A 72,089-nucleotide genomic window follows, 5' to 3' on the forward strand; every position below is an offset into this window, starting at 1 on the left:
ACTTGATTAACAATGATTTCCAAGGTAATCAAACGTCACAACCAAATAATTTAAACAAACTTTAAATTAATCAATCAATTTAATTAATACCAATTTGATTTAAAAGTGCCTAAAACAAGGTGGACACAATGTGCTCAAACACATCAAAAATCTCGTACATGTGAGTCAAAATTCCAACTTTATCATAATTAAATTGAAATCTCATAGAAAACACCATGGTTATGTACACTACCTATTTACTGCATGTTAACAACAATGCCTTATGATTAAAGTAGACTTATATATACACTATAAAGTCCATTAGGCAATTGATAATCCAATTTAAATTTCAGCAATAAAAACAACATGCATTTGAGAAAATCGTTGTAAACCAATCATGAGATTATTAGAATTCTGATAATGCCGTGGGCTAATAACTCATTTGCACCAACAATAGTGATCCATCCACAAACTAATCTAATAATTCAAGAGCAGAATTTTAATACAGTTCCCACTTAAAATATCTTCCCAAATATAATCCAAACTGAAAGTCGCATAAGTTGTGTATAAGCAAGCACGTTGGTATTCATAATCCAAATCTCAATTCAAATGAAAAATGAACGAGATACTACAAGCAACTATAAACTTCACAGGCAATACAAAACAAATCCTTTTGATATAGCTAAAACAAGTCATAATCAAGAGTTGAATATGTACAATAAAAATGGTATCAAAGTATGTCACCGCAAATTGTGATTATATACAGGGCTATTGTAGTATCAACACAAAACGAAACAGTAACGACACAGAGTAACAATATTCAGAGAAAAAATTTACAATCCTCAACGAAATTTTCAGCATAAAATATGTTGATACCATCTACCACCAGAACGAATCGGAAGATAAAAATCACAAACACACACATTATCCAGAGATATCAAATACTGTCATGAAACAATCATAATTCTAAAATAAGCTTAAATCGATCTGTTACCGTACAGACGGATAGTTGTCAAGAGCTTATTTCAGGAGTACATCATCAGCAACAGCCTGAGATCTTCCACCCAATCCCCGTATCCATGGTGTTTCAACAATCTGCCCGGCTTGCTTTAATGTGGACAAGAAGCGGTTTCGACGCCGTGCTGAGAGTGGTAGAGTAATAACGGTCTTTGTGGTTGTTGCGGAAGAAGAGGAATCAGCGCGACTTGAAACCGTTTCCAGAATCATAAGAAAATCCTTTTGAAGCTATCAACAGAGGCTAGTTGTAATCGTCACCGGTGCTGGACCCATGGCTCTAAAGCTTCAGACTTTCCCTGAAAAAACAGAAAAATTACACAACACAATCCCAAACTGTTGATGAAGGTCGAAGATAGTTGCGAACTGACAAGTCACCGACGGCTTCGGTACGGTGATGACGGCGGATTTAGAGATTAGGTTTTAGCGGTGAAGATGGGTCGCGATTGTGGACGGAAGCGATGATGGATGGTGACGGCTTGGAGATTGTGAGATGAGTAGGTTTCGTGTGGGTTTGTCGGTGAGGGCGCGATTTGAAGGTAGATGGAGAGAGTTTGCCGGTGAGAGCGACGGCGGTTTTGACGGTGTTTCGAAGGTGGTTTAAGGGTTTGAAGGTGGAAGTCGCCGCGACGGTAGGGGTTTTGGGTGGCGGTGAACGGTTGAGTTGCGATGACGAAGATGATGAAGGATTCGGAGGGTTGACGGTTGGTGAGTGTTTAGTGGTGGTAGAAGGTGGTGGCGGCGGATTTTAGAGAGGAGGGTTTGTCGGTGAGAGTTTCAGCTGAGAATTGAGAGTGAGAGATTTGGGGCGAGAGAGGAAGGGGATTGTGTGAGCTCAGAGTTGAGAGGAAATTGAGAGATTGTCTTTTTTTTGAGAGAGTGAATAGTGGTCTGAGAGTGAGAGAGTAACGTTCCCATTTATCTATTTTCTTTTTTTGTCTTTTCTGGTACGAGAGAGAGGAGAGGTAGTGGAGCAGGGTCTGTTGGGAGTGGATGGAGAGAGACGTTGGGAGATTTTGTTTTTTTTGTTTTTTTATGGATTGGAATCCAATGTAAAATACATATATTCATAAAAAATAAAAAAACTAATTAATATTTTAAAAACTCTAACTAACTACTATTTAAAAATTAACTAATAAAAAAGCTAACTAACTCTTAAACTAATTAACACTAAAAAAAACTAATTAATATTAAAAAGAAAAATCTAACTAATATTTAAAAACTAACTAATATTTAGAAAAACTAATTAATATTAAAAAAAAAATACTCTAACTAATATTTTACAAAATCTAACTAAACAAACTAATTAATATTTAAAAACTAAAATTAACTACTATTTTAGAAAAAATCTAACTAATATAAAAAAACTAATTAATATAAAAAACATTAACTAATATTTAATTAAATAATATTTAAAAAAAAACTCTAACTAATATTTGACCAATTAAAAAAAATCGAGTACAAATTTAATTCGAAAAAAGAAAGAAAATAAAAAAATAAAAAAAATAATAATAATAAATAAACCAGTCACATTAAAATTGTCAGCACAAAACCTACTTATTAAAAATACAGTCTTTTCTCAAATTTTAACGATTCAACCGATTTTTTCTGTATTCTCAAATAAATTCCTTCTGACTGACATTTTAGGTGTTTATTCATGATGCAAATGTATGTCATGCTATGCGTATGATGCAAAAATGAAACTGAAATTAATTTTGAAAAAATTAAAAATGCCCGGACAAAATTGGGGTACGACAGCTGCCCCTATTTAATTATCTTGAACTAGAAAGTAAGAATGATAAAGGTCATCATACATTCGTGGTGGAAGGTAATTAAATACTAAAGGATCCAAATTTTGTCCTTTGAAATGCAATGGAGAGATGCAGATGAAAATGCAATGGATGCCAAGGTAATGGGGGTAGGATGTTCGATCAATGCCAACCCTCGAGTCAACATTCAAATCTGGCACAGGTTATTTCTGATGTGAAGACAAAGGTGGGACTGGTTTTCTGACACCAAAAGGATGACAGAGATTCACCATGATTTTGAGGATTGTCATCACCAAAAAGGATGATGGATAAGCTGAGCTTTTAAGGTAGTCATCACCAAAAGGATAATGGTTACAGTGGGTGCAACAAAGATCGCCATCACCAAAAGGATGATGGTCAGATCAACAACAAATCTCGCTATCACCTAAAGGATGAAAGTTAGACACAATTCACAGATTTCTATCACCAAAAGGATGATGGTCATTCTGGTAAATTTTTCCATTACTGAGAGTATAGGATCAAGGCTATCACCAAAAGGATGATAGTTGACTCACCAACTTCAAAGATCACCGTCACCAAAAGGATGAAGGTAAGATCCAACAACAAAACTTGTTATCACCAAAAGGATGATAATAAGTCAGATAACTTCAATGATCACCATCACCAAAAGGATGAAGGTATAGATCAAGACAAACTGGTTATCACCAAAAGGATGATAATCACCATCACCAAAAGGATGAAGGTATAATTAAAAGATAAAACTTGTTACCACCAAAAGGATGATAATCACCATCACCAAAAGGATGAAGGTATAATCAGGACACAAACTTGTTATCACCAAAAGGATGATAATAAGAACACAACACAATTGATCACCATCACCAAAAGGATGAAGGTAGGATCAAGACACAAACTTGTTATCACCAAAAGGATGATAACCACCATCACCAAAAGGATGAAGGTATAATCAAAAGATAAAACTTGTTACCACCAAAAGGATGATAAGAAGCACACACGCAAATGATCACCATCACCAAAAGGATGAAGGTAAGATCAAAACACAAACTTGTTATCACCAAAAGGATGATAAGAAGTCAACAATCACCATCACCAAAAGGATGAAGGTATTTGTCAAACGACAAAACTTAGTTACCACCAAAAGGATGATAATAAGCTGACAACACAAATGATCGCCATCACCAAAAGGATGAAGGTAAGATCAAGACACAAACTTGTTATCACCAAAAGGATGATAAGAAGTCAACACTCACCATCACCAAAAGGATGAAGGTATTGTTAAAACGACAAAACTTGTTACCACCAAAAGGATGATAATAAGTCAATAGTCACCATCACCAAAAGGATGAAGGCGCTACAAACAACAGAACTCGTTATCACCAAAAGGATGATAATGAATCAACAATCACCATCACCAAAAGGATGAAGGTGGAATCATAACTTCGAAACTCGTTACCACCAAAAGGATGATAATAAGTTATAATGACTTCAAATATTACTGACACCAAAAGGATGACAGTGGGGTGTAATAATTGCAGAGGTCACCATCACCAAAAGGATGAAGGTTAGCTTAAAACTTCAATGATCTTCGACACCAAAAGGATGACAGTAAGATCACAAATGTCAAGAATTTACCATTACCAAAAGGATAACGGTGATCATAAACAAGGTGATGACTGGTATTATTCCTCCATGGACTTTCACCAAAAGGATGGTAGTGAGAAAAATATTGGAAAAATAAGGCTACTGTCAAAGTCCAGTAAACCCGATTTGTTGGGTAGTATTGGGACATTATTGGGTAAGACTTGCTTGGGGGTATCAACAACAAAAGGTTGCAGAGCCAATGTTCTCTGGGGAGATGTAATTTCTGTCAACAAAAGGTTATGGGAAACGACTCATTGAGGGACGCTCAACGTGAAAAAAAAAATAGGTGTTTAAAGAAACATTGTTTGACTAAGCTGAGGATAACATCTTATCAACAAAAGGTTGAAGGATGTAACTCAATGGGGAACGCCCGATAGTAGGGTAGGAACTCACTCAGAGAAAAATAACGACTCAACTGAGGGTTGGCCTGTATGCCTACGACTAAACCTTGGATCTTGATTTGTGTTATGTACATGAATGATATGTATGTATTATGTATGAGGTGATGCATATGATGCATGAAATGCATGTTTGTATGCAAAGAATGATTGGTTTGTTTGGGATTGGCCCCCCTTTCAAAGGCAATGCATCTTCTGGAAACCAAAGTTGGTTATATTTGGTTTTATGTGGGTGCCAACAATGTGGGCTTTAGGTTTTTTTGGTAATTGTCAATGTGGATATGCTATTGATTGGTGAAAGGATCTGACATTCCCGACACTCAGTAGTTGATGATATGATGAACACGAAATGGATGTGGATACTCTTGGTGCCCCAGGTTTGATCTCTTGCTGATATGTTGAGTATTTGTCTTTGAGAAGATCTTGGTTTCTTCTTCTGAAGTGTTTGGCCAGCTTGTAACTGAGCATAGCGACGTGATCAGCGCATGATGATTGTGCTTTTGACGTGCCTCAAGGATTCTTGTCAAGGCATGATGTTGTACTGGTACGAACTTTTGACATTTTGGTTGTGAATTCAAGCAGTCACTAATGTTTGACGCAATCTGCCTGACTGTCTTGAAGATATGAAGGGAATTTTGCCCCTTGCAACTTGTCTTGCCCCTGTTTGTAGGGTGTTCAAAGGAATTCTCCCTGCAAGAAACCTTAGGAGTGATTATCCCATGACATGGTCTGAGTTTGTTTCCTGATGTCCAAATCTGGCTATGGTCTGCCCCTGATTAGCCTTTGAGGGACCTGCTTCAGACGGGCCGAGTACTGAAGTGTTTTTCTCCCTGATCAACCGATGCTTGGAGATTTGTCTTACACAGACTACTTCTTAGGTCAATATGATCAAAAGATGCCATGCCCCTGATTCACAGGATGGTCTGGATTCGTGTCAGCACCAACAATCAAGTGCCCGTTGAATTACTCCTTGTTGGAATTTTCCGATGTCAAGCACTGACTGACAATTAAGAATTGTTATCTACGAAATGGTGATGTTAATGCAACAGTTATGCAAGTTTTGAAAAATAATCATTCATTTGGGAAGTGTTGTGGTAGTGTGTGGCGAGTGGATCATGTGTCCAAACGCGGTGCTTGATTTAGCTAGTGTGTGAGTGATATAGTGAGAGGAGAATATTGGAAAATATTTAGGAGTCAGTTTACTCAACCTTGCTATAGTATGCTTTCAGAATAAACCCTACTTCAATTAGGTCTTTTGAGGGTTGTAATGTGGCTTGGTTCATGGTTATTGAAACAAAAGGATATAAGGCTCAAAGTTTATTTTAACCCACCCCTTCTTCATGATGATCTCCAATCCTATGTTCAGTTAATTCACACACATTCTTCTCTTGCAGGTGTAAGGATAAAGATGGTGATTCCAGGTCTCTTGGAATGGCAGCCACCTTATTTCTTTTTTGGATGTCGGTGACCCTTTGATTTTGGTATGGTGGTCACTGAATTTTGTTTTTTTTGTTGGAGACTTTCATTGTCTCTTTCGATTTTTGTTTTGATCCCTAACTTTTGCATGGACCGCTTTGTTTGAAGCTTCAATCCATCGGGATTGCCCCTGTTTTTGCCTAAGTTTCCTTTTAGGGTGTTGGACTTAGCGGGCTTTTTTTTACTCTTTTTTTTTTGAACTTGTGACTGCCAAGTCATTGATCATTGAAGAACAACCGACATAGATTTGGATTTGTATGGTTCTTTCGACACCTCGGGATGTGTGTGAAGAATGTCATATGGTTGATCCTCATATGGGATATTTCACCTTTGTAATTTGAATGTGTAGTCAAATCAACTGAACACTACCCTGCCCCAGGTTAAGCGTAAGGGTTGTTTAGATCCAAAAGAAACTCCTACTTCTAGGCTCGAAGTGGTTGACTAGGGATTAACTCCTTATCTCTCCAGTGTTTGGGGATTTGAAACAATGCCTGTACATCATTAGCAGGGTTTTATCCGAAAAGCATGCAATCAGCAATTATGAGTATTTTGTTTTCGTCATCCTCCTTCCAACATTTACTAACAATAGTGTGATGAAAGAAAGTGAGGTGAAAAAGTATGTGTTTGTGATTTGCAAATGTGACAAATGAGTGAATATGAAAGATTGATTCAAAGCATGCATAACCATCCCATTAACAAAACCAAATACAAATAACAATGTTTAAAGCGTACAGTACTTAGACAAACAAGATCAAATTACAAGAATGCAAAATGGTAAAAATGGCATCAGGATTGCCTTCATTCAAATGAACAAGCCTTCATCTCTGGGTTCTTCAGCGGAATTGCTCTGCTTGTTTAGGCCGGTGGGAAGCTTTACCTTCGAGCTTCACTTGATTCTGCATGCGCCGGCATGGGGTTTGTTGCAACGTTTGGCCTCACTGGCGTGAATGTAAGTGCTTTACTGTCAACCAAATCTTGAACCTTGTGCTTGAAAGCCTTACAGTTCTCTATTGTGTGCCCTGGAGCACCCATGTGATACTCACAGTGAGCATTGGCGTCGTAGCCTGGAGGATATGGTGGAGTTACAGGTGTTATCTCCTTCAGAACGACCGATCCATCCTTTAGCAGGTAGGGGAGGATCTTGCTATATGATACTGGCAAAGGATCGAAATGCCTTTCTGGCCTCCTTGCCCTCTGCTGATTGGGGGGACGTGGTTGTGGAGCACGTCGATGTTGATTCTGATGCTGATAAGCTGTTTGTTGATAAGGCTGTTGATATTGTTGTTGATGGGGTTGCTGATATGGAGGCTGATATGGTGTCGGGACGACAGCGGCAACCTGATTATAAGGCATAGGAGCATACGGGCGTGCCCTATATCCTCCTCCTCCCATTATGGAATTGGTTTGACCTTCTGGCTTCTTTGGGAGATTAGGATAAGGTTTCTTCATCCCACTTGAAGCATTAGCAGCGCAAGGTAGTTTCCCCTTCTTGATCTGGCTCTCGATTCGTTCTCCCACGGAGACGACCTCAGCAAAAGTTGGGAAACTGGATCCTACCATCTTCTCCATGTACTGGGTGTGTAGGGTTCCCATAAACATGTCAATTAGCTCTTTGTCAAAGAGAGGAGGTTGAACACGAGCTGCTAGCTCTCTCCACCGCTGGGCGTATTCTTTGAATGACTCATTGTTGCGTTGAGTCATGTCTTGCAGTTGGGTGCGATTGGGTGCTAGATCAGTGTTGTACTGATAATGCCTGAGGAATGCTTCAGCAAGGTCTCTCCATGATTGGACCTGTCCTCTCTCCAGTTGCATGTACCACTCCAAAGATGCCCCACTGAGACTATCTTGGAAGTAATGAATCAGGAGTTGATCATTACTGATGTGGGCGGCCATTTTGCGGCAGTAAGCTCTGAGGTGTGTTCTTGGGCAGCTGATCCCTTTGTACTTGTCAAAGTCCGGGACTTTGAACTTCTGTGGAATCACCAGGCCTGGCACCAAGCACATATCGACGGCGTCCAAACCGGGAGTAGTGTGAACCTCCAAGGACTTAAACTTTTCCTCCAACGCATGGAGTCTGTCAACAGCTGGGTCTGGGAGACCTCCAACAGCAGGCTGGACGGGCTGTGGCATGAAGAAAGCGTCATATGGATCTTCATCACATATCACAGATCCGTGTCGAGCAGATACAGTAGAATGCTCGTGGGGTTTTATATTGTCCATTGGGATCGGAATAGGGATCGGTCCTTCTCTAGGCTGATTAGGGTTACCATCAAGGTCAATCACTCCAGGGATACTGAGCGATGGTGATCCAAATTGGGCAGCAATTTTCCTGGCTTCGGCGTTAGTCTCAGCATCCTTCTCCTTCTGAGCCAAGAGTAACATGGTCTCAAGCAAGCGATCCATCTTTGCCTGCATGGAGTCAATGTCGGTCCTCATCGAAACTTGGTTAGCTTCAAGCTGTTCAAGTGTCATCTTGTAATTGCGGCGTGTCTCGTACCGGTGTCGAGTAGTCAGCGTTTACTGGACAAAGGGCAGAACATGGTGTGAGATTTTGTTTCTGGGAGATGATATGCAATGCATGTTGATGATATGCAAATGCATGAAATTTTGCCATGTTTTTTGCAAAGGAATACAGACTTAAGATTATTCACACGTCGGGTACGTCAGGATAACAGGAAGAAATACGGGTTTTTCTGATTACTAGAAATTCCCAAGGGTAGGTTCTAAAGTTTGTGTTTTCAAGGAAGGAACTTAGACTCACGGATCAAGTTCAAAACTTCCTCGCAATGGTGGGCTAGCCACATCGTGATGGGAGTTCTGAAATGATCTAATCTAAGTCGGATTCTCGTATTGTACGAACAGGGTGTACACCCTTCGGCTCAACACTACATAATCACCAATTATGAAAACAAAACTTGGTTTAAGGCGAGGTCCCTAGAGTCACGGATCGTGTTTAGAACCTCCACCGCAATGATGGGCTAGCCATATTGTGATAGGAACTCCAAACAGATCTACTCTAGGTGGAGTCTTCGTATTGTCCCAATAGGTGTACACCCCTCGGTTCAATACTACACAACTCCGGGTTCTAAGTTTTTCTCGAAGCTCGGGTATGGAGCTTATCTCACAGCATAACCCAAGTGCCATATCAAAGTATCAAGATAAAATACATACAATACAAACAATCAAAAAATAATACAGAGAAATAAGTATGGAAGAAAGAATATCTTCCAACAGTCATAGCAAAATCAGACTAAGTTAGGCTAGACTCTCTCTTGCTTGGAGCAGGGTCCCCAGCAGAGTCGCCAGTTTGTCGCACCTCAAAAAATGCGATCCCTCGCGATAGGACGCGGAAAAGATGTTGTTCGAAACAGAGTCGCCACCGAACTTTATTTATTCCAATGAAGGAATAGGAAAATATCGAGAAAACCTTTATAGATAAGAATAATGGTCGTCGCAACCATATTCGGGTTCGGGAGTCGATTACGCAAGGGGAAGGTATTAGCACCCCTTACGTCCGTTGTACTCAACGGGAACCTCTTAGTCTGATTTTGCTATTTGACTGTTAATTGACTGTTTATCTGCTTGCTTCGAGTGATTAGAATTGATGGTAGATATGGATGAAGACCTCAGGATGGGGAAATGGGAGGTTTTTTATTAGTGTGCTCGCGAAGATACAGCAATCTCCTGCCTACGTATCCTTATGGTGCAATAAGGAAATCAGAGCAATCGTAGTTCGGGCTACTACGAATATTTGGTGTGTTTTGTTTTGATGAACGACTGTGTAGGTCGGCGTTCTAACGGCTAAACGCTGGCGTTGTCTACTCTCGGGGGAGGCTCTAGCACTGGTTTGTTGGGCGCATTAGAAAGGATTGACAGTGTTCTTTTGAAAGGGTTTTGGTCACGCGGGGGTGACGAGTTGATTTGATGTGTTTGGGTTTCGATCGCTCGGGGGCGAGAAGTTAGGTTTGGTTTCGATCGCTCGGGGGCGAGAAATTAGGTTTGATTTGTTAAGGAGAACGACGAAAGGTTGAGCAATGTGGTGTTCACCAATCGTCCAATTCTTTCGAGGAGTAACAAGGCGTCCGCCTTCCATTCCTTTTTCATTCAGATTATTTTGAAAGTTTATTTGTGGATGTTGAATACGCATGGTAGTGAGGCGTACGCCTCCTACTTGCTTATTCAAGGAATAACGAGGCGTACGCCACCTACTCCCTTATCCAAGTTTATTTAATGTGTTTTAGTCGGAAGTCGATAATTTGTGCAATATGGCGTACGCCAATTATCCAAATAATCGAGAGACTGTGAGGCGTACGCCTCCCATCTTTTATCATCCGAAGTTTATTTTAAAAAAGATATGTTTTGATATTGTATTTGATTTGTGAAGATAGTTTGTATTTGAATTGGTAGGTTTGGATTTGTCGATGATTTGAGTTTACTCGTTTGTGGTTTTGAATTGATGACGAAGATTCGAGCAATGTGGCGTACGCCAATTATTCGAATAATCGAAAGATAGTGAGGCGTACGCCTCCTATCCTCTTTTCATCTAAAATATAGAATTAAATATTTGTAGGATTGATTTAGAAAATGAGGTGAAATAGTATGATTAAGGTTTAATCGGGTGACAAGAACTCGCGCAATATGGCGTACGCCAATTATTCAAATAATCGAAAGATAGTGAGGCGTACGCCTCCTATCCTCTTTTCATCTGAAATATGGAATAAAAGGATTTGGAATTGATTTAGAAAATGAGGTTTGAATGTAATCGGGTGACAAGAACTTGCGTAATATGGCGTACGCCAATTATTCAAGTGCTTGAGAAATAGTGAAGCGTACGCTTACTATCTCCTTTTCATCCCAAGTTTATGCTTAAAAGAGAAAGTCTTTTTGAAGTTGAATGATTTGAAAATTGATTTGAGTTTAGAAATTATATTGATTTGAAAAAATTGATTTGAAATTGTATTTGGTTTAAGGTTTAATCGGATGACAAGAACTCGCGCAATATGGCGTACGCCAATTATTCGAGTAATTGAGAAATAGTGAAGCGTACGCTTCCTATCCCCTTTTCATCCTAAGTTCATGTTTAAGAGAGAAAGTTCTTTTGAAGAAGTTGAATGGTTTGAAAGTGAATTGAAAAGTGATTATAAAATGGTAATTTAATCAATATTTAATTGACAAAGGTATTTAATTAGCATTTAGACAAACTACCCAATCGACCCAATCAAAATCCCAAATCAAAATCACTTGATTAACAATGATTTCCAAGGTAATCAAACGTCACAACCAAATAATTTAAACAAACTTTAAATTAATCAATCAATTTAATTAATACCAATTTGATTTAAAAGTGCCTAAAACAAGGTGGACACAATGTGCTCAAACACATCAAAAATCTCGTACATGTGAGTCAAAATTCCAACTTTATCATAATTAAATTGAAATCTCATAGAAAACACCATGGTTATGTACACTACCTATTTACTGCATGTTAACAACAATGCCTTATGATTAAAGTAGACTTATATATACACTATAAAGTCCATTAGGCAATTGATAATCCAATTTAAATTTCAGCAATAAAAACAACATGCATTTGAGAAAATCGTTGTAAACCAATCATGAGATTATTAGAATTCTGATAATGCCGTGGGCTAATAACTCATTTGCACCAACAATAGTGATCCATCCACAAACTAATCTAATAATTCAAGAGCAGAATTTTAATACAGTTCCCACTTAAAATATCTTCCCAAATATAATCCAAACTGAAAGTCGCATAAGTTGTGTATAAGCAAGCACGTTGGTATTCATAATCCAAATCTCAATTCAAATGAAAAATGAACGAGATACTACAAGCAACTATAAACTTCACAGGCAATACAAAACAAATCCTTTTGATATAGCTAAAACAAGTCATAATCAAGAGTTGAATATGTACAATAAAAATGGTATCAAAGTATGTCACCGCAAATTGTGATTATATACAGGGCTATTGTAGTATCAACACAAAACGAAACAGTAACGACACAGAGTAACAATATTCAGAGAAAAAATTTACAATCCTCAACGAAATTTTCAGCATAAAATATGTTGATACCATCTACCACCAGAACGAATCGGAAGATAAAAATCACAAACACACACATTATCCAGAGATATCAAATACTGTCATGAAACAATCATAATTCTAAAATAAGCTTAAATCGATCTGTTACCGTACAGACGGATAGTTGTCAAGAGCTTATTTCAGGAGTACATCATCAGCAACAGCCTGAGATCTTCCACCCAATCCCCGTATCCATGGTGTTTCAACAATCTGCCCGGCTTGCTTTAATGTGGACAAGAAGCGGTTTCGACGCCGTGCTGAGAGTGGTAGAGTAATAACGGTCTTTGTGGTTGTTGCGGAAGAAGAGGAATCAGCGCGACTTGAAACCGTTTCCAGAATCATAAGAAAATCCTTTTGAAGCTATCAACAGAGGCTAGTTGTAATCGTCACCGGTGCTGGACCCATGGCTCTAAAGCTTCAGACTTTCCCTGAAAAAACAGAAAAATTACACAACACAATCCCAAACTGTTGATGAAGGTCGAAGATAGTTGCGAACTGACAAGTCACCGACGGCTTCGGTACGGTGATGACGGCGGATTTAGAGATTAGGTTTTAGCGGTGAAGATGGGTCGCGATTGTGGACGGAAGCGATGATGGATGGTGACGGCTTGGAGATTGTGAGATGAGTAGGTTTCGTGTGGGTTTGTCGGTGAGGGCGCGATTTGAAGGTAGATGGAGAGAGTTTGCCGGTGAGAGCGACGGCGGTTTTGACGGTGTTTCGAAGGTGGTTTAAGGGTTTGAAGGTGGAAGTCGCCGCGACGGTAGGGGTTTTGGGTGGCGGTGAACGGTTGAGTTGCGATGACGAAGATGATGAAGGATTCGGAGGGTTGACGGTTGGTGAGTGTTTAGTGGTGGTAGAAGGTGGTGGCGGCGGATTTTAGAGAGGAGGGTTTGTCGGTGAGAGTTTCAGCTGAGAATTGAGAGTGAGAGATTTGGGGCGAGAGAGGAAGGGGATTGTGTGAGCTCAGAGTTGAGAGGAAATTGAGAGATTGTCTTTTTTTTGAGAGAGTGAATAGTGGTCTGAGAGTGAGAGAGTAACGTTCCCATTTATCTATTTTCTTTTTTTGTCTTTTCTGGTACGAGAGAGAGGAGAGGTAGTGGAGCAGGGTCTGTTGGGAGTGGATGGAGAGAGACGTTGGGAGATTTTGTTTTTTTTGTTTTTTTATGGATTGGAATCCAATGTAAAATACATATATTCATAAAAAATAAAAAAACTAATTAATATTTTAAAAACTCTAACTAACTACTATTTAAAAATTAACTAATAAAAAAGTTAACTAACTCTTAAACTAATTAACACTAAAAAAAACTAATTAATATTAAAAAGAAAAATCTAACTAATATTTAAAAACTAACTAATATTTAGAAAAACTAATTAATATTAAAAAAAAAATACTCTAACTAATATTTTACAAAATCTAACTAAACAAACTAATTAATATTTAAAAACTAAAATTAACTACTATTTTAGAAAAAATCTAACTAATATAAAAAAACTAATTAATATAAAAAACATTAACTAATATTTAATTAAATAATATTTAAAAAAAAACTCTAACTAATATTTGACCAATTAAAAAAAATCGAGTACAAATTTAATTCGAAAAAAGAAAGAAAATAAAAAAATAAAAAAAAAAATAATAATAAATAAACCAGTCACATTAAAATTGTCAGCACAAAACCTACTTATTAAAAATACAGTCTTTTCTCAAATTTTAACGATTCAACCGATTTTTTCTGTATTCTCAAATAAATTCCTTCTGACTGACATTTTAGGTGTTTATTCATGATGCAAATGTATGTCATGCTATGCGTATGATGCAAAAATAAAACTGAAATTAATTTTGAAAAAATTAAAAATGCCCGGACAAAATTGGGGTACGACACAAGGGATGTATTTTGAGAAGATGATCGGAAGTTCGTCAACAAATTTCGCTGATATGGTAACCATTGGGGAGCGTGTAGAGAATGGGCTGAGATTGGGGAAAATCATAGACACGGCTGCACCGCAAACATCAAAGAAGAGGCCGCATGGGGGCTTCGCAAAGAAGAAGGAGGGGGAGGAAAACACTGTGACGGCGAGTGCTCGCCCCCAATATCAATTTTTGATGGCCCCTATGTCGTATTATCCGTATCCATACGTCACCTTAGCTCAATATCAACAATCGTCATTCCAATACCAACCACATAAATGTAATCAACAATCAATGCCCGCTCAGAGAAATCCGAACCAACAATACAAGTGTGACGACAAAGGAAAAAATCGAGGTCAGAACAATAGAAACAATTTTGGTAATCGTCCCCAATTTGATAAGATTCGGGTACCGTATGTAGAGTTGGTGTCGTATTTGATCCACGTGGGGGCTATCGTACCAAAAGAACTCCTAGCAACCTCTCCTCCCTTTAATCGCAGTCACAATCCTAATGCCACATGTGCTTTCCATGCAGGGTACATAGGACACTCCACCGAAGACTGTTGGGCTCTCAAAAAGAGGATCCAAGAGTTGATTGTCCAAGATATCCTGTATTTCTCCGAGGAAAAGCCCAACGTAAAGACTAATCCCTTGCCAAACCACGCTGGCGTAGCAGTCAACGTTGTGATTGAAGAAGAAAATGTTGAGTCTATACTAAGAGCTGAAGAGGTGAAGACTCCGATGTCAGTTGTGTTATAGAGGCTTGAACAGTTTGGGTTGATACGATTCTCCAAGTCTAAAGCAACAAAAGAGGTGGCCGTAATTGAACAAATAGGAATTATGTACAGAAAGAAGAAGGTTGAAGCTCCTCCTAAGAGGACTCAGCCGATTCATTTCCGTGTTCCCACTCTGTTCCCGTATCAGGATACCAAGGCAGTGCCTTGGAATTATGAGACTACAATGTATTTGGGAGGAAAAGAAATTTGCATTCCTGACACAGAAATCGTCAACATTGCTGGAACGGGAGGCATGACTCGGAGTGGCCATGTATTTGCCCCAAAATACACTCCTAGGGTGTCTCCAGCACCCACAGTTATCCCGCTTAAAGAGAAGGTCATTCCTACTCCGACTCCGTAGGCAGGGGTAATTGTACCTGCCGCTCCGAGCGTGACGACTGCTTCAGTGCTGACGAAGGTTATTGACGATAAAGCTGCAGAATCTGAAACGTCTAAGGGTAAAGGGCCGATGGTTGAAAAAGAACAAGTTGAAGATCACAAGAAGAGCATCACTTTTGAGGAAAGCCAAGAATTCCTCAAATTGATCAAGAAAAGTGATTTCAAAATTGTTGACCAGTTGAATCAGACTCCCTCCAAAATATTAATGTTGTCTTTGCTAATGAGTTCTGAGGCTCATCGCAAGGCATTGCTGAAAGTTCTAAATTTCGCTCATGTGATGCAAGACATCACGGTCGATCAATTTGACGACGTGGTTGCCAATATCACTGCCAATAGGCATTTGGGATTTAATGAAGCAGAGCTACCTCTTGAGGGAAATGCCCACAACAAAGCACTACACATCTAGGTCACATGAATTGACTCTCTTTTATCTCGAGTCCTCGTTGACACTGGTTCTTCACTTAATATGTTGCCAAAATCTGCATTAAGCCAATTGCAGTTTAAAGGGCCTGAGATGAAGACAAGTGCACTGATCATTCGAGCTTTCGATGGTTCCCGAAGGTAGGTTATTAGGGAAGTCGATTTGACTATATGTGTTGGACCTCACCAGTTCAACATCACCTTCCAAGTCATGGATATCAACCCAACTTACAGTTGTTTGTTGTGCAGACCATGGATTCACGCCACAGGGGAAATCACTTATACGTTTCACCAAAGGCTGAAGTACTTGATTGATGACAAACTGGTAATTGTGTGTGGTGAGGAAGATCTGTTGGTCAGTTAACTCTCCTCTTTAAGATATTTTGAAACAGATGAAGGGATCTTCGAAGTTCCGTTCCATTGTTTAGAATTTGAAGAAGTCGGTTCCGCTACTTCCAATCACAACCAATCTTCCGCTACCATCCTATCCTCAGCGAAAAGTGCCAAGCAGACATTGGAGAGAGGCCCACTTCCCTGTTGGGGTAAAGTCGTCAATATGGCAGAGAAACGTGACATGTTTGGTATCGGTTATCACCCAACAGCACGCAAGGCGAGCCCGAAGAAAAAACAGTTCAACCCGATCAAATTCAGCAACGCTGACTATCAAAATGAGCATACTATGGCAGTTATTGGAGAGTCCAGCAGTAGCAAACCAGGGGAACCCAGCCTCATTCGCAGATGTCCCCCAAGATTCAAGCTTCCCAATTGGACGTCCATCGTGATTCCGATAGTGTACTCGGAAAAAACGTAATGCATTTTATTTTCTTGATCCCTCATCCTCGCACGAGATGAGATGATAGCTTGTAAGGGCCTCCATGTTTAAAAGTATTATGTGAATAAATAAAAAGTACTTTTTGCATGCAAAACTTGTGTTCCCTTTTCTTTCAGTTATTTTCCTTTTTCACTAAAAAACAACAAAATGGAAAAAGATTCCTTTTTCCTTTTTCCACTTTTCTAAAAAATGCATACTAAAATAAGCTCATCATATGTAGAGCAAACAAAACTATTGATTACAACATGGCTAAAATCAACTGTAAATCTGGATTTCTGATCAACCAAGCTGAAGACGGCAGTGAGAAAGATTGTGAATTACCAGCTGAACTAGCACGGCTCCTTGAGCACGAAGAAAAGGAGATTCAACCATACAAAGAGCCAGTGGATGTCATTAACTTGGGTTCTAAAACTAACAAAAGAGAAGTTGAAGTTGGGGCATCTCTCGCCGAGCATGTACACTCCGAGTCGGTGGAGTTATTGCGTGAATATGTTGACGTCTTCGCTTGGTCGTATCAAGATATTCCAGGATTAGACACCAGCATTGTTGAACATCACCTGCCACTCAAGCCTGAATGTCCTACGATCAAGCAGAAGCTCAGAAGGACTAGACCCGACATGGCCCTCAAGATCAAAGAAGAGGTTAAGAATCAACTTGATGCTGGCTTCTTAGCCATTTCTGAATATCCGCAGTGGGTTACTAATATCGTTCCAGTTCTGAAGAAAGATGGTAAAGTCAGAATGTCTGTAGAGTATCGAGACCTCAATAGAGAGAGTCCAAAGGATGACTTCCCTTTGCCTCATATTGATGTTTTGGTTGATAATACAACTTAGTTTTCCGTCTTTTCTTTAATGGATGGGTTCTCCGGGTACAATCAGATAAAGATGTCTCCAAAAGATATGGAGAAGACAACTCTCATCACACCTTGGGGAACCTATGCTACAATGTCATGCCATTTGGCTTGAAGAACACAGGGGAAACATATCAGCGTGCCATGGTAACCCTCTTCCACGACATGATTCATGAAGAGATTGAGGTTTATGTGGACGACATGATTGCCAAATCCAAAAATGAAAAAGATCACTTGGTGGACCTGAGGAAATTGTTTATCAGACTCCGAAAGTTTAAGTTACGTTTGAATCCAACTAAATGTACTTTTGGGGTCCGATCCGGTAAACTCTTGGGTTTCATAGTCAGTTAGAAAGGTATTGAGGTTGACCCCGACAAAGTTCGAGCTATCCAAGAAATGCCAGCTCCCCGGACAGAAAAAGAAGTCTGAGGCTTCCTTGGGCGAGTTAATTACATCTCCAGATTCATATCACATTTAACGGCTACCTGCGAACCAATATTCAAACTGTTGAGAAAGAATCAATCGATTGTGTGGAACGACGATTGCCAGGCGACATTCGATAAAATAAAAAAGTACTTGCAAGAACCACCAATCTTGATACCATCGGTTCCCGATAGGCTCTCATTATGTACCTCACAATGCTCAATGAATCTATGGGTTGTGTTTTGGGTCAACACGATGACACAAGCAAGAAAGAACATGCTATATACTATCTCAGCAAGAAATTCACTGAATGTAAGACCCGATACTCACTTTTGGAGAAAACTTATTGTGCTTTGACTTGGGTTGCTCGACGCCTGAGACTATATATGATTTTCCATACTACTTTATTGATATCCTAAATGGATCTGATAAAGTACATCTTCGAGAAGCCTGCTGTTACTGGTAGAATTGCCCTGTGGACAATGTTGTTAACCGAGTATGATATTCAGTATGTGACCCAGAAAAAAATAAAAGGGAGTGTTATGTTTGACTACCTTGCTCACCTACCTGTCAAAGGTTATCAACCATTGAGGTTTGACTTTCCTAACGAGGACATCATGTTTATCAGAGACTTCACCATGCCAGGCTTTGAAGCAGGCCCTGAGGAAGGCCCCGAACCAGGATTACGATGGATGCTCGTGTTCGACGGTGCTTCTAATGCTCGAGGCCATGGCATAGGCCATTTATCGCTAGATTGTATTTTGACTGCACCAACAACATGGCAAAATATAAAGCATGTATCTACGGTTTAGTGGCGGCAATCGACTTAAAGATCAAGATTCTTAAGGTATATAATGATTTAGCTCTGGTAATCAGTCAGGTGAAAGGTGATCAGGAGACTCGGGATAGCAAGTTGATACCTTACAAAGAGCATATCAGAAAACTGATACCCTATTGTAAGACCCTAATTTTGACCCTAAGATCCCTCATGCAACTTCATCATAGGCATTAGCATGGGAACATACCTTGGCATCCTCCTTACCCCTCTTTCATTGGGTTTGTTTTGGGAGAGATCACCAAGCACTTTGTGATTGTATCATACTTTTATATTATCATTTCACTAACCAAAATATCAAAAATATGTCTTTGTATTTGCCTAACTCTTTTGTAGGAAGGGCATGATCCCATTGATTCATCAAGTTCACATCTAGGGTTTGAGACCCTCATGAACAAAGAGCACAACCATGGATTGATTCAAGAATGGTTACAAGCATCATATATGAGTCCCAATGTTCTCTACAAGTTATATTGCTCAAGTTTTCTTCAAGAGTTTGAGGGTGATTTGCCTTGGAAACCCTAGTTTGACTGGGTATCTTGAGTAACTTCTCCAACAAGATATCTCACCAATTGATCAAATTTCTCAAGGTACACTTCAAAATTAATCATATTATGCATATATGATCTACCATGAGCCTAGAAAGTCAAGAGAATTGAAGATTAGCAAGTTGGTTGATGGTGCTTGGCCAGATGAATTCATCTGATCAAAACTGGGTCTCCCTAGACCCTATCTCCTAGAATTTTCACCACATGAAAATTATTCCAAGAGAAAACTTACTCTAAATGATATTACAAACAACTTTCATGTTTATACCTAGAGCTAGTTTTGCTTGGAAAATCATTTTCTATGTTGAAACATTATAGGTCATTTTGTCTAAACCCTAATTTGAAAGTCAACTTCCCAAGGCAATAACTTGCTCAATTTTTATGAGATGAAAGATTTACAAGTTTCAAAATCAAATTCAAGAGGTCTAATTCAACTTTTATGTTTGGAGTGAGAGCTAATTCAACTTTTATGAGCATGTGATATGAGGTTACATTATAGGTCACTTTTGACCTATACCATTGATCAAGTGATTTTTCCAAACTTCGAAAATGCATAACTCTATCATTTCAAATCCAAATGACATGAAATGGATAACCATTTTGAAGGTCTTTGAAAGAGATACAACTTTTATGAAGACACTTTTCTCATTTGAAGCTCATATAAAAAGTTAAGCAAGGTGGAACATTGAGACACATGGCTTGACACTTAGAAAAATTTTGATATGTCAAAAATTTCCAAACTTCCACCTCAAATTTATTCATGATACAAACTCCAAATGGAAAAGTGTTGAACATGACAGTTATTCCTCTCAATCTCACCTTTCTAAAGAGCTCAAATTCATCTATTTTGGACAAGGAATGCATAGGCTGCGCATGGCATGAACATGGTGTCATTGCTTGGCAAGGATTGAACTTCAAATCTGCATGTACACTTGCCTTGCAACCCAAGTTGAATTCAGACTATCTCACACTCATTTGTGGACTTAGGGCAATGATTTTATGGGCCTATGCGCGCCCATGCACCCATGCATCATCAATACCAAATTTGGAAAGTGGATTTCAAGTGTGCAAAAAGCAATGGTTTCAGATATAAATAGAGCCCCATATGCGCAACATTTGACACACATTAGCGCCAACTTTGATCCCCAATCTCTAACCCTCACATTGCAAAGGATAATCCTGAAAAATTCACTTGAATTTGAGTTTGAATTTCCACTATTTTGAAATTCAAAACTCCAGCGATCCACAACCTTTTGAGCATTTAATCCTTCTTCTGCAAGCATTTGGAGTGAGATCAAGCACGAGCAAGAACAAGATCAGTTGAATCCAGACCTCCATTGAAGGTATTTTTCAGAAATTTTGATCTCTCCGATTCTCTCTAATTCTTGCTCAATTCTATTGATTCTTTGGTTGTCTGAAGTCCTACCAATGTAGGCAAGAAGATTGAGTTGCTTAGAGGCTAAATCGAAGCAACTCAGTTCATGTACCTCAAATTTCAACTCCATGTATCTCTCAATATACTTGGAGTTAGAGTGAATTGAGGCTAGATTCGAACTCAGTGCCATTTTTACTTTGAAATCATGTCCTTGTTTTTAATTTTGGTGATGGTTATGACTGGACCAGTCCGGCGAGGTTCGCCGGAGAAGACAACCGGTCCTTGGCCGCCGGTGGTGTGCTGGATGGTTCTGAGCCATAGGATCCTTTTAAAATGATCTAATCATGAGCGTTCCTTTTGAATACCAGTTGTGTGGCACGCTGACTTAAGTGCACGCTGGAACGCATGTTGGTGGCCACTTAATTTGCCACCTTAATTAATGAGGGAGATCAAGTGGTCCACGTTTTTTCTGATATTTTAATATTCATTTTAATTACTTTATTTTCAATAATTCATATTAAATTTAATATTGATCCAAAAAATATGGGACTTTCACCAAAAAATTTCAAATATTTTCCTCTTTCATATTCTGAATTAAAATTATTTTTTGGATCATTATTAATATTTTTCATGAATTAATTGATTTTGCATTTGGTTTTAATTGTTTAAAAATATTTTTAAATGTTCAAAAATTATGAAATTTTTTCTCCAAGGTCCTTTGACCTTATTTGACCTATGATAAATCTCATGGCCATTTCTTTGGTGTTTTGATGAGATTTTAGGAATTGGACAAACCATATTTAATTTAAATGAACTATTTTAGTATTTTTAATTTGAATAAATGCCAAATAAATTTGTTGACCAATTGTGATGACTTGTTTATGTTTGACTCTTATTGTTGGGCCTTGGTCAATGTTGATTTAACTTTGTCAAATTAATATCATTGGATTTAGGGGATTGATGGAATGTACATTCCATCTCCCAAAATGAATGGATGATATTAATTTGGTAAAAGTCCTCCTTTGACCAATTTGTGTTTTGATCCATTTCCCTCCCACTTCATCTTATTCCCTTTCTTCACTCATTCATTCCATTTGGCCTATGATATCTCAAAATCCTAAGGCTAGTTGATTGAAAAATTGACATGAGTATGGATGAGATTAGGCCACCCCTTTTGCATATTCTTTTTGTGTGTGGTATGTTTCATGAGCATAATCTACTATACTATGTCTCTAACATGCATTAACACCAAAATTTCATTTCCCGACCTCAAATAGTTGTGACTTCTACATCAGTCCAATTACAATTGATTAACATAGCGCTAAATTTGTGACATAAAAGGCATAAGCATTCTAGTTAGTGAGATTGTAAGTCTCTCATCTTTCATGGTATTGTGTGGAAACTTAGTCTTTTTCCCTTCCTTTAAAAGATGTCTTGGTTCAAGGATCCATGCTTGTGATAAGTGGGTTGAGTGTTCTCCAAAGAATGACTTCAATTAAGAAAGCAAAAGCAAAACAATAATAAATTTTAACCTATTAACTACTAACTTTTAATTTCAAACCCTTTATTTTAATGCCATTTAATTTTTGCTTTTATTCATTTGCCATTGTTCATATCATCCTATTTGTTTATGTTAATGCAATTTTCACTTTGTCCATTTGGACCATATTGTGTGATATATTTTCTTTGTGTATACTTTGTTTGTTTGTATGGTCTTTGACCATTAATGTACATAATAAAAACAAAAAACCCTAAAATCTTTTGTGTAGACTGTTGGTCTGATCTTGGACAAATGGACTTAGAATCTAGGCAACATTCCTATGCTAAAGGACTTGGTCAATGCCAACTTATTGAGAAACCAAGTGCTTGCAATTTGAAACTTCATCTGATAAATCATTCAAGATCCTTTTGAGTTCATCTGCAACATGATCATTGCGAAGCTGCTATTTTGAACCTGTGACTTGTGGAATTCATCTATTACATGGGCTATTTTGGAGAAGATCATGGAATGGATAAACTTGGATGTGGCTATATTTATTTGATGCCTTGCTCTTCAAGATAATATAATTGTGCATTGTGTTGCTTAATTCTAAAAGTCTAAGGGAATTCTGGGTTTCTATTGACATTCTTATCTATTGGATTGCTACCCACTTGGTCAGATCTTTTCAACTCTAAACTTTTAAATTTTGTACATAGGGTAGTCTCTTCATCTTCTCCCCATTTCTTTAATTTCAAAATCTCTCTCTCCATTTTTTTCAAAATCTTCTTTGTGTGAACTACTTTTGTTCTAAACATTGACCACTTTGCAAAAAAATAGAAACTTTGGCCTTATGCCATTGCATTTTCAAACTTCTTTTCTTAAATAAAACTTGTAAATAAACTTAACTATACTTGAATTAAACTTTCAAAAAGCCATAAAGAACTAATACATTCAAACCATTTTAGGCCCTTGTGCCTTTCAAACTTAAATTTTGTTAAAAGTAATGCATCCACTTTGAAATTTGTATTACGAACTACGAGGTTTTGATCCCTCATTTTTATGTTGGTACGTAGGCACAAGACCGAAGGTCTTGTCAAACACAAAAATATAATTAATAAATTCTTTTCTCATCCCCCCATTCTATTTATTTGTAAACATGACTTTATACCAAGTACATATGCATACAAAAAGGGCTCCCTAGGAGTACCTAGGACACTTTGGGTGCTAACACCTTCCCTCTGTGTAACCAACCCCCTTACCTGTAATCTCTGACATTTTATTAGTTTTGATTTGAAAAATTCTTACTTTTTGGGTTTTGTTCGTACTTTTCCCCTTTTCCTTTGGAAACAATAAAAGCGCGGTGGCGACTCTTGTTATTTGATCTCTAGTTTGTCAATAGCTTGATGATCATGAATTTAACGCTACAGAAATTAAATGGAGACTCTGCTGGGGAGTAGTCTCCAGTGGGTTTAGCCTACTTTTTGTGTGTATATATATTTGTATATATGTGATGTTTGTATATATGTATGTGTGATATAATCTGCTTGTTGTGCTTGGTGATCTCTGAGTGGTGAGATAAGTTCTAACCCGAACTTGAGTGCAATTAAGATATGAGGATGATATAGTCATGTTTGACTTGTGTAGAGTAGTCCTTAACAAGTTGGCTTGAGATTCATCCGCTCAGTGGAGACTCTTGGATTTGGAAATGTCACACAAGTATTTATGGTTAGGCATTGCTATCTCTAATTGAGTCCGAGAAGATGAGGACCTTAGAACATTTAACCCCTCTTGGCCTATTTAGGATGTAGTGCAGAAACTATTCAAGTGTAGACTTGATAACAGTTACGCGATATTACACTCAGACGAGTTTCTCTTGAGAATATTATGGGTCGATGAGTCAGTCATCTTAACCTGTAATATCCGATAGATGGAATTAAGACTCTGGGAACTTTTTAGAACATGATCTACAAGTTTTTATCCTTAGTTCACTCCTTTGGGATGGTTCTTACCCAGACTCCATGCTCGTGACTTACGACAAACCCTTGATTCTTGGTTGATCCAATCAAGTCTTGTCAATATCAATGGAACTTGGGTGTTGATAAGGTGTAAACCATAATCCACCAAAATGGATGATTGATCTTGAGAATGACTTGATTCATCCCTTGACCTTTGCTTGCCTTGTGTGTGATCCCTTATTTGTGATTGTTGCATTCATGCATTCATGTGCATCATAACATTCATCACACAAAAATTTCAAGGAACTAAGGTATCATTTGCAAATATTTTTAGACCATGGATTATGGACGAAGGAACACTAAGAAGTACAGTTTCAGATGTCCCGACTTGAAAGAGTTAAGGAAGCTAGCATCTTTTGTATTAGATCCCTTGGACTTCAAACAACGTCATGGAAAGCTTTTGTCCATCTTATCTGCTGATGTGGTTGAAGGACTTTTGAGTGTGCTAGTGTAGTTCTATGATCCTCTCTACCGTTGTTTCACTTTCCCAGATTTTCAGCTTGTGCCTACCTTGGAGGAGTATTCTTATCTTTTGGGGATACCTATTTCTAGTAGAGTGCCATTTAGTGGATTTGAGGAGATTCCCCGATCTAGTATTATTGTTGAAGCTCTTCACTTGAAGAAGTCTGAGATAGAGGCTCATTGGGTGAAGAAAGGAGGGTTATTTAGGTTGCCATCTATTTTCCTTATCAAGGAAGCTACTGCCTTTACTCAAGCAGGTAGTGTGGATGGTTTTGAATCTATCTTGGTAATTCTCATTTATGGATTAGCTTTGTTCCCTAACATTGACGGTTTTGTTGATGTTAACGCCATTAGACTGTTCTTGATTGGGAATCCTGTGCCTACTTTGTTGGGTGATATGTTATTCTCTTTGCATCTAAGGAATTCTAAAGGTGATGGAACTATTGTCTGTTGCATTCCTCTTATGTACAAGTGGTTTATTTCACACTTGCCTCATACACCTTCTTTTGTGGAGAACAAACAATGTCTAAGGTAGTCGCAGAGACTTGTGTCTCTCACTAATGATGATATAGTTTGGTATAATCCATCTTTGAGCAGTTTGAAGATTATTGATAGTTGTGGTGAATTCTCTAATATGCCTCTCATTGGTACACAAGGAGGAATTAACTACAATCCTGCTTTGGCTCGTTGTCAACTTGGATTCCCCTTGAGAGACAAGCCTAATAACACTTTGTTAGAAGGTCTTTTCTATCAAGAGGTTAAAGATCCCCAACACTTGAAGCAGAAGATTATGCATGCTTGGCATCATGTGCATAGGAAAGGAAGATCCGAGCTTGGTCTGTGCAATTGTGTAGCTTTGGAAGCTTACACTCTTTGGGTGAAGAAGAGAGCTATGGAGTTGAAGATGCCTTATCCTTGTGAAAGACCTATGTTTATGGTTGTGGTTGAGCCATTAACTCTCCCTAACCAAGATGTAGAGGAGTTGGAAGACGCGCTCGCCAAGATGAAGCAAGAGAAGGACATGTGGGAAGAGCGTTTCCATGCTTTGAGCAAGAAGCATGAAGAGTTGCAGTTGGAGTCTAAGGACAAATATACACTTATTGAGCTACTTGAAGACCGAGTGACGAAGAGACAGAGAGAGCCAGAGGTTTCATCTTCTAGCATGCCTCAGCCTTCCGTTGCTTGGAAGAAGATTGTTGATCAACTTGTCCTCGAGAAGACTCAGATGAAGGCTTCTTTTGAAACCGAGATCCATCGCATTCAAAGGAAGTACGCGCCTACATCCAGATCTTCTGACGATGTTAGGGATCCTTAGGATGACTATTCTCCTTTTCTCTTGTATGTTTTTATTTTGGTTTCTGAAATTGTACTCAGTGTAATCCTCCCAATTTATAAATAAAAAGAGATTTTTGGTCATATCAAATTGTTGCAATTGCCATTTAAATATTATATATTTGCAAATGATATAGTAAGTTCCTTGAAAATAAAAATAATCAAGCATTACATTTCATGCATCATTTGCACAAGCAGGTTTTTGCCAGATGTCTGATTGGCGTTTCTTCTGTGCTTTAGCCAAGCTGACTCACCGGTACAATACCTGAGCCAACCATCTGAGAATTATGGAACATTTAGAGCGAGAGAACAAAGAGCCGAAGGACGAGATCGCCCGCCCGATTGCCATGATGGAGTCAATTCTTGCTGCTCAGAATCAAGCTTCTCCAACGCCTGCAACTCCTCCCGCGAGGACTGTTACTTCAGAGGTGACTACCTCTACCATGCCTGCTTCTACCGCTCACTTTGCGCCGAATATGCCTACCGGATTCCCGTGGGGAATGTCGTCCAACTTGTTGCCCGAAGGCTTTGCGCGTACATTTGCTTCCATGCCGACATCTAGCCGGGTCATGTCCGTGCCGCCTCCCGTTGTGCACACCTTGCCTCGCGTAGAGGATACCATCTATCATTCTGAGTCGTCTGAGGGTCCGGACGTGTATGAGAAGATGGAAGAGATAAAAGATCAGTTTCTTGAGCTGCGTAAGGAATTGAAGATGCTAAGAGGTAAAGACTTGTTTGGAAAGAGTGCTGCTGAGTTGTGCTTAGTGCCCAACGTCAAGATCCCGGTGAAGTTCAAAGTGCCTGACTTTGAAAAGTATAAGGGGAACTCTTGTCCGCTCAAACATATTGTGATGTATGCCCGCAAGATGTCTACTCATACCGGCAATGATCAATTGCTTATTCACTACTTCCAAGATAGTCTGACTGGTGCTGCACTCCGTTGGTACATGGGGTTGGATAGTGCAAGTATTCACACTTTCAACGACTTGGAAGATGCTTTTGTAAAGAAATACAAGTATAATATGGACATGGCGCCTGATAGAGACCAACTGAGGTCTATGTCTCAGAAGGACAAAAAGACATTTAAAGAATACGCGCAAAGATAGAGGGAGTTGGCTGCCCAGATCACTCCTCCTTTGGAGGAGAAAGAGATGATAAAAATCTTTTTAAAACCTCTAAGTTCATTTTATTATGAACGCATGATCGCTAGTGCCCCGAGTGACTTTACCGAAATGGTAAACATGGGGATGAGACTTGAGGAAGGAGTCCGTGAGGGACGGTTGTCAAGAGATGAGGCGTCAACAAGCAAGAAATATGGTAGCAACTTTGGTAAGAAGAATGACAGTGAGACGAATGCAGTAGTTAGTGGGAGGCAGAGGAGGCCTCAAATCAGAAGGAATCCACCACCCCATCAACATCACCATCATCAAGTGTCATTAGTAATTACAGTATTTTCTAATCAACAAGCAACACCAATTCAACAACAACAACAACATCAGCGTCAACAACAACAACCGCAACAAAGAGCGAACACCTACAACAACAACAACAATACCAACAACAAAGAAGAAACGATTGTTGGTAAGAAGGTGGAGGTACCTAATGTAGATCCGATTGGCGTTTCAAAAGATAAGTCTGGTGAATCCAGCAACTTGAAAGCCAATGATGATGATGAGGTACTCCAATTGATAAAGAGGAGCGAGTTTAATATGGTGGAGCAGCTGCTCCAAACCCCCTCAAAAATCTCAGTGTTGTCTCTGCTTTTGAATTCCGAAGCACACAGAGAATCACTACAGAAAGTTCTTGAACAAGCATACGTAGAGCATGATGTTACAGTGGATCAATTTGATTGCATTGTGGCTAAGATCACTTCTTGCAACAATCTCAGCTTTTGCGACGAAGAACTCCCTGAGGAGGGCAGAAACCATAATCTGGCTTTGCACATTTCTATGAATTGCAAAGAAGATGCTTTGTCAATCATGCTGGTTGACACCGGGTCGTCACTGAATGTACTTCCAAAGTCAACTTTGTCGAAGCTATCTTACCAAGGAGTGCCCATGAGGTATAGCGGTGTAATCATTAAAGCTTTTGACGGTTCACGCAAAACAATAATTGGTGAAGTGGACCTTCCAGTCAAGATAGGTCCGAGTGATTTTCATATTACTTTTCAAGTAATGGATATCCACCTGGCCTACAGCTGTTTATTGGGAAGGCCATGGATTCATGAGGCGGGAGCTGTTACCTCCACTCTGCATCAGAAATTGAAATTTGTCAAGAATGGCAAGCTTGTGATTGTTGGAGGAGAGAAGGAGTTGTTGGTTAGCCATTTGTCATCTTTCTCTTATATTGAAGCTGAGGATGAGGTTGGAACTCCGTTCCAAGCCTTGTCTATTGCTGCTGAAAAGTGAGTTGGGGCACCCATGTCCTCATTAAAAGATGCTCAGAAGATTGTTGAAGAAGGTACTGTTGATCAGTGGGGGCGTATGGTAGAGGTCTCCGAAAACAAGGGCAGAACCGGTTTGGGGTTCCAGAAAGGCTCATCAATTGCAAGATCTGAAGATATGCAACTCAACTTCCATAGCGGAGGGTTCATTCATGGCAATGAACAACACTTAGCTGCTGTGCTAGAGGATGACGAAGAAGAGGACTGCACCAACTTTGTAACGCATGGAAAGACGTGCAACAATTGGAATGCTGTTGATATTCCTATTATTTTGCATCGATCTAAGTAATTGCTTTTATATTTTAAAATCCTTCTCCTATGCCTAAGGGAGAAGTGAACATTATTTGGGCATTTCAATTTGATCATTAATAAAATTAATTCTATTCATCCACATCTTTGATGCTTGTTTTTACTTTTTGCTTTATTCTGAAAATGGTAATCACAAAAAACATAAATAAATAATATAATTGTCCATCTGTATAATATTTGGTCACAAATTCACTTCTCTAAAATCAAAATATCAAATCATTATGCATGTTGGTTTCTAACCCCATTGAATACAATGATCCTTCTCCTTCTCCAAATTTTGAATTCCCTGTGTTTGAGGCTGAAGAGGAAAGTGATGTAGAAGTGAGTGATGAATTGACTCGTCTTCTTGAGCAAGATGAAAAGATTATTCAGCCATTTGAAGAGAAGATTGAGCTAGTCAACTTGGGTTTCGAAGATGATGTGAAGGAAGTCAAGATTGGGTCTCGACTGTGTCCTGATGTGAAGAAGGGGTTAATTGATCTTCTTCGAGTGTATTCATATGTGTTTTCTTGGTCTTATCAAGACATGCTTGGTTTGGATTCTGAGATTGTGGAGCATAGATTGTCGTTGAAGCCAGAATGCCCGCCAGTCAAGCAAAAATTGAGAAGAACGCATCCTGATATGGATGTGAAGATCAAAGAGGAAGTGCAAAGGCATATTGATGCCGGTTTCCTTGTAACAACTGAGTATCCGCAATGGGTGGCCAATATTGTGCATGTGCCGAAGAAAGATGGAAAAGTCCGCATGTGTGTTGACTATCGAGATTTGAATAAAGCCAGTCCGAAAGATGATTTCCCTCTGCCACACATTGATATGTTGGTAGAAAATACTGCTAAATTCAAAGTCTTTTCATTTATGGATGGATTTTCCGGATATAATCAGATCAAGATGGCACCCAAAGATATGGAGAAGACCATATTCATTACACCCTGGGGAACATTCTATTATAGAGTGATGCCTTTCAATTTAAAGAATGTTGGTGCAACTTACCAGAGAGCAATGACTACTCTTTTTCATGATATGATGCATAAAGATATTGAAGTTTATGTTGATGACATGATTGCTAAATCAATTGATGAAGAGGAACATGTTAAGCATTTGTCGAAGCTATTCCAGTGTCTGAGGAAGTATAAACTCCGCTTGAATCCCAATAAGTGTACTTTTCGTGTTCGTTCTGGTAAGTTGTTGGGCTTTATTGTAAGCGAGAAGGGTATTGAAGTTGATCCTACCAAGGTCAAAGCAATACAAGAGATGCCTGCGCCCAAAACTGAGAAGCAAGTCAGAGGTTTTCTTGGCCGCTTGAATTATATTTCCAAATTCATTTCCCATATGACTGCCACATGTGCGCCTATATTCAAGCTTCTTCGGAAAGACCAGTCTTGTGATTGGACCGAAGAATGCCAGAAAGCTTTTGAGAGTATTAAAGAATATTTGCTTGAACCTCCGATTTTGTCTCCCCCTGTTGAAGGAAGACCGTTGATCATGTATTTGACTGTACTCGAAGATAGTATGGGTTGTGTTCTTGGTCAGCAAGATGAGATTGGAAAGAAAGAATTTGCAATCTACTACCTCAGTAAGAAGCTCACCGACTGTGAGACTTGGTATTCGATGCTTGAGAAGACTTGTTGCGCATTGGCTTGGGCTGCTAAGCGTCTTTAACTGGGAGGATTTCCCGTTGGCAGATGTTGTTATCAGAGTATGATATCGAATACCGATCTTAGAAAGCGATCAAAGGTAGTATCTTGGCTGACCATTTGGCTCACCAACCAATTGAAGATTATCAGTCAGTGCAGTATGATTTTCCTGATGAAAAGATTTTGAACTTGAAAATGAAAGATTGTGATGAACCATTGCTTGAAGAAGGGCCAGAACCTGGTTCCCGTTAGGGCATGGTATTTGATGGAGCTGTTAATCAATATGGAAATGGAATTGGGGCAGTGATTATTACTCCTCAAGGCACGCATCTACCATTTACAGCTAGATTGACTTTCAAGTGTACAAACAACATGGCAGAATATGATGCTTGCATTATGGGGCTTGAAGAGGCCATGAATCTCAGAATCAAGTATTTAGATGTCTTCGGTGATTCGACTTTGGTTATGAATCAGATCAAAGGTGAATGGGAGACAAATCAACCCGATTTAATACTATATAGAGATTATGCGAGGAGGATTTCAACTTTCTTTACAAAAGTTGATTTTCATCATATTCCTCGAGATGAAAACCGAATGGCAGATGCTCTTGCAACGTTGGCATTGATGATTGTAGTGAAGTATTGGAATGAAGTTCCCAATTTATTTGTGATGCGTCTTGATAGGCTAGCTCATGTGTTTGCTGTTAAAGAAATCAAAGATGAGAAGCCGTGGTATTACGACATCAAATGTTTCCTCCAAAGACAGATTTACCCGCTTAGGGCATCTTTGAAAGATAAGAAGACTTTGAGAAGATTAGCCGACAACTTCTACTTAAATGGTGATATACTATACAAGAGAAACTTCAACATGGTTTTGCTCAGATGTGTGGATAGACACGAAGCAGACTTGTTGATGACTGAAGTGCACGAAGGTTCCTTTGGTACTCATTCCAATGGACATGCAATGGCGAAGAAGATGTTGCGAGAAGGTTACTATTGGCTGAAAATGGAATCTGACTATTGCAAATTTGTGAAGAAGTGCCACAAGTGTCAAATTTATGCTGATAAGATTCATGTTCCTCCGACACTATTGAATGTTATCTCTTTCCCATGGCCCTTCTCCATGTGGGGAATTGATATGATTGGGATGATTGAGCCCAAAGCTTCAAATGGACATCGTTTCATTTTAGTGGCAATTGACTACTTCACAAAATGGGTTGAAGCGGCATCGTATGCAAATGTGACCAAGCAAGTTGTTGTAAGGTTTATCAAGAATCAGATTATATGTCGTTATGGTGTGCCAAGTAAGATCATTATTGACAATGGATCAAACTTGAATAACAATATGGTGGAAGCTCTTTGTAAAGACTTTAAGATTGCACATCATAGTTCTTCTCCCTACAGACCTAAGCTGAATGGGACAGTTGAAGCTGCGAACAAGAACATCAAGAAGATTATCCAGAATATAGTTGTCACATATAAGGATTGGCATGAGATGCTCCCTTTTGCTTTGTATGGGTATCGTACATCCATCCTCACTTCAACAGGGGCAACCCCTTTCTCTCTTGTTTATGGTATGGAAGCAGTGCTCCCCGTAGAGGTTGAGATTCCTTCATTACGTGTGCTCATGGAAGCCAAGTTGACTGAGGCTGAATGGTGTCAGACCGGGTTTGATCAGCTGAATTTAATTAAAGAGAAGAGATTGACTGCCATGTGTCATGGTCAGCTACATCAGCAGAGGATGTAGAAAGCTTTTGATAAAAAGGTCAGACCTCGAGTGTTCAGAGAAGGTGACCTTGTGCTCAAGAAAATTTTGACGTTCAAGCCAGATTCCAGAGGAAAATGGACTCCTAATTATGAAGGCCCATATGTTGTTAAGAGAGCATTTTCAGGCGGCGCATTGATTCTTACAACGATGGATGGTGAAGAGTTCACTCGTCCTATGAGTGCAAATGCAGTCAAGAAATACTTCGCCTAAAAAATAAAAGAACAACTCGCTAAGTTGAAAACCCGAAAGGGCGGCTTAGGCAAAAATGAGCGTCTCAGTGGATTGAAAACCCGAAAGGGCTATCAAGGCAAAAATTAGAGACATAAAACATAAAGAATTTCCCAATAAGTTGAGTACCCCACCTTGGGAAACTTATGCAAAAATTAGGGATTATGGCAAGTAACTGCATTTTGCTGATCTTCAGATTTTGAAGACTTGTTTGAGCACAAGGGTTGACATCAGTTCATCCCCAGCAGCGGTCAAGAGCACAGTGGATATCAAGAGTTGGTAGAAGGATTAAGGATCATTTGTATTCGATGTAACCCTTTTTCATGTAAATTACCATTTTCAACTTTGTAAAATCCATGGAGTCTTGTCATTTACAGACTACCATTCCATTAAATAAAGTTGAACTTTTATATAAATTGTTTCTACTCTTATTTACTTCAGCCAATAGTTTTAAATTTTATTATGATCATTTTGAAATTAAATTTTTAAATCAAAATCAAGTTTTTTCTTAAATATATAAAAGTAAGAATTTTTCCAAAGCAAGTAAAAGGAATATCAACATCATTTTAATGGATATCAAGTCCTTAAGTGCGAAACATCAGAGGTTCCCCAAACAGTTAATCCTTTGGGTATCCCTAGACGTTTGTGTTGATTCAGTTCCTCGGAGGAGTGTTTGATCCTCAGTGGAATTCCTTTCCTCGTTCCCAGCTGAGTTGGTTGATTCAGATACCCTAAAGTGTGTTGTTTTCCCCGACAGAGTTTCTGCCTTCCCCAACGGAGTTTGTACATCCACAACGAAGTTCGTATTTCCTCAATAGAGTTGATCTTCAGAGGTGGTTGATCTTCCCCAGTAGATCGCATTGGTTTCCCCACCAATCGCCATTCAACTTGCTCCTAGTCAGAGTTTCCTCCTGGTTTTTTAGCAGCTTTTGTTATGATTATTCTCTGTAGGGTTGTCTCCCATTTTTATGGTGTTGACCTAAAATTACCCACAAATTGGATGTTCTGTCCTCAACAGATCTCCTCCTTCCCCAACTAGGTTTGAACCTTTGGGATGTTGATATCTTCGTTCTCCAGTAGTTGTCTCCATATTTTATGGATTGACCGAGGATTGTGCTGATGGTTCAAATTCTTTGCGACACCTTTGTATCCTTTGTGATCGTTTTGTCAGCATAATCATCATATATACATATACAATCATATAATTTCATAATTGCATACCTTGCATCTTCATATTTGATTTGTTTGAGATTCTTATGGCGGTATTTTATCCCCATACCAAATCTGATGTCTGTTATCCTTCAATTGTAGAATGTCAGCCCCTTAAGCAGAAAGACTTTAACCTTTCTCCTTTTCCCCACTGAGTTTGTTTCCTCGTGGATGGTTGTTATTTCAGTTTCCTCCCTAGTTGATTTTCTGGATGGAATTACTCCCCTTGAGTTATGTCCTTATTGGGTTGAGTCTTGATTGACCGTTTTCTTTCTAGCTCTTACCTAGATAGATGTTTTGGTCCCCTAAGAGTCTATTACCCAGTAACTAGTAATATTCTTCTTAGTTTGCAGTGTGTTACTTATTGCCCAATACCCGACAAAAGTACCCTTATTTTTTCTCATCAGTAGAGTCCCTAGTGGATCTATTCCCCAGGAAGTATATCCTTGATATGTTCATCCTTGTCGCAACGCGAAAAACAACCGGCGGGGAAAATACAGAGCCGCCACCAACGCTATTCATCCTATGACGAAAAGGGAGCGCATGAATAACCTAAGAAAGGGAAAGGAATGGTCTTACGACCAGAGATTGCAAGGTACGGGAGTCGGTTACGCAAGGAGAAGGATTATCACCCCCTCACGTCCGCCGTACTCGACGGGATCCACACTCAAAAGATAGCTTAAAGAAAAGGAAAGGGTTGCTAATAAACTGCTCAAAGAAACTGCACAAACTGGAACGATAAACAGGTGGGGGAGAGAAAGAAGACGGAGGAAGTGGACTCGGCAGGATGTCGCATCTTGTGCCTACGTAGTTTGTCAGAAACAAACATCAGAGTCGACGTAGTTCGGGAAAAGGAGACATGCTCGCTAAGACATCGCGTCTTATGCCTACGTATCTTCTCTATCCAGAGGAGAATCAGAGCACTCGTAGCTCGGCTAACGCACGCCGAAACAAGACACACAAAAAAAGGGACGCTGAGATGTCAAAAGAAACACCCAAAAGGAAACAGAATGCCAATACATGGACTTACACCCGACTCCCAACAATAACAAACGCTAACCAACGAACACCAAAGAAAAAGGTTATCAGAACGAACCCCAACAAAGTAACCAAATATCCAGAATAAATTCCCGATATGTATAACCAGTCGCCACAAATGAACCCCAAAGATGAACCCCAAGTGAATAACAATCATTAGAAATGAACCCCGAAGATGAACCCCAATATGAACCCCAAGTAATAACAGAAGAAATCTCCCAAGTCAATATAGGTGAACCCCGAACGGATAACAGGTAACCAAAGTGAACCCCAACTAGTGAACCCCGAATAATAATAGCAGAAATTCCCCAAGGTATGAACATACAACACACACACGCTGAACAAACGGGTACTCACACTAAAGAAAACAAATGCCAGAAACCAAGACACGAAACGGTAAATCCCCGTTGGGAATAAGGGTAAACAAATAGAGACTCAACAATGGAAGAGGGAAAGAGGAAACAACACAAATATAAAAGAAGACAACTAAAGGGTCAACACACGCGAAAATAAAGAAAAGGGTGCCCGGAGAGATTGCTCTCAACCTCCTGCCTACGTATCTCATCTGGTATGAGAATCAGGGCGACGTAGTTCCCCTTACCAGGGGTAAAACACTCTCCTAACCAGAGACCAGGGAAACAACAAACTAATAGGGAGACTAAGACTCGAGCCTAATAGTTGTCATGCAATCAATATCCCTAAGTCGAGGTCTCTAACAAGAACTTAACTCATCCTGAAAGCGAGTCAACTCAAGTCTAAACTCTACATACGTTCAACTTCCTCAGAAGCTAATCGCACGACTCCTACAGAAATGGAGATGAGGAGAGGAAAGCAAATGAACACACCAACACAAGTAAACAATCATCACACACTATATCCATACACGAGTCTCAAACAATGGGTGGGCTTTAGTCAAGAGGGGTCATATCAACCTCGACAAATAAGCCAAACTGCAAGGGGTAATCTGTAGCTCTTAACCACTAACATTGAACGTCAGGGTGAAACTGATCAAAGTCTAAATGAGGATGAGACCTCATGCTCTTAACCCTGGCCAGGGCGAGCTCATGACACAGGAAGCATGGGGATTCAGAAAGTGGGATCCTTTTCCACTTGACTGACTCTGGACAAAAGATCTGGGGCACATGTTCAGAAGCATCAGCATGTAGTGCGAGCATAAAGAACGACACACTGAATAACGGGGAATCGGTTACAGATCCCTACCTTCCGTAAATTGCCTCTTCTCTTGGAGGTCTTATCAAGTATAACACATGCCTCTTCTTGGAGGTCTTTGGGCACAATTTTAAACAAACACAAACAGAGCCTCTGAAGGAGGACTTGCCAGCAAAGTGCCTGCCAAAAAGGTGACAGGACTCCAGACTACATGAAGTGAGAAGCTAACTACCTGAGTGGTGTGTCAACCACAATCCAATGCTCAAGCAAGAGCTAAAGCAAGTAAGCAACTAAGGTACCTGTACAAAGACTAAACAGTTAGTACTTCAGTCATAAAACCAGAAGACAGGCAGTGAAACCCTCTAACAATTACACAATTCAATGCATAAGTGCCCTGGCACTCAAATGAGCTCATGAGCTCACCACATCAATTAAAACCCTACAAAACAAAAATAGGTCAGAACTCAATGCATTTTGTATCTCACAAGGTGAGAACAAACCCAATCATCAATGATGAGTATCCAAACCTGAAACAAGAGACAAAGTTAGTTTATGTACATCCAATCAACACAACAAAGTATAAACAAACAATGGCATGAGATGGATTGAATCAAGATCACTCAAAGTCAGAAGTAGGGTCCTTCAAATGACCACCCAATAATCCATACTCCAATGATCCAAAATCAACCATAAACCCCTTGAAAACTCAAGTAGAACAAGCTTGCACTCAAAACTTGCTCACCATGGCTTCATACCTCTTCAAACACTTCTTAAAGCTTCCCAAAAGATGTGAGAACCCCAAATAAACTCCAACCAATGATCACAAGCCCCAAAAAGAACCATATGAACCCCTAAACATCAAACACCAAGGCCAAAGATCCACCATACTTCAAATACCATTCAATTGCTTCAAAAAGCTCCAAAATAGGCCTAAATCACTTCAACAAGCCACCACAAGCCTCAAACCATTCAAAAGTTCACAAGTCAGTAGGATCGTGCTTCTAAAATCATCTCTAATGAGTCACAAATCCAATTTATAAGCCCATAAATTCATCTCATACCAATAAGAACCTTCACTCACTCAATACCTCATAAGTCTCCTTGAGAATTCACTAGTGTTCCCAACCTTCAAATAAGCACCAAATAAAGTATGACTTGAATGAATGCGCCAATCAAATGACTCAAGACTCATAACTAAGGGATCAAACCAATGCAAAATAGGCAAAGGCTCACACTACAAAGAAAACCCCAAATCAAGTCAAAGAATGGACCAAGAGCAAACCCTAAAATTGGGTCAAAACCCTAGTACAAGGACAAGATTCAAAACCTAACCAAATGACCAATCCATGACCCATCCTTTTGCACATCACACATTGAAACACTCCCTCCAATGTCCTCAAAAGGATCAACATCAAATCAATGATCAAGTACCTCAACTGGCCTATGCCATGTAATGACCAAAAATATGCACAAAATGAACTTCCAACTTAGAAAATTCATATCAAATCAGAAATGCATGCAATGACTTTGGGATTTTTTTGTATAAGTTCCTTATGCCATGAGTGTTCAATATGCAAAAGATCAAGTCAAAAATGATGCAAATGCTATGTGAACAAAAATGCACCAATTCAATGTCAAAAATGTGACATAAATTGTCACATTTTCCTCTATGTGTCAAAAATGATGATAACATGTGAGAAAAAATCCAAACCAGTGACAAATAATTCATGTCATGTATGAATGTCATGTATGCAGAAGAGTGGATCAAAAGGTTCAAAATTGAGGATTTCACAATGCATTGAATACACTAGGTCAATTTGGCACAATATTGATTCAAAAATTCCCTCATAAATATCCAGACATAAAAAATTCTTGAATTTAACACCATAAAAAGGTAGACGCAAATACAAAACTATGAAAAAAAATTGGGACTCAATTGGACAATTTTTGGATTTTTTATGAATTAAACAAAATGACCAAAATAATTGAAATATAAAATAGAAAAAGGAGGGAAATGGATTATTTGAATTAATCAGGAAAAAACACAGACCGCTGGATCTGGCGCGCATCTGAGATCAACGGTTCCCATTCAAACTAGTGAAATGCACTATTTCACTAATTGAGTCACCCACCCAGTCAGCGTTCAACACTTGCGTGGCCTCAGTCAACCAAATCGCATCCAATCGAATTGCCACGCATTGAACCACATGGCGCACACTCAGCAAAACCCTAAAATAACACAGACGCCGGAGCTCCGCTCCGGTCGTCTTCCCCGGTGAGTCCCCGGTGGCTCCCACGGCGGCGCCACCCTAAAATTTTCCAGAAATTCACCAGACCAACACCATTCCACTCAGATTTCCACGCTGATTCCAAATATCACATTAGATTCTCCTAATTCTTCCTAGGTTTTGCAATTCAAAGAGAATAAGTTTCCAGATCCAAACTTCCAGTCACAATGAAATCCTTAATACTCACTCAATCTCAATTCTAATCATATATTCATGACCTTCGCAACAAGATCTTCAATTCTATAACCTAAAATCAGCAAAAGGAGAGAGTGAAAATGGAGTCACCTGGAATTGGAGATCTCTGAAATCACGATCTCACGAGCTCAGCTGCTCCAGATCAGCTCCTTTGAACTTCCTTTGAAGCTTTATGCAAAAAGAAATGGCTGAAACCTCTTGAATGTGCCTCAATTTCCAAATCCGATCATCATGATAATGCACTTGAACTGCTTGATTTCTTGAGGAATTACACCAAACGATGGATGATTCTTGCTCAGTGAAGTATGAGGATCAAGAATCTGCAATAATCTTTGAGGTTTGTGTGAAGAAAATGCAAATTCGAAGAGAGAGAGTTTGAGAGAGTTTCTTGAATTCTAGATCTGAAAATGCAGTTATGAGGCTTGTGATTAGGGTTTCCCTATTTATACTTCTTGCTAATAACACTGATAATCATTTTAGCCATTTACTAATCATGATTAGTGAGTTATTATGCAAATTGCAAAAATGCAAATTGAGTTCCCATGGCCATAATGCACGTGCTCAACCCCATGCTAGGATCTTAATCCACTCAAGAGCAACCAAGGGTCAGGATTTGAAGGTTGTTTTGCTTGCATCTTAAGCCAATAATGAATGGTGAAGATTTGCTTCATTTTGAACATGTGTGAAACAAGGAACATACACGCCTCTTTCATGCATGGCAATGGCTCATTTTTACTCCAATATGGTCTATGAAGAAGGCTGAAATGAAGCCTTGCCTTGGTTCTTTGTGAATTTTGATTTGTAGCATGACATCATCCTTAGAACAAATGTGAAATAAGGTGACTTTTAACCATGATTCCTTGAGGCTTAGCTTGCACAATTGAGTCAAATGATGTCATTTTGAGATGCCTTACACAAAAGGAGCACTTTGCAAAAAGAATGAACCAATTTGAAGCATTATATCAAAAGTTATGCCATTTTGAATTTCCATTCTCTCGATCGTTGTTATGAACCCCATTCTCCAGAAGACACCATGTGTCTCCTTTTCTCCATTTGAACACCGTTCTCCAGAAAATGCTCAGCACTTCCTTTCCTCCTGGTGGACCCCAATCTCCGCGCTGATCGCGTAATGTTCTCCAATCTTCATTTCCATCTCGGAACGACGGAATCTCTTCCTCCAATGTCGCGCTACTGGGGAATACTGTTGATTCAAAATCACGATGCCAAACTCCTCAGAGTAACATCTTCACCAACCAGCTAAACCAACTCTCAAACGGTAACCACGGCTCGAGACTAGCTTATGCTTGCAATGCCGATGCATGAGTTTTAAAGCGTAATGCTCCATAACCATGGAAATGCTACGCAATTGTTATGCAATATGCTATGCTTCTCTAAATGATGAATGCATAAAAAGTATCCCCCTCAGGGGACAGCACGAGCAACTCTGTTGAAGAACTCGATATCGCTCCAATCTCCAACCCTGCTTGGAATAACACTGATGCCGAGGAAAGAGTAACCCTCACTGGGGATGACCTCCACTGAACTAGACCTGCTTGGGGGGAGAAAATCTACCAACGCACACCCCTGCCGGGGGAACAACAACCTTCAGGCCTGGCTGCTGAGGAAACACTGACCTCAAACTCGCTGGGGAGATACAAAATATTTGACACGGAACACCCGTCGACTCGTCGAACACTGGTACTCACCATCTAACCACAATGTCAACTTTCCACTTTTGAGAGCTCCCAAACTCATCCGGTCTTTTTCGATTCACCACCTTGTACTCTCGACTTCTCCCTACTTCAAGAAAATCGACCTCCTTAGATGCATGCCAACTCTCCAGTCTTCAGACTTTGAAGAGTCTTCTTGATTAACCCTCTAGGATCGTCACAATTCTTTCGCCGTCTCTACACCATTCTTCAATTCCTTGTCCCTGATTGGACCTCAAAGGAATCTTCTGTCAAAAAGAAATGCTTCGCGCCACGACCTGCAAGTGAGTGAAAATAACCAACAGTACCTGCAAAAGAGATCGTCAGATAAAACGTGCCCCAGGCGAGCCAAAATTTGAACACCCAGGTCACTCTACCTTCCGAATAAGATTTCAAGTTTCAATCCTCTAAACATGCATTGGAAGAGACCCCTACATCTCAAAATGCAAAGATTCTTATCAAAATAAACAGATTTTTTTGCAATCAAAGCGGTGATGAAAACAAAAACAAAATTATTTGACTGAATATGCATTTTATTGATTGGAAAAGGTGGCTCGTAACTGAGCAGTACACAGGAAGCAATCCCTGAAAAGAGGTAATTACGCACAAAAGGAAAATCTATCCTAATGGCAATGTGAACCCGTGATCTCATCAAGTTCCAACCCGGTTACAACCCATATGTCCTCAAGACTCTCTGCGCTTTCTGCCTTCCGAAACAAGACGTTTCCGACCGATCTCCGCTTTTAGATTATCTATGTGTCAAATACAAAGTACAAACGACCATGCTAGACGCAGTTGTTCGTTTCACTCCCTCTTTTTCCTGGACCACCCTTTCGGGTTTTCAGTCCACCGGGATACCCTTTTTTTCCCAAGCCGCCCTTGTGGGGTTTTCGACCTGCCGGGTGTACAGTTTTTCTTTTTATCCCTAATTTTTGCCCGAACCTTTTTCATTTTCATTTTTTTTTGGTTCGCCGGGATGCCCATTTTTGCCTGGACTATTTTATTCCTTCTGTCCAGCGGGTCTCTTATACGAAGTATTTTTTAACTGCGTCCGCATTCACAGGGGATGGAAAATCCTCACCATCCATGGTCGTCAACAACAAGGCTCCGCCAGAGAAAACCTTCTTGACCACGAATGGACCTTCATAATTGGGTGTCCACTTGCCCCGACGATCGTTCTGAGGAGGAAGGGTCCTTTTCAACACCATATCTCCCACATGATACAGACGAGGTCACACCCTTCGGACAAAAGCACGCTTCATACGCTGCTGGTACAACTGCCCATGACAAATGGCCGCCAGCCTCTTTTCCTCAATCAGGCTCAACTCTTCATACCGAGTCCTTACCCATTCAGCCTCTTCCAATTTCACATCCATCAGGACTCTCAATGACGGAATCTGGACCTCAACTGGTAGCACAACTTCCATCCCATACACAAGCGAGAAAGGTGTTGCTCCGGTAGATGTACGCACTGAGGTTCGATACCCATGCAATGCAAACGGCAACATCTCGTGCCAATCCTTATAGGTCACGACCATTTTTTGCGCAATCTTCTTAATATTCTTATTAGCTGCCTCGACCACCCCATTCATCTTTGGACGATAAGGAGAATAATTGTGATGCTCGATCTTGAACTCTCGGCACAGTTCTACCATCATCTTGTTGTTGAGATTAGAACCGTTATCAGTGATGATTCTTTCGGGAACCCCATATTTGCAAATGATATCCCTTTTCAGGAACCTAGCCACGACCTGTTTCGTCACGTTTGCATAAGACGCCACTTCCACCCACTTGGTGAAGTAATCAATAGCCACTAATATGAACCGGTGCCCATTCGAAGCCGTAGGCTCGATCTTTCTGATCATATCAATGCCCCACATAGCAAACGGCCACGGAGACGACATCAAACTCAACGGATTTGGAGGCACGTGCACCTTGTCAGCATAAATCTGGCATTTATGACATTTCCGCACGAAGTTGAAGCACTGAGCCTCCATTGTCATCCAGTAATATCCAGCCCTTAGCAACCTTTTCACCATCGCATGCCCACTGGCGTGGGTACCAAACGATCCCTCGTGCACCTCTTTCATCAATTGGCTTGCTTCTTTGTCATCGACACATCTGAGCAAAACCCAATCAAAAATCCTCTTGTACAAAACCCCATCTTTATTCAGATAGAACGCCATGGCCAACCTCCTCAGAGTCTTTCGGTCCTTCTTAGATGCTCCCTCGGGATACTCTTGGGTCTCCAGATAACGCTTGATGTCATAATACCACGGCTTCTCATCATCAGGCACTGTTTCGACAACAAACACATAATCCGGTCTATCCAGCCGTCCCACCTCAACACTAGGAACTTGATTCCACCACTGCACTTTAATCAAAGCGGCCAGAATAGCCAATGCATTTGCTAAAGGATTTTCTTCCCTCGGCACATGGCGTAATTCCACCTTGGTGAAGAACGTCAACAATCTCCTCGTATAATCCCGGTATGGAATTAAATGGGATTGATTCGTAAGCCATTTCCTATTAACCTGGTTCATAACCAAAGCTGAATCTCCATAAATAATAAGGTTCTTTATTCGCAGATCAATCGCCTCTTCGACACCCAAGATACAAGCTTCGTATTCAGCCACATTGTTGGTGCATTCAAATGTTAGTCGGGTAGCAAAAGGAATGTGGGATCCCTTCGGCGTAACTAAAACAGCACCAACTCCGCTACCATTCACGTTAACGGCCCCATCAAACATCAGAATCCATTCGGACTCAGGGTCAGGCCCCTCCTCCGGGATAGGTTCCTCACAATCTTTCGATTTGAGAAACATGATGTCCTCATCGGGGAACTCAAATTTCATCGGTTGATAATCCTCAATGGGTTGCTGGGCGAGGTAATCAGACAATACACTCCCCTTTATTGCTTTTTGAGAAGTGTACTGGATATCGTATTCAGTCAAAATCATTTTCCATCTCGCAACAAGATATTCACATAATCCGGTCTATCCAGCCGTCCCACCTCAACACTAGGAACTTGATTCCACCACTGCACTTTAATCAAAGCGGCCCGAGTAGCCAATACATCTGCTAAAGGATTTTCTTCCCTCAGCACATGGCGTAATTCCACCTTGGTGAAGAACGTCAACAATCTCCTCGTATAATCCCGATATGGAATTAAATGGAATTGATGCGTAAGCCATTTCCCATTAACCTGGTTCACAACCAAAGTTGAATCTCCATAAATAACAAGGTTCTTGATTCGCAGATCAATCGCCTCTTCGACACCCAAGATACAAGCTTCGTATTCAGCCACATTGTTGGTGCACTCAAATGTTAGTCGGGCAGCAAAAGGAATGTGGGATCCCTTCGGCGTAACCAAAACAGCACCAACTCCGCTACCATTCACGTTAACGGCCCCATCAAACATCAGAATCCATTCGGACTCAGGGTCAGGCCCCTCCTCCGGGATAGGTTCCTCACAATCTTTCGATTTGAGAAACATGATGTCCTCATCGGGGAACTCAAATTTATCGGTTGATAATCCTCAATGGGTTGTTGGGCGAGGTAATCAGACAATACACTCCCCTTTATTGCTTTTTGAGAAGTGTACTGGATATCGTATTCAGTCAAAATCATTTGCCATCTCGCAACCCGTCCGGTCAATGCTGGCTTCTCAAATATATACTTGATCAGATCCATATTGGAAATCAACAAAGTGGTATGAACCAGCATATACTGTCTCAGTCGGCGAGCAGCCCATGCCAAAACGCAACAAGTTTTCTCGAGCAGTGAATATCTTGTTTCACAGTCGGTAAACTTTTTGCTAAGGTAGTAAATTGCATGCTCTTTTCGACCAGACTCGTCATGCTGCCCCAGTACACACCCCATAAACCCCTCAAGGACTGTCAAGTACAGGATTAACGGTCGCCCCTCCACAGGAGGCATCAAAATCGGATGCTCCTACAAATATTATTTTATTTTTTCAAATGCCGCTTGGCAATCATCATTCCACCTGACCGTTTGATCTTTTCTCAACAACTTGAATATGGGTTCACACGTGGCTGTTAGATGAGATATGAACCGTGAAATGTAGTTCAATCTACCCAAGAAAACACGAACCTCTTTTTCTATTCTCGGTTCAGGCATTTCTCGTATCGCCTTTGCTTTAGCAGGATCGACCTCGATTCCTCTTTCACTTACAATAAACCCCAGCAACTTGCCGTACCGCACTCCAAAAGTGCACTTATTCAGATTCAACCTCAATTTGAATTGTCTCAACCGGTCAAACAACTTGGCCAAGTCTACCAGATGCCCCTCTTCTGTTTGTGACTTCGCTATCATGTCATCAACATAGCATTCGATCTCATGATGAATCATATCATGAAACAAAGTCACCATAGCTCTTTGATACGTGGCACCGGCATTCTTGAGACCGAATGGCATCACCTTATAACAAAAAGTGCCCCATGGTGTGATGAACATTGTTTTCTCCATATCATCTGGCGACATTTTAATTTGATTATAGCCAGAAAAGCCATCCATGAAGGAAAACACCGAGAATTGAGTTGTATTATCTACCAACACATCAATGTGAGGTAATGGGAAATCATCTTTCGGGCTAGCTCTGTTCAAATCCCGGTAGTACACACACATCCTCACCTTTCCATCCTTCTTCGGTACTGGCACAATGTTCGCGACCCAAGGCGGATAATTAGTGACAGCTAGGAAACCGGCATCCAACTGCTTTTGTACCTCCTCTTTGATTTTCATGGCCATCTCGGGTCGAGTTCTGCGCAACTTCTGCTTTACTGGAGGACAATCTTCTCTCAATGGCAACTTGTGTACAACAATATTGGTATCCAACCCCGGCATATCTTGATAAGACCAGGCGAAGATATCAACATACTCTTTCAACAGTGCTACCATTCTGCTCTTGACATTCATCTCCAAAGCGGCCCCAATTTTTACCTCCTTTCTGACCTCCTCGGTGCGCATATTAACAATCTCAACTTGCTCCTCGTGTGGCTGAATCACCTTCTCCTCTTGTTTCAACAACCTGGCTAACTCTTCTGGCAGTTCACAATCTTCTTCGCCTTCGTCTTCGGCATGATAGATCGGGTTGTCGAAGTCATATAGGGGTGTAACAGAATTGTTATCAATGAGATCCGGAGAATAATCGCATCTGCATGAATGTTGATTCATGCGGTGCTTTAGAGTCGGAACGAGAAAAATTAAAAGGAAGGAAAATGAAAATAAACATTGCCATTTTTATTATATTATTTTTTAACTGCAAAAATAAATGCAAAACAGAGAACACCGCTTTTAATGCGAAAAACATCCGTTTATTAATGATTCAAATACTGCAAAATAAAACACATGAGGTGGCCCTTACAATGGACCATTACGTTTCGGGCAAAACGTATGGCTTTCATGCAAACAGAATTAACAAACAGAAATATTACTCTTCACGCAGAGTGACAGTGATGATCTTTTCGGCTTTCCAGTTCTGGATCTCCATTCCTGGTACGCACGGTTTTATCCACGAGTCGAGCTCGCAGTCACTGTCAGTCTCTTCACCCACAACACAGATACGACCTGGATCTAGCATTCCAGCACTGGTGAATATGAATGGTTGGTGACGACCTTTATTCTGTCCAGACGAGCCTTGGCCTGACTGATAACCAATCCCAAACTTATCCTCCTTTACCCCAACATCTATCACTCTTCCCCAACCTGGGGCCTCTCCACTTTTCACCACCTCTACCGCCTGTTTATAAGAAGTAATGGACGGCTTTTTCTCTCTTTCGGCGAAAACGACATTTTCCACCTTGACGGTTTCAAACGCCTGGCTTGGTGCTTCGAATATCTCATCGTCCATTTCCACATACTTAAATGATGACAACTGGCTGACAAAAATATCCTTCTCACCGCAAACTGTCACGACTTGCCCGTCCAAGATATACTTTAACTTCTGATGCAGAGTCGATGTTACTGCCCCAACAACATGTATCCATGGACGACCCAACAAACAGTTGTACGCCGGCTGAATGTCCATGACACAAAACACAGATTTGAACACCTCAGGACCAATCTTTACAAGGAGCTCAACTTCCCCAAACACAGCCCTTTTAGAGCCATCAAACGCTCTAGCCGCCAAATCAGTAGGCCTCAAAATCAATCCCTCGCAGTCCAGTTTAGCCAAGGCCTTCTTAGGCAACACATTGAGTGACGAGCCCGTATCAACCAAAACATGCGAAAGCACAGCTCCTTTACACTCCATCGAAATGTGTAGTGCCTTACTGTGATTGCGCCCGTCCATAGTAAGATCGAGATCAGTGAAACCCAACCCATGATTGGCGTTAACACTTGATACCACTGTCTCTAATTGATTGACTGTAATCTCCTGCGGGACGTAGGCCCTCTTCAAGATCTTTAACAAAGCATCTCTATGACCTTCTGAACTCAACAGCAAAGATAAGATCGAAATTTTGGACGGAGTCTGCTGTAAATGATCAACAAGTTTATACTCAGACTTCTTAATAATTCTCAAAAACTCCTCGGCTTCAGCATCAAACTCACTTTCCGGCTCGACAGGCGCCTGTGCCGCTCTAGGAGTATCCTCATTCACCACCTGCTTTCCTTTTACCCTGGCTAAAGCGTCAGCCTTATTTCTCTGTTCTTTTTCTACATCACCACCTCTCAACGTGTTAGGTGCAAACAACCTCCCGCTGCGAGTGAAACCACTAAGCCCGTCATTGTCCACCCTTGAAACGGTGGTATCAACTGCAACCTGAGCTTCCTTCTTTTCCCCATTGCAATACACATCACCACCATAGTCCCATGGCACAACACCATCACTTTCATACGGAATAGGTCCAGGTACCGTAATGGTAATTGGAACCACATCTGCCGGCACTGACAAGTGGACAGGATCGAAATAAATGGTTATCGTTGAAATATCCTCATTCTCCAAAGCAACTTTCTCGAATCGGAGACTTCCCTCATCCATCATTTTCTGAACCGTCTCCCTCAATATTACACACCCATTTGCAGTTACAGTACAAGCGGCACAATAATTACCACAACCAGGAAAAACTCTGTTTTTTAACAAATGACTCTTGACCACAGACATTGGGGTCCTCAACTGATCCACATCCGTCACCCCGATTTTACTTTTATCCTCAGAAATTACATTCACCGTCATCTGACCATGCGTCAGCATGGGATTAGCATTGACATTCGGCGTTGGTGCAAAATTGATGGCTTTGGAATCCACCAAGTCTTGAACAACATGCTTAAAAGCTTTACAACCCTCAATATTGTGCCCGGGAGCACCAGAATGGAACTCACACTTGACGTTCTCATCATAACTTGCAGGCCTCTGATCTGGTCTTAACGGAGCTAACGTCCTCAATTGTACCAACCCGAGATCCTTCAACTTCTTCAACAGAATGGCATATGTCATGGGTGGCCTATCAAACTGGCGATCTGCCATCCTTCCCCTAACTTGGTACCCAGCCCTTTGTGTTTTCTGCTGAGGTTGTTGTTGTTGTTGTTGTGCGGGTTGATTACCAACAGGAATTGTTATTGCAGCAGTATGCTGGTAGTAATGATCCCTACCGTGTCCTCTTTGGGCATACACAACACTCGAGTCACCCTCTTTCTTGCGCTGACCATTTCTGAAGGGCTTCTTCAATCCAGATGATGGAGCATTTCCTTGTATTTTTCCCATTTTCAACCAGCTTTCAATCCTCTCACCAGCCACTACTATATCCGCAAAACCAGTAACTGGACATCCCACCATCCTCTCAGCAAAAATCCCCTGAAGAGTACCCATGAACAAGTCTGACATCTCCAGATCCACCAATGGGGGTTGAACCCTGGCAGCCAACTCTCTCCACCTTTGTGCATACTCTTTAAACCCCTCGTTCGGCTTTTGAGACATACCTTGCAACTGGGTACGGCTTGGTGCCTTGTCAGCGTTAAATTGGTACTGTTTGAAGAAAGCATCCCCCAAATCCTGCCAGCTCTTTATATCTAACGATCTCAGCTTGGTGTACCACTCGAGAGACCCGCCAGATAAGTTATCCTAGAAAAAGTACATCCATAGCTTCTGATCCATGGTGTAGGCAGATATCTTTCGAACAAAGGCCTGAAGATGAGTTTCCGGGCAAGAACTTCCATTGTACTTATCAAACGTGGGCACCTTGAACTTCTGTGGGATCACAATCCCCTCAACCAGCCCCATATTTGTCATGTTAATAGTCCCAGGAGTGGTATGGCTTTCCAGAGCCCTAATCTTTTCTGCTAGTACCTGAATCTCTTTGTTCGGCGGTTGAACACCATACTGACCGAACTGCTCATTCAGCATAGAGAACTGATCCTCTTCTTTATCCTCCACAACCCCAAAGAAAGGAGAAAACTGAATTTCCTTCGGAGTGTTGCCAACATGACCTGGGCCACTACCTACAGCAAAACCAAGACCACCACCATTGTTGATGACTACACCACCATTAGTTGCCTTCTTTCTGGGATCGCCATCATCCCTAAAACCACCAGGACCATTGTTGGAGTTACCCTCTTGATTATTTCCACTATTGGCAATCGAAGCCAACTCAAGCTTCTCCACCTTCTCGGCGATTGCTTTCTGCCCCAGGGCGAACCCTTGCATGGCGTTGATCAACTCACTCATCTTCTCTTTCAGCTCGAGAATGTTAGCGTTGGATGGATCCATCATTCTGGGTTTGTTGTGTCTGGTAAAGTATCTGTGCGGACGAGCTACGTGCAGAGGGATGACTCTGCGTGAGCGAGCAATGATTCCTGTAACACTCAAACATGTTAGAAACCGACACCTGCAAAATAGAGGACAAGTTATTATGATTCATGCCTGAATGCAATGTCTATCCGTATGAGGAACATTTTGTCCTTCGATCCTGGCTTCATCGAGACGGATAATAATTCGACAACAACATTCTGACATCAATCATCTGGCTTTGCCGTACGGAACAGAAAGTTGTGCATTAGCAAAGATATTACCTGACCATGTGTGTGCTACGTAAGTGTAACACGGAAAAGCAAATAAAGCTTTAAGATCAATCACTGAATGATAATAACCACTGTATAGAAAAAGTGCACAACACGTGCGAGAGTCATATATCATATCTGATACAAATCAACTTTACAATCCTCCAGAATCGGAAAGAAATACGAGCAAGTGAATTCCGTCAACATGCCTAACGGTAACCCAACACATGATAAAAACTGCAATAAAAGTCTAATCTGAAGAAGGTCCCACAGAAGGCTCTGCATCATCAACCATCCCGGTAAACTTCGTAGTGAACCTGAGCTCAGTGTTCTCCTGCTGAAGTCTTCCCACCTCTTTCTGATGAATCTTCATCTGACGGAAATAATGGTCCCTCTCAGCTAGATAGTGATCTCTCTCGGCCATAATCTTCGCTTTCTCTTCTTCCTTAACCCTCAGCTTCACTTCCCACTCTGCGGTAAGGGCTTTGGCTCTAGCTTCCCTCTGAGTCTTCATAAGGACTTGTCTCTTCTTTTCATCTTCAGTGACCTTCAAAGCTCTAGCCAACTGTTCTTTGGTAAGGTCGTGCTCATTCGTAGATGACTTTAAAGCTTGGTTGATCTTACAGTAATAGGCGGTGTCTTTCTCAAAATGCTTCACCTCCTGAGCATGTCTCTTAGCCTGGTCTTTTGCTTTCCTCTTGACTTCCTAATTAGCCAATTGAATTCTAGCAACACTCATTTCTATTTCAGTCTTCTCTGCTTGCAGTTGATCTCTTGCCCTCCTCATCTCAAGAAATTCTTCCATACTGACAGAAGAGCGTGGCTCCTCAATCAACGGATACCAAAGATCACTCACAGGAAATGGCAGACGAGTGAGTTCAACCCTCTTTCTGAGCCAATCATCAAATGGAGGAAAAGACCTGTTATTAGCTCTACCAAAAGGAATATTGCCTTTCCTTTGAATGTTGCGCCATGCATCAGACACTTGTCCCAACAATGACTGATTACCCTCAACCGGGAAGTAGAAAGACTCTTGAATCTCACGCTCGAGGGGAGGAACCTCCATAAAAAATCCCATTTGTCTCTTAAGAAGCGTTGGGTTATAATTAATACACCCTTGAACTCCTATAAGGGGCACGTTGGGAAAACTCCCGCAGCTGTAAATAAAATCTCGCCCAGCCACATCAATGTGAGTCCAAGCCATGTCCTTGGCTCGCAAACCCATCAACTTGGTTGCCCAATTTACAGTATGGTCAAGAAAGACAAAGGCACCCTTGGAAGGCAAATATCCCACGAACCACTTATATAACAATTGAGCACAACATCTAACCAATCCTCCACGTCGCTTCTCGTTCCGATTATGGACCGAATAATAAACATCCCCAATCAAGGTAGGAATGGGATTCTTCTGAGAAAACACCCGGATGACATTAATATCCACAAAATTCTTCTGATTAGGGAACAAAATAATTCCATAAATGCTTACGGAAAGCAAAGCACAAACAACCTTCCAATTACCCAAAACAGCATGTTCCTTGGCTTTGGCCTCCAAGAAACTCAGATGAAAACTGGGCAACTTTCCTTTCTCCTTCAAACCTTTCTTAGTCACTTTCGGGCTCAAATAAAGAGCACGAGAAATCTCAACAATATCAGGTTCTTCCTTAGTAACATAAAAAGGAATCTGGTTTCTGACCCGAATGCCCAGAATACTGGCATAATCCTCCATCAAAGGTCCCAACAAATAGTCTGGAAAGACAAAACATCTCAAACCCGGATCATAAAACTGGAGAAGAGTATGGATGGCACTCCTATTCCCATCTGTGAGCCTGAAAACCATCTTCGTAATACTGCCATAAGCCTCACGAAACATCCCCACATGGTCAGGCGTAATCAATGCTATCATACCCTTCAACACGTTACTCTATGGATCAAAGAAATTGTATACAACATCAGCTTTTAAGTCGGTCCTCATACCTGGAACAAGGATGTCTCTCAACCAGAATCTCAATCAAGAATGTACCCTGCATATGGATAAACATGAGTTAGATGCGGATAAATGCAAAATGGGAATGATGCAGATGCATGAATGCAATTCATAGTGCCATCCTCCAAGACATCTGAACATCAACTGTACTGGATTCCGATCTCAGAACTGATCACAACCATCCAAGGGACTAAGTAACTACAAATCCAACTCGGGGGATCCAAATAAATGGAACTGGAGGATACATCACCATCATCACAGGAAAGTCACTGGACGGATAGCAACAAGATCATCTAAACAAGTAACCCTAAATCTAACCCCGGGGATCCGAAATAAACGGAACCCGCTGATAAATACCACAGACAGAACTCTGGCGTGTCAGAAATAAATATCCATAAATCCAACTTATAAATAGAAACCCAGATCACGAACCGAACCAAAGTCACCATCAAAGAGTCACCAACAGACCGTGTACCTGTAGGAACCAAACCCCTCCCCTCACAGGTGAATTCTAATAAGGTCATCCTAAGGCGGATATTCGGTCTCGACAATCGGATGAGATACTCAACGGGTTTGCCCTTTCGGGAGTGCCGTGCAGCTCTCATAAGATCATCTAAACCAAATATCCGAGAAAGAACGGTCACCGAAGTCAACAACTCAAAAGAGATAACCCAACCATAGTGGAAACTCCACAAGGAAGAGCTTTCTCAAAAGAACCTCGTCCGGCTATGGTATGTCACGTCGCAACAACATGTTGATCCAACATGAGAGGAAACATGAGACCACGCTAATCCTAGGTGTATACTCGGGCTTGGGTTTTAGCCCCACTCAGAACACCCATCCCTAAATCAGAGGAACCACACCTGTCCAGAATCCAGCACAGTGATAACATGATGCATGCAAACATATATGCATATATATATATATATATATATATATATATATATATATATATATATATATATATATATATATATATATATATATATATATATATATATATATATATATATATATATATATATATATATATATATATAATCACAGTATAACAATCACAAAATGCAATAAATAAAGCAGTAAAAGCAACCCAAACTACCCTAAAAACTACGCTAGAGAGCGCTAGGATTGACTCGCTTAGGGAAGATGGACCAGCAAGAGGTCAACTAACGTCCCCAGCAGAGTCGCCAGCTGTCGCAACGCGAAAAACAACCGGCGGGGAAAATACAGAGCCGCCACCGACGCTATTCATCCTATGACGGAAAGGGAGCGCAGGACTAACCTAAGAAAGGGAAAGGAATGGTCTTACGACCAGAGATTGCAAGGTACGGGAGTTGGTTACGCAAGGAGAAGGATTAGCACCCCCTCACGTCCGCCGTACTCGACGGGATCCACGCTCAAAAGATAGCTCAAAGAAAAGAAAAGGGTTGTTAATAAACTGCTCAAAGAAACTGCACAAACTGGAACGATAAACAGGTGGGGAGAGAAAGAAGACGGAGGAAGTGGACTCGGCAGGATGTCGCATCTTGTGCCTACGTAGTTTGTCAGAAACAAACATCAGAGTCGACGTAGTTCGGGAAAAGGAGACATGCTCGCTAAGACATCTCGTCTTATGCCTACGTATCTTCTTTATCCAGAGGAGAATCAGAGCACTCGTAGCTCGGCTAACGCACGCCGAAACAAGACACCAAAAAAAAAGGGACGCTGAGACGTCAAAAGAAACACCCAAAAGGAAACAGAATGCCAATACATGGACTTACACCCGACTCCCAACAATAACAAACGCTAACCAGCGAACACCAAAGAAAAAGGTTATCAGAACGAACCCCAACAAAGTAACCAAATATCCAGAATAAATTCCCGATATGTATAACCAGTCGCCACAAATGAACCCCAAAGATGAACCTCAAGTGAATAACAATCATTAGAAATGAACCCCGAAGATGAACCCCAATATGAACCCCAAGTAATAACAGAAGAAATCTCCCAAGTCAATATAGGTGAACCCCGAACAGATAACAGGTAACCAAAGTGAACCCCAACTAGTGAACCCCGAATAATAATAGCAGAAATTCCCCAAGGTATGAACATACAACACACACACGCTGAACAAACGGGTACTCACACTAAAGAAAACAAATGCCAGAAACCAAGACACGAAACGATAAATCCCCGTTGGGAATAAGGGTAAACAAACAGAGACTCAACAATGGAAGAGGGAAAGAGGAAACAAAACAAATATAAAAGAAAACAACTAAAGGGTGAACACACGCGAAAACAAAGAAAAGGGTGCCCGAAGAGATTGCTCTCAACCTCCTGCCTACGTATCTCATCTGGTATGAGAATCAGGGCGACGTAGTTCCCCTTACCAGGGGTAAAACACTCTCCTAACCAGAGACCGGGGAAACAACAAACTAATAGGGAGACTAAGACTCGGGCCTAATAGTTGTCATGCAATCAATATCCCTAAGTCGAGGTCTCTAACAAGAACTTAACTCATCCTGAAAGCGAGTCAACTCAAGTCTAAACTCTACATATGTTCAACTTCCTCAGAAGTTAATCGCACGACTCCTACAGAAATGGATATGAGGAGAGGAAAGAAAATGAACACACCAACACAAGTAAACAAACATCACACACTATATCCATACAAGAGTCTCAAACAATGGGTGGGCTTTAGTCAAGAGGAGTCATATCAACCTCGACAAACAAGCCAAACTGTAAGGGGTAATCTGTAGCTCTTAACCACTAACATTGAACGTCAGGGTGAAGCTGATCAAAGTCTAAATGAGGATGAGACCTCATGCTCTTTACCCTGGCCAGGGCGAGCTCATGACACAGGAAGCGTGGGGATCCAGAAAGTGGGATCCTTTTCCACTTGACTGACTCTGGACAAAAGATCTGGGGCACATGTTCAGAAGCATCAGCATATAGTGCGAGCATAAAGAACGACACACTGAATAACGGGGAATCGGTTACATATCCCTATCTTCTGTCAATTGCCTCTGCTCTTGGAGGTCTTATCAAGTATAACACATGCCTCTTCTTGGAGGTCTTTAGGCACAATTTTAAACAAACACAAACAGAGCCTCTGAAGGAGGACTTGCCAGCAAAGTGCCTGCCAAAAAGGTGACAGGACTCCAGACTACATGAAGTGAGAAGCTAACTACCTGAGTGGTGTGTCAACCATAATCCAATGCTCAAGCAAGAGCTAAAGCAAGTAAGCAACTAAGGTACCTGTACAAAGACTAAACAGTTAGTACTTCAGTCATAAAACCAGAAGACAGGCAGTGAAACCCTCTAACAATTACACAATTCAATGCATAAGTGCCCTGGCACTCAAATGAGCTCACCACATCAATTAAAACCCTACAAAACAAAAATAGGTCAGAACTCAATGCATTTTGTATCTCACAAGGTGAGAACAAACCCAATCATCAATGATGAGTATCCAAACCTGAAACAAGAGACAAAGTAAGTTTATGTACATCCAATCAACACAACAAAGCATAAATAAACAATGGCATGAGATGAATTGAATCAAGATCACGCAAAGTCAGAAGTAGGGTCCTTCAAATGACCACCCAATAATCCATACTCCAATAATCCAAAATCAACCATAAACCCCTTGAAAACTCAAGTAGAACAAGCTTGCACTCAAAACTTGCTCACCATGGCTTCATACCTCTTCAAACACTTCTTAAAGCTTCCCAAAAGATATGAGAACCCCAAATAAAATCCAACCAATGATCACAAGCCCCAAACATAACCATATGAACCCCTAAAAATCAACCACCAAGGCCAAAGATCCACCATACTTCAAATACCATTCAATTGCTTCAAAAAGCTCCAAAATAGGCCTAAATCACTTCAACAAGCCACCACAAGCCTCAAACCATTCCAAAGTTCACAAGTCAGTAGGATCATGCTTCTAAAATCATCTCTAATGAGTCACAAATCCAATTTATAAGCCCATAAATTCATCTCATACCAATAAGAACCTTCACTCACTCAATACCTCATAAGTCTCCTTGAGAATTCACTAGTGTTCCCAACCTTCAAATAAGCACCAAATAAAGTATGACTTGAATGAATGCGCCAATCAAATGAATCAAGACTCACAACTCATGGATCAAACCAATGCAAAAGAGGAAAAGGCTCACACTACAAAGAAAACCCCAAATCAAGTCAAAGAATGGACCAAGAGCAAACCCTAAAATTGGGTCAAAACCCTAGTACAAGGACAAGATTCAAAACCTCACCAAATGACCAATCCAGGACCCATCCTTTTGCATATCACACATTCAAACACTCCCTCCAATGTCCTCAAAAGGACCAACATCAAATCAATGATCAAGTACCTCAACTGGCCTATGCCATGTAATGACCAAAAGAATGCACAAAATGAACTTCCAACTTAGAAAATTCATATCAAATCAGAAATGCATGCAATGACTTTGGGATTTTTTGTATAAGTTCCTTATGCCATGAATGTTCAATATGCAAAATATCAAGTCAAAAATGATGCAAATGCTATGTGAAAAAAAATGCACCAATTCAATGTCAAAAATGTGACACAAATTGTCACATTTTCCTCTATGTGTCAAAAATGATGATAACATGTGAGAAAAAATCCAAACCAGTGACCAATAATTCATGTCATGTATGAATGTCATGTATGCAGAAGAGTGGATCAAAAGGTTCAAAATTGAGGATTTCACAATGCATTGAATGCACTAGGTCAATTTGGCACAATATTGATTCAAAAATTCCCACATAAATATCCAGACATCAAAAATGATTGAATTTAACACCATAAAAAAGTAGACACAAATAGAAAACTATGAAAAAAAATTGGGACTCAATTGGACAATTTTTGGATTTTTTATAAATTAAACAAAATGACCAAAATAATTGAAATATAAAATAGAAAAAGGAGGGAAATTGATTATTTGAATTAATCAGGAAAAAACACAGACTGCTGGATCTGGCGCGCATCTGAGATCAACGGTTCCCATTCAAACTAGTGAAATGCACCGTTTCACTAATTGAGTCACCCACCCAGTCAGCGTTCAACGCTTGCGTGGCCTCAGTCAACCAAATCGCATCCAATCGAATTGCCACGCATTGAACCACATGGCACACACTCAGCAAAACCCTAAAATAACACAGACACCGGAGCTCCGCTCCGGTCGTCTTCCCCGGTGAGTCCCCGGTGGCTCCCACGACGGTGCCACCCTAAAATTTTCCAGAAATTCACCAGACCAACACCATTCCACTCAGATTTCCACGCTGATTCCAAATATCACATTAGATTCTCCTAATTCTTCCTAGGTTTTGCAATTCGAAGAGAATAAGTTTCCAGATCCAAACTTCCAGTCATAATGAAATCCTTAATACTCACTCAATCTCAATTCTAATCATATATTCATGACCTTCGCAACAAGATCTTCAATTCTATAACCTAAAATCAGCAAAAGGAGAGAGTGAAAATGGAGTCACCTGGAATTGGAGATCTCTGAAATCACGATCTCACGAGCTCAGCTGCTCCAGATCAGCTCCTTTGAACTTCCTTTGAAGCTTTATGCAAAAAGAAATGGCTGAAACCTCTTGAATGTGCCTCAATTTCCAAATCCGATCATCATGATAATGCACTTGAACTGCTTGATTTCTTGAGGAATTACACCAAACGATGGATGATTCTTGCTCAGTGAAGTATGAGGATCAAGAATCTGCAATAATCTTTGAGGTCTGTGTGAAGAAAATGCAAATTCGAAGAGAGAGAGAGTTTGAGAGAGTTTCTTGAATTCTAGATCTGAAAATGCAGTTATGAGGCTTGTGATTAGGGTTTCCCTATTTATACTTCTTGCTAATAACACTGATAATCATTTTAGCCATTTACTAATCATGATTAGTGAGTTATTATGCAAATTGCAAAAATGCAAATTGAGTTCCCATGGCCATAATGCACGTGCTCAACCCCATGCTAGGATCTTAATCCACTCAAGAGCAACCAAGGGTCAGGATTTGAAGGTTGTTTTGCTTGCATCTTAAGCCAATAATGAATGGTGAAGATTTGCTTCATTTTGAACATGTGTGAAACAAGGAACATACACGCCTCTTTCATGCATGGGAATGGCTCATTTTTACTCCAATATGGTCTATGAAGAAGGCTGAAATGAAGCCTTGCCTTGGTTCTTTGTGAATTTTGATTTGTAGCATGACATCATCCTTAGAACAAATGTGAAATAAGGTGACTTTTGACCATGATTCCTTGAGGCTTAGCTTGCACAATTGAGTCAAATGATGTCATTTTGATATGCCTTACATGTAACACCCTTCTAAATACCCCAAATATTTAATTAAAACAACAGCATATAAATCAATATCAGAGTAATCATGCACCAAGGGTGTCACATAATACTTCACATAATTCACCGTAAAAATCAGTCATGCTCATTATTTAATCCAACATGAACACTTCTTTAAAAATTCGCAGCGGATAGAAACATTCAACATCTGTAATATCTTAAAATTAACATTTATTCAACAAATAAAACATCCCGTCCCGATGTTACATCTATCAGAGCATGACCCACTAAAACCACTCTAGACTTCAAGCACTAGCTTCTACTCAACTCACTGCTCGTTACCTGAAAAATATAACTGTAAGGGTGAGTTCCTCAATCGATATAACAAATATTATAAATCATCATGTTATGTTAAGTAACTTTACACGTTAATCACCCACATCATATCATGCATTCGGTAGTAGCATATTCAACTCAACATCATATTCAAACACAACTTAAATGCAACTCAAATGAGACTCGACTCTTCATGCATGTGGTACCATTTGGAGTAAAACTCCCAACTTAAAATCATTGCCAGTTTAGTGGGCATCAAGGCATAAGCCTTCAACTTTCAACTTAGAATTTTTTGCCAATCCAGGCCAACGTGGTGTGAGCAAAAGCCCCAAAATTTTGCCAATCCAGGCCAACGTGGTGTGAGCAAAAGCCCCATAATTTTGCCAATCCAGGCCAACGTGGTGTGAGCAAAAGCCCCATAATTTTGCCAATCCAGGCCAACGTGGTGTGAGCAAAAGCCCCGACTTAATGCATATGAATGTATATGGCATGTACGACTTGAAAGTTCCACAACATAATAACAACGACAACATAACAGCTTTTCAGCAACAACAACTTAAAAATCAACTTTGGCTCATCAGCCTACAACTCAGCATTTTCAACAAAACAACTTATATTCAACTTTGGCTCATCAGCCTACAACTTAATATTTTCCACAAAAACAACTTATCAACATATTTGCATCAACATTTCGCAACATAGACTCCACGAATTTATTTATCACAATTGGATACAATAGGCCAATCACCAATTACACTTACATCATAAAAATCAACCATTTTTACATACTGCAACAGTGTTAACCGGTTAACGCTATAGGTTAACCGGTTAACGCAGGAAAATTACACTTCCAGGCAAAACGCAACAGTGTTAACCGGTTAACGCTATAGGTTAACCGGTTAACGCAGGCAAAACTCAACATTTTTCACAATTTATAACAGTGTTAACCGGTTAACACCCTGGGTTAACCGGTTAACGCAGGCGAAACAGCAGTTCCTGCGCTAACACAAGGCAGAATGCAGAGTTTCCGCATTTTCCGCCGTTGGAGGGCTTCCGGACCTCCGATTCAACTTCCGTAAAAAGCTATACGCTCAGAAATTCACAATACACTCAACACAAATTCAATTTCAGCTTTAATACAACTTATTCAACATAATTTCTCAGCATTCTAAATCCCAATTAGGGTCAATCGACGGCTTATCACTACCCATTACATGTTAATCGATAATACCCATTAAACGACGATAAACCCCCCTTACCTTAACAATCCGGCAACTCTTCGAGCTTCAAGCTTTTCCGTTCTCCAACCATTGCTCTACAGCTCTTTGCCCTTTTCCTCTTCTCTGCAGCTTCTCAGTTTTCACGTAAAAAAACCTTTTCCAAAAATGAAAACCTTTTCTCTTATTCCACTTATATATTTTCCAATAATAATTATTATTCCAAAATAATAATAATAATCCAATAATTCAATTTATTTAATTAAATTATTAAATATATTATTAACTTAATTAAATAATTCTTTTACTTTATTTGGGGTGTTACAACTCTCCCCCACTAAAAGAGTTTTCGTCCTCGAAAACATACCTCAAACAAATAACTCTGGATAGGACTCCTTCATCTGACTCTCCAGTTCCCAAGTCACGTTGCCACCTGCTGGTCCTCCCCAAGCTACCTTCACCAAGGCAATCTCTTTACCCCGCAACTGCTTCAACTCTCGATCCTCGATCCTCATAGGTGATGTTTCAACAGTCAGGTTATCTCTCACCTGTACATCATCTACTTGGACTACATGCGACGGATCATGAATGTACCTCCTCAACTGAGACACATGAAAAACCTCATGCAAATTCGCAAGTGACGGCGGTAAAGCGATACGATAGGCTACCTCTCCTATCCTCTCTAAAATCTGATAAGGACCAATAAATCGAGGTGTCAACTTCTTCGACTTCAAAGCCCGACCAACACCTGTTATCGGAGTAACACGAAGAAACACATGATCTCCCTCTTGAAACTCAAGTGACTTCCTCCTCTTGTCATGATAACTCTTCTGACGACTCTGAGCCATCCTCATCTTCTCCTGAATCATCTTAATCTTTTCCGTAGTTTGTTGAACAATTTCCGGTCCGACCACAACACTCTCACCGGACTCATACCAACATAACGGTGTCCGACATCTCCTACCATACAAAGCTTCAAACGGCGCCATACCAATGCTCGAATGAAAACTATTGTTGTAGGTAAACTCAATCAACGGTAAATAACAATCCCAACCACCTCCTTTTTCCAAAACACAAGCTCTCAAAAGATCCTCTAATGACTGAATCGTCCTCTCAGTCTGACCATCAGTCTGCGGATGATATGCAGAACTCAATCTCAGCTTAGTTCCCAAAGCCTTCTGCAAACCTTCCCAGAACTTCGATGTAAATCTAGGATCTCTGTCCGAAACAATACTCGACGGAATACCATGCAAACTTACAATCTTCTCAATATACAACTCAGCCAATTTCTCTAACGGATAATCCATTCTAATCGGAATGAAATGAGCCGACTTTGTCAACAATCACCCAAATGGCTTCAAAATTCTTAATTGTCCTCGGTAAACCAGAAACAAAATCCATACTGATACTATCCCACTTCCACTCTGGAATAGCCAACGGTTGCATTAGCCCAGACGGCTTCTGATGCTCAATCTTTGACTTCTGACAAGTCAAACAAGAATAAACAAAACTCGCAATTTCTCTTTTCATTCCCGGCCACCAAAATAACTTCTTCAAATCATGATACATCTTCGTAGCTCCAGGATGAATACTCAGACCACTACGATGTCCTTCCTCAAGAATACTCTTCTTAAGCTCGGTAACATCCGGAATACACACCCGACTACCAAACTTCAAAATACCATTCTCATCAACTCTGAATTCGCCACCTTGACCTTGATTCACTAGAGTCAACTTATCAACCAAAAGCATATCAGATTTCTGACCCTCTCTGATCTCATCCAGAATACCACTCGTCAACTTCAACATTCCCAATCTAACACTATTGTGAGTACTCTCACACACCAAACTCAAGTCTCTAAACTGTTCAATTAAATCCAATTCCTTAACCATTAACATAGACATATGTAATGATTTCCGACTCAATGCATCAGCCACTACGTTTGCTTTACCCGGATGGTAATTCAACCCAAAGTCATAATCCTTCAGAAACTCTAACCATCTTCTCTGCCTCATATTCAGCTTTTTCTGATCAAACAAATACTTTAAACTTTTGTGGTCACTGAAAACCTCAAATCTTGACCCGTACAAGTAATGCCTCCATAACTTCAGAATAAACACCACAGCTCCCAACTCTAAATCGTGCGTCGGATAGTTCCTCTCATGAACCCTCAGCTGTCTTGAAGCATAAGCTATAACCTGCTTATTCTGCATCAACACGCCACCCAAACCCAACAATGAAGCATCGCAATAAACTTCAAATGATTCCGACGAACTCGGTAATATCAGAATAGGAGCAGTAGTCAACCTTCTCTTTAGCTCTTGGAAACCTTCTTCACATTTTGAGTCCCAAACAAACGCTTGCCCCTTTCTAGTCAACATCGTCAACGGTAACGCCAACTTAGAAAATCCCTCAATGAACTTCCTATAATAACCAGCCAAACCAAGAAAACTTCGAATCTCAGCAACAGACTTCGGAGCTTCCCACTTAGATACCGCTTCTATCTTAGAAGGATCAACAGCCACACCACCTCTTGAAATCACATGACCAAGAAAACTTACCTCTTTACTTCAACAGTGCATACATTACTCTTATGACCAGTCTGACCACACTTGAAGCAAACTATACCAGTAGGAGCACCTCCCCCACTAGCTCTCTGAGCCGGAGCAGCTCTTTGTCTCCCTTTTCCAGCTGGAACATCATACGGCTTGCCACGGTTTTGATGTTGCTTGCCTCTGCGGTCACTGACAATCTTGTAATGAGCATTATTGTCTTCTTCAAATATCCTGCAGCTATCAACCAAATCAGTAAAAATGCGTATCTTCTGATACCCAACAGCCTTCTTAATTTCAGAGCGCAATCCGTTCTCAAACTTGATGCACTTCGAAAATTCAGCACCACCACTAGTGTAATGAGGATAAAATTTGGACAACTCCACAAATTTCGCAGCATAATCAGTGACAAACATGTTTCCTTGCTTCAGCTCAAGGAATTCAATTTCCTTCTTACCACGGACATCTTCCGGATAATACTTCCTCAGAAATTCCCTACGGGATACATCCCAAGTAATGACTTCACCTGCCACGGTCAACCTCTCGTGAGTCTCTAGCCACCAGTCATCAGCTTCGACTGCTAGCATGTGAGTACCATACCGAACCTTCTGAGCTGGAGTGCAATCCATAACACGGAAGATTCTCTCAATCTCTTTCAACCATCCCAAGGCTGCATCTGGATCATGCTTCCCTTTAAACACCGGCGGATTCTCTCTCTGAAAAGTCGCCAAGCTACGTGACCCAGCATCACCACCAGCATTTGGCAAGTTCTGCACCGCTTGTGCCATTGCTTGCATTGCGGCAGCCATTGCAGCGTCATTCCTTCCAGCCATTTCAACTTATCAATACAACACAACTTAACGTTAGATTAATAACAATTACACAATTGTTAGACAGTAACGACACGACAACTGGCCGGACAGACCGACCTGCTCTGATACCACTAATGTAACACCCTTCTAAATACCCCAAATATTTAATTAAAACAACAGCATATAAATCAATATCAGAGTAATCATGCACCAAGGGTGTCACATAATACTTCACATAATTCACCGTAAAAATCAGTCATGCTCATTATTTAATCCAACATGAACACTTCTTTAAAAATTCGCAGCGGATAGAAACATTCAACATCTGTAATATCTTAAAATTAACATTTATTCAACAAATAAAACATCCCGTCCCGATGTTACATCTATCAGAGCATGACCCACTAAAACCACTCTAGACTTCAAGCACTAGCTTCTACTCAACTCACTGCTCGTTACCTGAAAAATATAACTGTAAGGGTGAGTTCCTCAATCGATATAACAAATATTATAAATCATCATGTTATGTTAAGTAACTTTACACGTTAATCACCCACATCATATCATGCATTCGGTAGTAGCATATTCAACTCAACATCATATTCAAACACAACTTAAATGCAACTCAAATGAGACTCGACTCTTCATGCATGTGGTACCATTTGGAGTAAAACTCCCAACTTAAAATCATTGCCAGTTTAGTGGGCATCAAGGCATAAGCCTTCAACTTTCAACTTAGAATTTTTTGCCAATCCAGGCCAACGTGGTGTGAGCAAAAGCCCCAAAATTTTGCCAATCCAGGCCAACGTGGTGTGAGCAAAAGCCCCATAATTTTGCCAATCCAGGCCAACGTGGTGTGAGCAAAAGCCCCATAATTTTGCCAATCCAGGCCAACGTGGTGTGAGCAAAAGCCCCGACTTAATGCATATGAATGTATATGGCATGTACGACTTGAAAGTTCCACAACATAATAACAACGACAACATAACAGCTTTTCAGCAACAACAACTTAAAAATCAACTTTGGCTCATCAGCCTACAACTCAGCATTTTCAACAAAACAACTTATATTCAACTTTGGCTCATCAGCCTACAACTTAATATTTTCCACAAAAACAACTTATCAACATATTTGCATCAACATTTCGCAACATAGACTCCACGAATTTATTTATCACAATTGGATACAATAGGCCAATCACCAATTACACTTACATCATAAAAATCAACCATTTTTACATACTGCAACAGTGTTAACCGGTTAACGCTATAGGTTAACCGGTTAACGCAGGAAAATTACACTTCCAGGCAAAACGCAACAGTGTTAACCGGTTAACGCTATAGGTTAACCGGTTAACGCAGGCAAAACTCAACATTTTTCACAATTTATAACAGTGTTAACCGGTTAACACCCTGGGTTAACTGGTTAACGCAGGCGAAACAGCAGTTCCTGCGCTAACACAAGGCAGAATGCAGAGTTTCCGCATTTTCCGCCGTTGGAGGGCTTCCGGACCTCCGATTCAACTTCCGTAAAAAGCTATACGCTCAGAAATTCACAATACACTCAACACAAATTCAATTTCAGCTTTAATACAACTTATTCAACATAATTTCTCAGCATTCTAAATCCCAATTAGGGTCAATCGACGGCTTATCACTACCCATTACATGTTAATCGATAATACCCATTAAACGACGATAAACCCCCCTTACCTTAACAATCCGGCAACTCTTCGAGCTTCAAGCTTTTCCGTTCTCCAACCTTTGCTCTACAGCTCTTTGCCCTTTTCCTCTTCTCTGCAGCTTCTCAGTTTTCACGTAAAAAAACCTTTTCCAAAAATGAAAACCTTTTCTCTTATTCCACTTATATATTTTCCAATAATAATTATTATTCCAAAATAATAATAATAATCCAATAATTCAATTTATTTAATTAAATTATTAAATATATTATTAACTTAATTAAATAATTCTTTTACTTTATTTGGGGTGTTACATTACACAAGAGGAGCACTTTGCAAAAGAATGAACCAATTTGAAGCATTATTTCAAAAGTTATGCCATTTTGAATTTCCATGCACACTTTGTGATCAAATGACCATAACTCCTCAACCATTCATCATATGGACATGAATTAGGACTTTTTGGAAAGGGGAGACAAATATTTACAACTTTCATGTTCACCAAAAATCCATTTGAAGCTTATATGATTTTGAAAAATCCCGTTGAAAGTGGACCAAAACTTGCCAAATTTGGAAACTTTGAATTATAGGTCATTTTCCATTTTTAGTAACTTTTGCCATGACCTTTGAATCTTCAAGATGGATGTTTAGAATGATGAATAGACCCCATTTGAACATGATTGAGGTGTCTCCACTCATTTCCCCACCTCATAGCCCTTAGTTGACTGCACAGTTGAGTTTTGGTCCTCAGATGACCTTGAAATGTCTTGATCAACTTGAGCCTCTACCACTTGGTGAAATTGCTTCAAAATGAAACCCTAGATCATGTAAGCTCCTTTTAATAATCATGTGATCCTCATCCCAAGAAAATACCTCATCTCCTTTGAGAAACCCTAGTTGGAAGAATTGCATTGATTAAGGTTGACCAGAGGTCACAACCCTAATCCAGAGGAACTTGAAGATGAACTCTGACACCATTGATGATGATAGAACCATGATGATGGTGATATATCCTTGCAGATAAGATGATGCTCAAGACCTTTGAAGAATCAAGAAACCCTAATTGGAGCCCATACCCTCAGATGGTTGATGATCAATTCATAGAGACCCTCAGGCTTGAATCACCTAACTTCCCCATCTTTTGAAAAGACTTTGGAGGATGACCTTCTCATTTTCATATGAGATGCAAAATGCAATGCCTAATGCCCTAAAAAATGAAATGAAATGCCCCAAACTAGTCTCAAGAATAGGAGGGCAAATTTTGAGGTGTTACAATCCTAACCAGTGACAAATATCTTTCTTTCCCCTGCCTGAGTCTATCCTTGATATGTTCACTTTAACCGGTGATGGGTATTCTCATTATTTTGGTATTCTACCCAGTAAAAAGGTAGTTGTAATCCCTATTTTGTTTCCCAGAGAGTTAATCCTTGATATGTTCATCTTAACCGATGACGGGTTTTCTTCTCCTTGTGGTTTTCTACCCAGTAACCGGTAGTTGTAAATCCTACTTTTCCCCTGTGCGGAGTCTATCCTTGATATGTTCATCCTAACCGGTGACAAGTTTTCTCTTATATGGTATTCTATCCAGTAACTGATAAATATAATCCCTATTTTTCTCCTCATCGGAGTCGATCCTTGATATGCTCATCCTAACCGATGACGAGTCTTCTCTTTGATTGGTTTTCTACCCAGTAACCGGTAGTTGTAAATCCTACTTTGTCCCCTATTCAGAGTCTATCCTTGATATGTTCATCCTAACCGGTGACATATTTTCTCTCCGACGGTTTTCTATCCAGCGTTCGATAGATGTAATTCCTACCCTTTTTGTTCAGTTGGTATATCCTTGATATGTTCATCCTAACCGATGACGGGTATCCTCCTTGACATTTCCAGGAAATTCTATCCTTGATATTTTCATCTTAACCGGTGACGGATTTTCTTCCCTATCGAGTTTATCCTTGATATGTTCATCATAACCGATGACGGATACTCTCACCCTTGGTCTTCTGCCCAGTAACTGGTAGTTGTAAATCCTATCTTTTCTGCAGTTTCCCCAAAAAGGTTATTCTTACCCAGTAACCGGTAATCAATTTCCTCTCCTGGAATCCTCAGCGAGTCATCCTTGATATGTTCATCCTAACCGATGACAGATGTTCTCTCTGTTAGATCTTTATTATCTCCTTACCCGGTAACAGATAGTGGATAATAGATTTATGCTCCTCCTGTGTTGAAGTTTATCTTCCCCAGTTGAGTTGAGTGTGCATTTCCTTTGTGAAATCGCTTTTCCCCTGCATGATTCAAGTACTTCAGTGTTATTCTGATCTACTCGTATTCCCTACAGATGTTGTTTTCCCCCGTCTTTCCATTTTATATGGATATCCTCGAGTCCCCAGACAATTTTAAGTCGTAGCCTGGCCTACGCATAACCCCTTTTACCTCCCCAGAGTCTCTATTTCCCCAGGGAGTTTTCCTTACGGAATGCATTGTGCTCCTGCGAATTTTCGGTCTCTCTGATTTCTTTTACCTTTGTGGCAATATTTCCTCACAGAGCATTAACTTTTGCATTCATGTCATATGCATCATGAGGTCTCTTAGGGACCAAAATTTGTTTCTCTATGTTGTTATTTAAGCCCATTCTACTGAGTTGAGCCAAAGATTTTAACCTTCACCTCCTCAGTTAGAATATCCTTAAATAGGGGCAGCTGTAAGACCCCAATTTTAACCCTAAGATCCCTCATGCAACTTCGTCATAGGCATTAGCATGGGACCATACCTTGACATCCTCCTTACCCATCTTTCATTGGGTTTGTTTTGGGAGAGATCACCAAGCACTTTGTGATTGTATCATACTTGTATATTATCATTTCACTAACCAAAATATCAAAAATATGTCTTTGTATTTGCCTAACTCTTTTGTAGGAAGGGCATGATCCCATTGATTCATCAAGTTCACATCTAGGGTTTAAGACCCTCATGAACAAAGAGCACAACCATGGATTGATTCAAGAATGGTTATAAGCATCATATATGAGTCCCAATGTTCTTTACATGTTATATTGATCAAGTTTTCTTCAAGAGTTTGAGGGTGATTTGCCTTGGAAACCCTAGTTTGACTGGGTATCTTAAGTAACTTCTCCAACAAGATATATCACCAATTAATCAAATTTCTCAAGGGAAACTTCAAAATTCATCATCTTATACATATATGATCTACCATGATCCTAGAAAGTCAAGAGAATTGAAGATTAGCAAGTTGGTTGATGGTGGTTGGCCAGATGAATTCATCTGATCAAAACTGGGTCTCCCTAGACCCTATCTCCTACACTTTTCACCACATGAAAATGATTCCAAGAGAAAACTTACTCTAAATGACATTCCAAACAACTTTCATTTTTATACCTAGATCTAGTTTTGCTTGGAAAATCATTTTCTATGTTGAAACATTATAGGTCATTTTGTCTAAACCCTAATTTGAAAGTCAACTTCTCAAGGCCATAATTTGCTCAATTTTTATGAGATGAAAGATTTCCAAGTTTCACAATCAAATTCAAGAGGTCTAATTCAACTTTGATTTTTGGAGTGAGAGATAATTGAAATTTTATGAGCATGTGATATGAGGTTACATTATAGGTCACTTTTGATCTATACCATTGATCAAGTGAATTTTCCGAACTTCAAAAATGCATAACTCTATCATTTCAAATCCAAATGACATGAAATTGGTGACCATTTTTAAGGTCTTTGAAAGAGCTACAACTTTGATTCGAACTCAGTGCCATTTTTACTTTGAAATCATGTCCTTGTTTTTAATTTTGGTGATGGTTATGATTGAACCAGTCCGACGAGGTTTGCCGGAGAAGACAACCGGTCCTTGGCCGCCGGTGGTGTGCTGGAAGGTTCTGAGCCATAGGATCCTTTTAAAATGATTTAATCATGAGCATTCCTTTTGAATAACAGCTGTGTGGCGCACTGACTTAAGTGCATGCTGGAACGCGCGTTGGTGGCCACTTGATCTGCCATCTCAATTAATGAGGGAGATCAAGTGGTCCACGTTTTTTCTGATATTTTAATTTTCATTTTAATTGCTTTATTTTCAATAATTCATATTAATTTTAATATTGATCCAAAAAATATGGGACTTTCACCAAAAAAACTCAAATATCTTCCTCTTTCATATTCTGAATTAAAATTATTTTTTGGATCATTATTAATATTTTTCATGAATTAATTGATTTTTTATTTGTTTTTAATTGTTTAAAAATATTTTTAAATATCCAAAAATTATGAAATTTTTTCTCCAAGGTCCTTTGACCTTGTTTGACCTATGATAAATCTCATGGCCATTTCTTTGGTGTTTTGATGAGATTTTAGGAATTGGACAAACCATATTTAATTTAAATGCACTACTTTTGTATTTTTAATTTGAATAAATGCCAAAAAAAATTGTTGACCAATTGTGATGACTTGTTATGTTTGACTCTTGTTGTTGGATCTTGGTCAAGGTTGATTTGACTTTGTCAAATTAATATCATTGGATTTAGGGGATTGATGGAATGTACATTCCATCTCCCAAAATGAATGGATGATATTAATTTGGTAAAAGTCCTCCTTTGACCAATTTGTGTTTTGATCCATTTCCCTCCCACTTCATCTTATTCCCTTTCTTCATTCATTCATTCCATTTGGCCTATGATATCTCAAAATCCTAAGGCTAGTTGATTGAAAAATTGACATGAGTATGGATGAGATTAGGCCACCCCTCAGGCATATTTTTGTGTGTGTGGTATGTTTCATGAGCATAGTCTACTATACTATGTCTCTAACATGCATTAACACCAAAATTTCATTGTCCGGTCTCAAATAGTTGTGACTTCTACATAAGTCCTATTACGATTGCTTAACATAGTGCTAAATTTGTGACATAAAAGGTATAAGCATTCTAGTTAGTGAGATTGTAAGTCTCCCCTCTTTCATGGTATTGTGTGGAAACTTGGCCTTTTTTCCTTCCTTTGGAAAATGTCTGGGTTCAAGGATCCATGCTTGTGATTAGTGGGTTGAGTGTTCTCCAAAGAATGACTCAAAAGAATGACTTCACTTTGTCCATTTGGACCATATTGTGTGATATATTTTGTTCGTGTATACTTTGTTTGTTTGTGGGGTCTTTGACCATTAATGTACATAATAACAACAAAAAAACCCTAAAAACTTTTGTGTGGACTGTTGGTCTGATCTTGGACAAATGGACTTAGAATCTAGGCAACATTCCTATGCTAAAGGACTTGGCCAATGCCAACTTATTTAGAAACAAAGTGCTTGCAATTTGAAACTTCATCTGATACATCATTCAAGATCCTTTTGAGTTCATCTGCAACATGATCATTGTGAAGCTGTTATTTTGAACCTGTGACTTGTGGAATTCATCTATTACATGGGCTATTTTGGAGAAGATCATGCAATAGATAAGCTTGGATGTGGCTATCTTTATTTGATGCCTTGCTCTTCAAGATAATATAATTGTGCATTATGTTGCTTAATTCTAAAAGTCCAAGGGAATCTGGGTTTCTATTGACATTCTTGTCTATTGGATTGCTACCCACTTGGTCAGATCTTTTCAACTCTAAACTTTTAAATTTCGTACATAGGGTAATCTCTTCATCTTCTCCCCATTTCTTTAATTTCAAAATCTCTCTCTCCATTTTTTCAAAATCTTCTTTGTGTGAACTACTTTTGTTCTAAACTTTGACCACTTTGCAAAAAGATAGAAACTTTTGCCTTATGCCATTGCATTTTTAAACTTCTTTTCTTAAATCAAACTTGTAAATAAACTTAACTATACTTGACTTAAACTTTCAAAAAGACAAAAAGAACTAACTCATTCAAACCATTTTAGGCCTTTGTGCCTTTCAAACTTAAATCTTGTTAAAAGTAATGCATCCACTTTGAAATTTGTATTACGAACTACGAGGTTTTGATCCCTCATTTTTATGTTGGTATGTAGGCACATGACCGAAGGTCTTGTCAAACACAAAAATATAATTAATGAATTCTTTTCTCATCCCCCCATTCTATTTGTTTGTAAACATCACTTTATACAAGTACATATGCACACAAAAAGGGCTCCCTAGGAGTACCTAGGATACTTTGGGTGTTAGCATCTTCCCTCTGTGTAACCAACCCCCTTACCTGTAATCTCTGACATTTTATTAGTTTTTATTTGAAAACTTCTTACTTTTTGGGTTTTGTTTGTACTTTTTCCCTTTTCCTTTGGAAACAATAAAAGCGCGGTGGCGACTCTTGTTATTTGATCTTTAGCTTGTCAATAGCTTGATGATCATGAATTTACCGCTACAACTATTTTGATGAAATCTCTTTTCACCATATTTCTAGGGAAGAAAATCAGTTATAAGATGCTCTAGCCACATTGGCATCTATGTTCAAAGTCAAGTGGAAGAATGAAGCACCATCCATCCATATTGACCACTTAGATGAACCAACACATTGTCTAGCAATTGAGGTTGATCCTGATAACAAGCCTTGGTTCTACAACATAAAGACATTTATGGAGAAACGACAATATCCCGAGGGTATATCCCTTACCGATAAGAAAGCTTTGAGAAGACTCTCTTCCAAATTCTTCCTAAACGGTGATGTGTTATACAAGTGGAATTATGATTTTGTACTACTCAGATGCGTGGATAGACACGAAGCTAGTACGATCATAAAGTCCATACATGGAGGCTGCAAGGGTGTACATGCAAAGGGTCCTGCTATGGCCAAGAAGATCCTTCGGGCTCGGTATTACTGGATGACAATGGAGGTCGATTGTTACAACTTTGTTAAAAGATGTCACAAATGTCAGATATATGGTGACAAGATCTTTGTGCCACCAACTCCGTTGAATGTTCTGACTTCTCCATGGCCTTTTTCTATGCGGGGAATCGATATGATTGGGATGATAGAGCCCAAAGCTTCCAATGGGCATCGATTCATCCTAGTCGCCATTGACTACTTCATAAAATGGGTCGAGGCTGCTTTGTATGCTAATGTCACGCGACAAGTGGTTACCCGGTTTATCAAGAAAGAGATAATTTGCCGCTATGGGATACCTAGCAAGATCATCACTGACGATACCAGTAACCTCAACAACAATATGATGAATGAGTTGGGCGAAGAATTTAAGATCGAGCACCACAATTCTTCACCATATCGGCCCAAGATGAACGGCGCCGTAGAAGCAACTAATAAGAATATCAAGAGAATCGTCCAGAAGATGGTCAAGACATACAAGGACAAGCATGAGATGTTACCCTTCACTCTGCACGGGTACAAAACCTCGGTCCCCATATCCACTAGGGCAACTCCAGACTCTTTGGTGTATGGGATGGAGGTTATCCTACCGATTGAAGTCGAGATTCCCTCATTCAGAGTCATCATGGAGGTTGACCTCGATGAAGCTGAATAGGTTCAATCACGGTATGACCAGCTGAATCTGATTGAAGAAAAGCGTTTGACGGCTGTCTATCATGGTCAGCTATACCAAAGAAGTCTCAAACGAGCTTTTGACAAGAAGGTTCTTCCTTGCGAGTACCGCACAGGAGAACTCTATCGCGGCGCGAAAAATACCCAAGCGTAAGGAACACTCGAAATATAAACGAAACAGAGTCGCCACCGATCTTTATTTATTCCCAAAGAGGGAAAGGGGAAATATCGATAAAACCCATAAAAATAAAAAAGAAATGGTCTTCGCAACCAAATCGGGTTCGGGAGTCGGTTATGCAAGGGGAAGGTATTAGCACCCCTCACATCCATCGTACTCGATGGAACCCATCTAGTTAGTTTCGTGTAAGAGTGTTAGCGTGATATCATTTGCGAACTTCTACTTATCGAGTGAGGAAAGAGAAAGAAAGAAATGAAAGAATTAGGGTTTTTAATATTAATGTGCCTGACAAGATTTCGCAATCCTGCTCCTACGTATCTCCAGGTGCTATGAAGAATTCAAGGCATACGTAGTTCTACCCAAAGAGAACTACTGGGTGGATTTCTTTTAAAGAGAGTGATGCTTGGATCACATTTGAGCGATTAAACCTTTACTTGCTGCTCACTCTCGGAGGCTGAAGTCTTTGTTT

The 72,089-nt window shown here is 40.0% G+C and overlaps 2 protein-coding genes across 2 annotated transcripts; one reads left to right on the plus strand and one right to left on the minus strand.

Annotated features, from left to right (window-relative positions):
- The first annotated feature begins 14,260 nt into the window (after positions 1 to 14,260).
- Positions 14,261 to 15,895, plus strand: LOC127078828 (uncharacterized). The gene is made up of 3 exons (XM_051019250.1): positions 14,261 to 15,057; positions 15,163 to 15,361; positions 15,452 to 15,895. The coding sequence occupies exons 1-3, from the start codon at positions 14,261 to 14,263 to the stop codon at positions 15,893 to 15,895; spliced, it is 1,440 nt and encodes a 479-aa protein (XP_050875207.1).
- A 2,699-nt stretch (positions 15,896 to 18,594) lies between these two features.
- LOC127078829 (uncharacterized) lies at positions 18,595 to 47,249 on the minus strand. The gene is made up of 3 exons (XM_051019251.1): positions 46,341 to 47,249; positions 45,608 to 46,250; positions 18,595 to 18,779 (listed from the first exon to the last, which is right to left on the minus strand). The coding sequence occupies exons 1-3, from the start codon at positions 47,247 to 47,249 to the stop codon at positions 18,595 to 18,597; spliced, it is 1,737 nt and encodes a 578-aa protein (XP_050875208.1).
- Between the last annotated feature and the right edge of the window lie 24,840 nt (positions 47,250 to 72,089).

This window comes from Lathyrus oleraceus, chromosome 5 (genome assembly GCF_024323335.1).
Source record: "Lathyrus oleraceus cultivar Zhongwan6 chromosome 5, CAAS_Psat_ZW6_1.0, whole genome shotgun sequence".
Lineage (NCBI taxonomy): Eukaryota > Viridiplantae > Streptophyta > Magnoliopsida > Fabales > Fabaceae > Lathyrus > Lathyrus oleraceus.

Excerpts from the sequence above, each read along its gene's own strand:
- LOC127078828 (XM_051019250.1), top strand. The coding sequence starts at position 14,261 with ATGCCCGGACAAAATTGGGGTACGACACAAGGGATGTATTTTGAGAAG. Across the intron at positions 15,058-15,162 it reads GAAGAGGTGAAGACTCCGAT|AAAGAAGAAGGTTGAAGCTC; the intron begins GTCAGTTGTGTT and ends AATTATGTACAG. Across the intron at positions 15,362-15,451 it reads GCATGACTCGGAGTGGCCAT|GCAGGGGTAATTGTACCTGC; the intron begins GTATTTGCCCCA and ends CCGACTCCGTAG.
- LOC127078829 (XM_051019251.1), bottom strand. The coding sequence starts at position 47,249 with ATGACGGTGAATGTAATTTCTGAGGATAAAAGTAAAATCGGGGTGACG. Across the intron at positions 46,251-46,340 it reads ACGGGCGCAATCACAGTAAG|GCCTTGGCTAAACTGGACTG; the intron begins GCACTACACATT and ends TTGCCTAAGAAG. Across the intron at positions 18,780-45,607 it reads TGTGGGTGAAGAGACTGACA|TCAAAATACAATCTAGCGAT; the intron begins GTGACTGCGAGC and ends TTGTTGGTGCAG.